The sequence below is a fragment of the Typha latifolia genome, chromosome 1, assembly GCF_019914945.1.
Source record: "Typha latifolia isolate L0001 chromosome 1, TyphaL0001v2, whole genome shotgun sequence".
Taxonomy (NCBI): Eukaryota; Viridiplantae; Streptophyta; class Magnoliopsida; order Poales; family Typhaceae; genus Typha; species Typha latifolia.
The window spans coordinates 15,189,258-15,261,346 of NC_133086.1; the positions used below are offsets into that span (position 1 = coordinate 15,189,258).

Sequence of the window (72,089 nt, forward strand, 5' to 3'; positions counted from 1 at the left end):
AAGAAATATAGTTATATAATTTCTAAATAATGACATAAGTTTGAGAAATAAAATCTGAGAATTAAAACTTATATATTATAATAAAGAGAATTTTATTTTGCCCCTTCTTTTTTTGCCTTATTTTAGTTTTGACCCTTGCTTTTTATTATAAATCTTTGAAAATACCCTCGAATTAGCTTTAATCGGACGAAACATGACCGAAAGCTATTTTTTAATGTATTCTTTTCTATTTTTAAAATATAATTTCTAAAATACTAAAAATCCCCGTCATACTTTACTAGTTTGGTGGTCTCCCCAATATTTTACACGTACCAAGGAAGAAAAGATCATTTCAACACTTTGTAAGAATGAAATTTCACTTTTGAATGTTCGTAAGATTATTGCCACTCAGTTTCGTGGGTTTCTTTGGGGATGCCTTTTGGAAAAGCAGGGCGAGAAGGAGAGATTGAACTAGTGTTCCAACTGAAACCAAGTTTCTTGCTTCACCAGGTCAACCAAGCTATCCTACTCCTCGCGGTCAGCCAGGTTTTACTACTCCCCAAACTAGAGCAGGGTTTTCTGCTCCTCAAGTCAACTAGGGTTTGGAGCTCCTCAAGGCCAACCAGGGTACGGTGCTCCTCAAGGTCAACAAAGGGTTTGGTGCTCATCAAGGCCAACAAAGGAGAACAACTAGATTGAGAAGAAGGATATGAGAGTTTTTCATTCTTTTTTATTTTAGTAAATGAGTCGGGTTTACTATTAGGTATAAATATGAATAATAAAGGGTATACTAATAGTTTGAGCATCGTAAGATTAGTTTAACTTGAAGCCTAGTTAGTCTTCGTGACGAAAATTAACGGCAAAGAGTTTAGTAAATATCAAACGTAAAATATAGGGGTCAATTTAGATAGGTGAAAGAAGAAAAGGTCAATATAACACAAAAACGAGGGGGCAAAATAAAATTTTCTCTAAATAAAAATATAGATAAATTAGACTTCTTTTCAGATAAAAAATTCACATTTATATTATATACCAATTAAAAATTATGTCTGAAATACTAATACATGATTAGAATTAATTTAATATTTCTATTTAAAAAGAAAATATTTGTTAATTGATGATAACTATTATAATTTGTTTGATATTATTAAAATAATATAGTCAACTAATTTGTTCATTATTATCAAAATTAAATAGTAAATTGTCGAAATCACATGGCTATTAATAATTTTGTTTATAAATGTCTTATCTGAATTATTGTTTTCTTTTCGGATCTGACTAAATATCTTTTACTCTATCTCACATTATCTCTCCTCATCCTATTTTTCTTGTAATGCAAACCCTTTCTCCAACTTGTAATTGACTAATTAGCACTTTAATCTCTTGTTTAACTATGTTGTAACTTGTACCGAGAAACCCATACTGGATATAAGGAGGGAAAGGATTCGGCTAAACTTGTCACTACAACCATTGGATTAAGATAACAACTTAAGAGGGGTACGTACTTATTTGCCAAGATGTAGAAAATATGACCTGAAAAGAAAAAAGTCACCTATTGGCACACCCTAGCTAATTAAACAGAAGTCACCGATCGGTATGATAGTATGATCTAGCGTACAAACAGGCCTGATTCAGAAAAACCTGGCCTAGTTTAATTCATGTCCATATTTCTTTAAAATTTTATTAGGGCCCTATTACTAAATTCTCAGAGTAATTTTTGATGATCTAATTTATGAGTGCTTTGCCTAAATAGTATATATTGACAGGCCAATTTATCTAATAAAGATTAGAATTTTCTATCATAGAAAATCCTAATACTTGCTTTTTTAACGTGTTGAAATCTTCCGTCTACATAAATCTATAGAATTTTAAAATAGGTTCGGGCAAAGTTGACTTGATTTTTTTCGGGTTCGACTTCGAGCGCGGGCTTGTAGAAGGGTTAGACGAAAAAGGCAAATAATCAATTACGAAGCATCATATCTGAGAATGTTCTTGAATTTCTTCATATGTTTTCTCGCTGTATTGTTTAAAGGCATAGGATTTTATGGACTTGTAAAGACTGACTAATGAAACGAATAATAGCCCCATGAGAAGCACCGGTTCTATATATATCATATCTAGTCATCGGAACTTTGTAAAGCTGATCTTATTATTGAGTCTCAAAAAATCCTTGCAAGGAATGAACTTTCTCTACTCTCCCAGAAGCAGAGGAAGTCGGACAGAAAATTATATCAAGGCTTTTCTCTTGTTCTACTCTATCAAGCCGCAATTGGTTATGATAATCTTTGAATACGGGCGATTGAATCCTCTCTCCGCAACGACCGCTCTTTTGTCACCAATCAATTTGGCCACCCTGCGATAAAAAAAATTAACTAGGAAAGCATCAGCATTGGATTACACCGTAGGTACCAACTTAGGACAAGCTTGATTTCTAGTTTGATTTATATTTCCCATAATTATTGTTCTCTAGCCTCTAAGCAAGTCAAGCTTGACTAGTTTGATCAGAGCTAGGCTTGATCAAGGTAGACTCATTTACTCTTATATAACTAATACTATAATATTAATTAATATATGTGGATGTAGATTAGCATAAAATTTCTCGATCACCTGAAATAAGGGGACCCTGTGTTTTCTTGGACAGTCTTCACCTTAGAGATCCTCTCCACCACATCCATCCCTTCCAGCACTCTGCCCACCACCAACGTCGAGGCATCGAGCTCCGGAGAATCGTTCGTCGCTATCACAAACTCCGTCCCGTTCGGATCCTTCCCGACCTCCTCCTCGTCCACCTCTAGCTTCCCTTTCCTTGCCACCAGCTTCAGCTTCGGCGGCGGCTTCGTCGGGTCCCTGATCACGATCCCTACCGATCCCGCCACGTTCTTCGTGGCCGACGGGCACTTATCCCTCGTCGCCTCCCACTCCGCCACCAAGCTGTCCGCAATCAGATCACTCCCGGTTCTATTCGCGAGCTCGACGTCGACACCGTAGGATCTCACTCCTATGTGTTGGATGTAATTCGGCATGATCTTGACGAACTCTTTCCTTCGGTAGCTGATTCCCGCTCGGCCGGTGGCTAATGAGATGAATCTTGAGGAGCCAAAGGGCGCGTCGTCGCCAAAGAGGCCGACGACGACGCGGCCTGCGGGTTCGCCATCGATGGAGATGTCCATGAAGGCTTTCTTGGTGGTTGGAGAGTTGGTGTATATGGTGCAGTCGACATTGGTGTTGGGTTGAGCAAAACAAGGGGAGCAGAAGTAGGGGGAGAGGAGGAGAGGGAGGGAGGAGCCGACGGTGGCAGCCGCGAGGGCTCGGCGCGAGAGTTTCAGGATTGGTGTAGATACTGGAGGTGTGGTTTGGAGCTGAGGAAGAGATGGAGGTGGAGAAGGGGTGGGGAGTTGGCAGGGGGGATTGAGGGAAGGTAGTAGTTGCCTCATTCCTTTAGATGGGATTTGATCTCTTTGTACGTTGAGGACATGTACGTTTGGAGTGTTGAGATTTGATATCATGGAAGTGTTTTGTTTGGGTTAGTGTTTGTGGCACTTGGTTGTGGAAGGTGTGGATAAGGAGAGCAAAGCAGGCCAATCACTCTCATGGTCTCATGACAATGAGTTTGTGGCTATGGGTGGGGAATCTTGATTTTTATGCCAATTGCCAAGAGCCAAGAGGAGACCATTGGCCTATACATATAAAGGTAGTGCTGACTATTAAGAGGGCAGGATGTTGGTGCTAGGGCAGGTAAATCTGTTGCCATGTGTTTATAGCGGTGAAAATGGATTGGATAGTATTTAATTCATATCTGAATTTTGGCGATCAAGAAGGTGACTTGGGTTCCGGTGATCAAGAAAAGGGTTTGGGCTTGGGCAATCAAGATTCTGATGTGGGCTATGATTCAGGGGAGAGTTCCGGTGATCCAGCCTAGAGATCGGCCCATTCTCTCATGGGTTCGACTTCATCCGAGCGAATCCGAAGACAACTCAAAAGCGATGTGAGTGGGATTTTCTCGAAAGGGAGACTATTAATCTCACACTGAAAATAGGAGGGTTATCTCAGGAGAAATCACAACACTGTTCTTCAAATTCTAATTGGGAGAAGGGGGAGAGTAGCAAATTTCTATACAAGGACGTACTTTTAGGGTTTGACAAGAATTTGGAGAAAGAGAGATCGGCTAGGGTTGCGATGTCTCCAACTGTTGCTCAGCGAAATCTAGGGTGCTTCCGGAGAGGAGAGAAGGGCAGTGAGTTACTAAAACAGTATCCTTTGCTTTAAGTGTGGTAAATTTGGGCATCGACCGAAGTTTATTAGGGATGGTCAGATGGAGACAAAGAATCTAAAAGGCGATAGATCACTAATGGTGATGCTGACAGCATCAAAGAGATGAGGCAAATGAATTCAAGTTAAAACTGAGCATGATAGTGACTATCAAGAATGGGTGGATTTTGGCAAATAACTTGGAGTTAGCAATGGATTCCATGTGGTCATGGGGTCATGTATGGCATGCCAAGGCGATCTCAGGCGAAGAATATCTTGTAGATTTTCCATCAACTCAGTGAATGGAGGAAGTGATCAAACTTGGAGATATCGATCTAGGGGTGGTGACAATCAAATGTATTCCTTGGAGAAAGGACAAAAAGATGATAGATTGAAGAGATCCCATATGGATTTGTGTATTAGGTATACCTCTTCAATGCTAGAATTATATTCACTTTTTAAAAATAGTAGAGGCCTTTGGATTCCTTACTGTAGTTGATGAACAAGCTACTAAGAAAATCCATCTTAAGTATGCTAGGCTGAGGGTTATGGTGAAAGATGTTAGTGAGATACCAGTAAGGGTAAAAATTCTGATAGAAGGAATGATGTTTGAATTATTGATTGAATTGGAAGAAAATGTGAAAAAAGGGGATCTGGACAAAGTCTTTCAATGGGTCAAATGAAGTCCTGTATTGAACTGATATATGAGTAGTAACAAAAACTAGAGTAACTAAGAAAGGAGCCTAATTCCTAGAAGGTGTTTTACCAGTAAAGAGGGAAAAAAAAAGGAAAGAGCACCAAATGTTTGTCAAAATGTTTCAGAGAAAGAGTTCCCAAGATGTAAACAATAGGAATTTGTGGATATTATGGGAAAAAAAGGGGAAGAAAGTCTAATGAATAAAGGAAAACATATTATTGATGATAGTGGAAAAGAAACATAAATTATTTTAGTGAATTCTCTTGAAATAGTGGACAATGAAGAGGGTCCTAGAGACTAGGGTAGATAAAGAGCAGGAAGTAGTGATTTTGGAAAAATATAGAAAGGAAAGAAAATTTTGATAGAAAAAAAACCTAGAGAAAAATGGAAGAAGGAAGTAATGTGAAATAGGAGGAAAAGAGGACATTTAAGATAGAATCTGATGAAGAAGACAAGGATTGAAAAATGACAGTTTATTTGGAAGAAGATATATTGGACCAAGAAATATAAAAGGAAGAAGCAAAGCAATTCTCCACAGGAACCTACCAGAAGGAGCATTCGTAATATGTTAAAGCAAAAGGACAAGATAGGACAATTCAAGAACGCATTGAAGAGGTCGGCAAGGAGAAGGCTTTAGAGCAACGAAGGAAGAGGGCAAATGCAGATAATGAACATTTTATGCAATGTCTTGCATTCTCAAAATTTTCTTCAAGTGAATTAATATCTATAGCCCAAACATGTGATATTCATTTGGGAAATTCTCCAGAAGAAAAAGAAGAGAACTTGAGGATATTAAAAGCCCTTGAAAGAGAAAGAGCAGAAAGATTCATGCAAATATGAAAGAGAAGCATGAGGATAGCATGAGTTCTAAATGAAAGGTCTCTATTGGAATATTAGAGACATGAGTGGTGGTGAAAAGAAAATGAGACTTCAAGAGATGATTACTCAGGAAATGTTAGATTTTTTATGTCTTCAATAAACAAAAAAAATTAGGAGTTTAATGATCGTGTGCTTATGTCTCTTAATTGTGGGAGAATAAACAGATGGTCTTATGTTCCATCTAAAGGTAGCTCTAGTGGTATGCTGGTTGGGGTGAATGATGATAGTTGGAGGTGCTGGAGTAGATGATAAACCAACATTATGTGGTTGTTCATCTCAAATGGAAAGAGGACAATTATAATTGGGTTTTATCCAATATTTATGGTCCTCAAGAGGAGGAGCATAAAAATGTTTTATGGGTGGAGATTGAAAACATAAAAAAATTAAAAGAGTAATAACTGGTTGATTGATGGTGATTTTAATGCCACTAGATATGTGAATGATCAAAGAGGTAGAATGGGCGAGATAGAATAAGGAATTCTTTTAATAGAGTTTTGCATGAGTTGGAGTTAATGGAAGTAAAGATGATTGTGAGGAAGTTCACGTGGTCAAATATGTGAGAGCAGGTGGTAATGGCGCTTTTGGATAGAATTTTTGCTACCACTGAATGGGAAATTCATTTCCCATTGACCAAAGTGATGGCTTTGAAAAGGATTTACTCATGTCATGTCCTATTATTGTTGGACACTTGTGAGAAGGTGACACAAAATAATGTTTTTAGAATGAAAAATTACTGGTTCAATGAGGACGATGTGGAAAGCTAAAATCACAAGATTGAGAAAAGAGTTAAGAGGATGGAGTGAGAATAACAGGAAGATGGATCAATCTCAAAAAAGTAATTGGCTTACAAGAATTAATGAACTTGATCTAGAGGGGGAGAAAAGAGACTTAACTAAAGAATAAATAGACAAAAGGAGAGAGATCACTTTAAAGGTGACTCAATTGTATAGAGAGGAAGAGTTGTGGCAACAAAGATCGAGACAATATTGGTTACTGCATGGTGATTTGTTAAATACAGCTTACTTCCATGCCATTGCTAATGGTAGAAGGAGAAATAGTATAAGTTTTTTTGATGATTGACGGGGTTCAAGAAAGAAATTTCTTGAACATCAGAGATCATATTATGAAGTATTACCAAAATTTATTTGGGATAGTCTCAGAATAGAGATTAACAATGCCTGAGGACAACTGATATAATGAAAAAATTGAGGAGGGTGAGGCAATTGAGCTAAGTAAGCCTTTCACAGAAGAGGAAGTGCAGTCTACTTTTTTTGAAATGGCTAAAAATAAAGCGCTACGTGGGAATAGAATCTTACATAGACTAAATTATGTGATGATAGTGTTGATACAAAGAAGTAGAGGGCAGAGAAGGTGGAAGAATTCAGATCTATTAGCCTGTTAAACTGCAGCTATAAGATAGTAACCAAGGTCCTAACGAAAAGGCTGTGTACAGTTATAGACAACCTTATTGGTGATTATCAAAGTGCCTTTATAAAGAAAAGGTAAACTTTGGATAGTATGGTATGCGCACACGAGATAACTTTTTTGATTAAAAATAACAAAGCGGAAGGAATTCTTCTAATACTTGATTTTGAGAAAGCCTACAATAAGGTGAGAGGGAATTTTCTGGAAGATGTTTTAAAATGGAGAGGTTTCCAAGATAACTGGATCAACTGGGTTATGCAGTTGGTATTAACTAGTCATTCTATTGTTTAGTTAAATAGAAATACAAGGAAGTATTTCAGATGTCGTAAAGGTTTGAGACAAGGGGATCCATTGTCACCTTACCTGATTGATAAAGCAAAAGCTTTTGCGAGGGCTCAATACTAATACAAGAGAGAAGGGTATGAGTATAAATTTGCAATATGCTAATGATACTCTAATTTTTCTAAGGGTTGATGAGGAGGATGTAAGTGTGCTCAAGTTTATTCTTTATTGTTTTGAAGCTATTTCTGATTTGAAAATCAATTTTGATAAAAGTTCTCTTATTTATTTGGGGTTTGATATGGAGAAAAGTAAGAAGTTGGTGGCATTAATGAATTGTCAAGTGGAGAAGTTGCCTATCAAGTACTTAGGGCTACTCTTCATGATAGCAAACTAAGAAAAAGTGACAAGCTAGTGGTGATAGATAAAATAGAGAAAAGATTAGTTAGCTGGAAAGGAAAGCTCCTTTCTTTGGGGGACAGAATTACTTTGATAAATTCTATTTTGAGCTCAATTCCTCTAACTATCTCTCCTTTTTTAATTTGCCGGGTTGGGTTAAAAAAAAGATAGTATGAGAAGGAAGTTTATGTGGAGTGGCACGGCTGAGAGAAACAAAAAGTTATTCTTTAGTGAGGTGGAGAAAGGTTTTCATGAGAAAAGAGTATGGTGGTATGGAAATCGCTAATTTAACTGACATGAACATAGCTTTATTAGCTAAATGGTGGTGGAGACTCTTAAATTCGGATAATCAACTCTAGGTTGAGGAAATTAAGTAGAGATATTATAAGAGGGCTAAATCTAAAAACTTCAATATGGGAAATCTAGCTAAAGTGTCTCCCTTTTGGAAGGGGTGTTGAATACCAGTAATATGTTCAAGATTGGACTAAGATGGAAGATCCAAAATGGAAACAATGTGAAATTCTAGAAAGACATGTGGTTAGGGAAAAGCAGTTTAGCTATCCAGTTTCATAACATGTTTGAGATAGCTTGAGACACTAATATTACAATGAATGAGATTTGAGAAGGTAAGAAGTGGAATTTGCAATATCGCAGAAAATTGTCTGAATAGTTGAGAATTAACGAGCAGGAGAAGAGAACACTGGTTGAGACCAGTGGCAATGAAATATATAATGAGAAAGATAAGCCTCAATGAAGGTTTAATAGTAATGGTATCTATACTGTTCGTTCCTTGTATAGATTTCTTAACAATGGGGGTGTTATGCCTAGACAACTTTCTAGGATATGAAATATGAAAATTCCATTGAAGGTGAGGACCTTTTTGTGGCTGATGTATCGGAATAAAATTTTGACTAGGGATAATCTTTTGAAGAGAGGTTGGACTAGTAGCAGCAAGTGTCTTTTTTGTCCAAAGTAAGAATCTATAAATTATTTATTTCTGAGATGTTGGTATGTTAAAAAAATTGTTGAAAGAGAATCAATGGGTAGCTAATTCTCTCGTGTAGCCAAAATATGTGAAAGAATAGTTCGTGGAGAAGGCTAACTCCAAAAAGAGTGGATAACCAAAGGTTTTTTATTTGGCTTGCGGTAGTGATTTGGAGCGTATGGCTCGAAAGAAATAACAGAATTTTTAATGATTTTGCTAAGGATTAGGATCTCTTCAGTATAAAACAACATAGTTGTTCTTATACTGGACAAGTAATCAGGAGGACGAGCTACCAAAAAGGTTAAGAATTCTGCACCGAGCTTGATTGTCAAACTGGACGAGGAAACCTAAGTAGAAGATTTAAAGTTAGGATTGAAGAAGAATCTTTTGTTTTGCTTTATTGTTAAAGCAAGGACATTTTGCTATTTGTAATATTTTATTTGTTGGTTATACAAATGTTGTAATAGCTTGATTCTAGTTGTTGGATGGTCACTATGGCTATTTCCCTCAGATGGAGTTGATTTATGTGGTTTGTAATACTTTCTTTGGTAGGGGGAACATTGTGTATAAGAAACTGATGGTTATGTTCCATCGAACATCGTAATGTTGTTATTAGGGTATTTATAGTTTCAATGAAATTAAGCTTTGGCTTTTTGTCAAAAAAAAAGTTCATATCCAGATTTATATTTTTGTTCCAAATATAAATTTAAATACATATATTGGAAAGATAACAAAATTTAAAACCATATCCTTACTAAACAGATACGAATAATTTTTAAATACGGATCGAATAATTTTTAAATAAACATTAGATAATTTTTGGATAGAGGATTGGATCTTAATCCTCTACAAATCCAATTTTAAATAAATTATGATCTCTCTTTTGGACACAATTAGGACAAAATACTAAGAGTTTCAAAAAAGAATAGGAAATTCTATAAATTACACCCTACATTTTACATATTTTGTGATTCACACTCCCTGTTTGAGAATTTTGTAACTCGACCCCTCCTTTTCCCCTATAATTTTTATTTAACACTCTGATGTCATTTTAACTAACTGATATTAATTAAATTACTAAAATACTTTCACCTCTCTACCCCTCAATCTTTGTGCATCTTTCTCTCTCCCTTCCTTCTCCACCTCCTCTTCCTCTTCTTCCTCCTCCTTTCTTCTTCTTCTTCTTCTTCTTCTTCTTCTTCTTCTTCTTCTTCTTCTTCTTCTTCTTCTTCTTCTTTCCCTTTATCCTCTCCTACCAATTCCATTGGGAATATGAGTGAGAACGAGAGGACAAATGAGATATAGATAATTTAGATATTTTATAAAATATTTAGTATATTATAATAAAATATTCCTTTATTAGTACTATTCACGTAACCCAATGTGTTAAATAAAAGTATTGGAAAAAAGAAGAGTCGAGTTACAAAACCCTCAAAAATAGAAAGTTAGCAAAATCAATCACTACAAACAACATAGAACACATCATTATTACCAATACAAGTATTCATCATCTAAATAAGCAAATTCAAAATTGTAAATCATTTAAAAATTATGTGGGTAAATGGATATCTAATATCCGTACCTAAAACATTATACCCAACATGTATCTTTGGGTAAAAATATTTTTAGATTAGTAGATGAGCCAAAGTTTGTGAAGGAGCTGGCAAAGTTTTGTTTTATAATTCTTTTATTTATTTATTCTTGTGTTCGAACTAGCTAGCTTATAATCCCTGTGTTGGCATTTGTATCGACCAATGGATATATATTTGGGGTTTGTTGTGGCTTATGGTATTATGAGCTTCTTTTTGTTTGTATTATTTATGAGAATGTTGGGTTTTATCGTATATATTGTGTTGAAATATTGACTAACAGATCACGTAAAAACCACGTGGATTTTAGTCACGTGAGGAGCACGTGTATTAGGTGGGTTTTACACATGGTGGAGGGGAGGAGCTCTTACCCTCTTATTAGTATCTAATCTTCTATCTTCTTCTCCCCCATCACTGATACACCTAGTTAGAGTTTTTTTTATTGCATTAGTTATTTATCTTTATGAAAATAAATTTTCTGTAGGTCGCATTCAAACGCGGAAGGGGTCACGTTTGAACGCCTTTGCGAACGCATGCATCAGGTTTTCAAAAATAGAGAATGCAAAATGAGCATTCGAACGCGGTCGGGCGCGTTCGAATGCCGCGTTCGAACGCCTGCATCAGGTTCACATCAACAGAGAATGTCTTTTGTGTGTTCAAACGCGATCGGCGGGAGTCCACTAGAATTAGGGTTAATAATTATTATTTTGGTTTGTTGGCTAGCCTTTATAAAGGTGTGGATGGCAACCAAAATCATTATTTCTATTGAATATTGGTTTCCTGCCTCTCTATCTTCTCTCTAGTCTTTCTACCCTAATCTCCCTCCTCCCTCTTCACCAACCTACCATCTTTACCGTTGTCAAGGTCTCTCCTAACTTCTAATCTTCCTCATTTGTCGAGTCCTCCCTCTTCCTTAGGATCTCGACCACTTTTTCCCCTTCGTCTTTATCCCTTAAACTACAACAACCATTCACCCTCATCTCAATTATCATCCATAACCCTAACATCCACTCCACTCGTTACCACCACCTTCATCCCTACTATATTATGTTTTCTTCCTAGTTTTCAGTCCAAATCTACTAATGGCGTAAATACTAAAAGTGTAGATCAAGAAGTTACGGATCGACTAAACTTAGTTTAGTAATTTTCTGACTACGGAAGAATATTTGGTGAATATTTTTCTTCGGTTGTATGGATTGTTTCCTACAATAAATTCATATCTTAAAGGGATCGTTTCGTAACCTATCATTAGTATCAGAGCCAAGCAAACCTCGGAGCTCCATTAATGGTTGAAACAAGGAAGATGGCATTTATAAGGAGATCAATAGAGAGCACACCGATAAGGGAAGACTCAATCTACGATAACCCTAACCGAGAGGCCGATTCCCTTGGGGCGGCCATGGTAGGACCGAGTCAACCAACGTCCATGGGTGTGAACATGGGCTTCGCGGATGAACTTAGGGACATGTTTCAAATATTTTTACATAGGGTTAACGCATTGCTGAATGATCATAATGCTTTAAAGGAATGTGTTATGAATCGATCGGCTTCGTCATCTTGTCGTCGAAGATCGGTGCCTCAAGAAGGACCAGCGGTGGGACCTCACCTAACTAATACCCCACAGGTCTAGGTACGACATGCTAATGTCAATGATCCTCTTTTACCTATTCCTATGCATCATCCCCCACCTCCGATACAAACCCAAGACCGACGGTGGTGAAACCCGAGAGGCGTGCGGCACCGTACGCTTCGTTGATGAAGAGGATTGGCACTTAGATGATGAAGTTGATCCCTTTGAAGATAGTGATGGGCGTGCTCGAGGATTTAGAGAAGGATATCAACAAGCACAAAGGTTCAGACCAGAACCATGGATCTTTCGTGATCCCGACAATGCTATTCGAGAAAGAATCGAACGCTTGGACTTCCCAAAATTCCAAGGCGGTGATCCGATAGATTGGATATTTTAAGTGGAACAATACTTTGATTGTCAAGGGACAGCGGAGGACGCAAATGTTCAGATGGCAAGATTTCATCTCCAAGGAACGGTATTGTATTGGTATCGATCGACTATTCGTAGTGGAGAATTTACTAGTTGGGCAGACTTTTGTAGGAGGATTACACGTAGATTTGGGACAGCGGCAAATAAAAATTTTGCTGTCACATTAAGCAAGAAGTCTATTCACTAAGCCTTTTGCTCATAACTCTCTTTATTTCTTTTCTAACCATCTCAGATATGTGGTACGTGATAGCAACTTGAGATATCTTGAGAAGATATTTTAGAACGATGATGAGGTGAGCTATAGATGCAAGACGGTATAGATGATAATTTAACCAGATATTGAGTTGTACTAGTATTTGATATTTATATTCTTTTGTATTAGATGATGATTTGAATATTATAGGTCGAATCATAGTGTACTCTTGTATTAGCTATTTTAGTTGTATCTTGATGGTTTGTTGTGGCCTGTGTGGGTCCTACCAGATTATATAGTGGTCTAATGTATATTATTATGGACTGAGATATTCATATGTTAACAGGTTTATTTGGTTAATAGTATGTTTTATTTGGTGATGGATTATGTGATCATGGATAGGTTAGTAGGTTCCATTTGATGATGTCATGATTATATGTATATAGGAGAGTATCTGCGTGTGACGGACCCCACCCGACCTGTCGCGTGCACCGTGCGTGCCGTGTGGGCGCGTGGGCGTGCACGTGCCTGTGCCGGGCGGGGGGCGTTACAGATGCCTCATGCCAAACTGATATAAGTTGCTCGCATGTTACACCTTATTTGTCTCTACAATGTCACTCCAAAGACTCGGCATTCTAGCATCAGTCAAGATCGAGCGTTTCTCTTTCACGTAATGTTTACAAGCATGTCCATTGACATCGCCACTGTTATATATGATAGCATTATGTTAGCTGCACAAAAAGAGGCCCCTTGTGAAGGTTTGTCGTTTGGAATCTTCATCACCAAACTGTCCATGCAGAGTGGTGTGAGAGTTGATTCATTGGAAGCTTCGGTTCAAGCTCAAAAACCATTGGATTGGATCACCATAAAAAGGAGTCAATCTCATGATCCTCCATCTCCTTATAAACCAACCTCCTCTTCTGCCGCTGAACGACGATCACACTAAGATATCTCTTCTGAGGACAGCTCTGATGATGTGTCATATCAGCCTGAGAGAGCATTTTTTTTATTTGAGTTATTCTGTATAATGTGCTGAATGCTTAGTTTAATTGAAACTGTGTTGCTTTGCATTTATGATAATTGAAGTTTAGATCTTATGTGTTTATTGTTTTTAATTTTGTATGATCTTACTTCAAGTTATTTTTACTTGATCTTAGATTGATATGTTTTTAGTTGCAGGGATTAAAGTGTTATATCTTTTAGACTTGTTGAATGTTCATTTAGGACTCTTTATAATTTTTGTAAACTAGATATTTTGTCACAAATTACTAAAAGGGGAGATTGTTAGATTTTTAGTATTAGCAATTATGTACAAAATATTCTAAGTATTTTTATACATGTACATGATCATTTATACAAGTTTCGAAAGTATTTGGATTGAATAATTTCAAGATCGAAGGAGATAGGTTTCAGCGTTCGCACTACATTCGCACCGCGTTCGAACGCGCTCTCAGGAGTTCACACATATAGAGAACACATTCAGGCCATTCGAATGCAAGCACAGGCGTTAGCACATACAAAGAACGCGTTCTAGCCATTCGAAAGCGAGCACATGTGTTCGCACATACAGAGAACGCGTTTGGGTCGTTTGAATGCGAGCACAAGCATTCACACATATAGAGAATGCATTCGGGCCATTCAAATGCGTGTATAAGAGTTCACAAATACAGAGAACATTTTTTCGTCATTCAAACACAGTCAAGGGCCGTTCAAATGCACCCTACATCCGTTCACAGCGCGTTCACACATAGAGAGGAGTGTATTTGCGCATTCGAACTTAACTAGTGAAAATCAAGTCACTGCATTCAAACGCACTTGGGCCCGTTTGAACGCACCTAAGAGCAAGTCAACCTGTTTAAACGCACTCGGGCCGCGTTCGAACGTACCTACGTAACATACAAATTTTGGACTTATGTGAGTTCTGATATGACTTGGATTTGGCTCTATCTTGGTTACATATATAAGCATTATGATGCCCTAACTCTAGTATGGTTGGTGAATGCAATTGAAAGAGAGTTCTTGATGCTATATCATTTCTTCTACTAACAAGGTTCATATCTTCTACATCGCATCAAGCTTTCATCTTAAGGGTTATCTAGACGAAGGATCAATCTCGAGGGCTACTGAGGTTGGAGATCAATCACGGAAAGTAGCGAATCATGAGTTCTAGCGAGCAAGACTGAGAGAAATAAAGTCGTGGGGATTAACGGGTTGTTTTGTGAGTCAGTCTTCTAACTGCTACAATTTTAGTGATTAGTTTTAATCCGAGTTTGGATCTGCGATTTTTTTTCGTTTGGATTTTTCCACATAAAAATCTTGGTGTTCATCTTTACTTTTATTTTTTTAATATTTATTCTGCTTTTACTTAAGCAAATGGGTGATACCATTGCATAGGGTTTATACGTGTGTCTAGGTGTTTTCAGATTTAGTTATAGGCACGTGTCCAAGGAGTGATGACTCTTATACCAAATGATATGGTCCGATCCTCAGGGTATATTTGTGATGGTGGTGATGGGTAGTGTAGTGATGGTAGTGGTGGAGATAATGGGATTTAGAAGGAGTAGATGGAAGGGATAACAGTGATGAGATGGTAAATAAGGGTATCTCGACAAAGAGAAGGGTGGATGAGGGAGAATTAGTTGGTCTTATGGGAATAGGAGAATCAGTAGTTAAAGAGGGAGGAGGAGGCGTCGGCTTGGTGGGCATTGGCTAGGGGTGAAAATGGGTCGGATTAAGTTCAACCCAACCCGCTACCTAATCAGATCGGATTGGATACCAGATAATAAAATCCTATCTTATTCGGATATAGATACATATATTTTTTTAGAAAAATATTCGAATCCGGATCCGGATAGTCTTTAGAAAAAATTTAGATCCAGATACAGATACGGGTATAGGTAATTCTATCGGATCCGAATAACGAATATTCGTTTAGTCGCATATAAATATATATACTAAAGATCCACCAACACCAACCTAACCCTACCCCTATCTCCATCTCTTTCCCAATCAACGATCACTCTTAATCTGCCGCCTCCACCAAAAGTGAGAAATCTTTGTCGCCATCATAATCTTCAACTCCAAACCTCCGTCACCATCACCTCTCAGGCCCTCTGCTGCCATTGCCTCTTCACCATCACCAAGCTCTGCCACCGTCACCACTTCGTCACGGCGTGGCCAAGCTTTGCCTCCTCCCTCTCAAGCTCCACTGCCATCACTACTTTGTCGCTGTGTGGCCAAGCTTCGCCTCCTCCCTCTTCAAGCTCCACCACCATCACCACTCTATCAAAATGTCACCAAGCTCTGCCGGCATTGCCATATTCACAGTTGATAGGGTTGGCCGCTGCCCCCTCCTACTCAAAGTACAGACTTGTTTGTTCATTCGTTCTTAATTAATTATTAATAAAAAATTAAAATAATTTAACCTTTACTCCTCTGGCTATGTCATTGTTAGTTCATTCTTGGAGCATTAATCACCATTAAGTTCGGTTTCAATGGTATTGCTGCCATATCGAGTGGGTACACGATCTTGGTGGTGGTGTATGCCTCACGACCTTCGCATGGTCGTGGGGACGACTGGGATGGCTCGTCCTCGGGAGATCCGGTCAGCAGCGTAGAGTATAACATTGTCCTTCAACATGCTCTTCAACTTCATAGTTGCAGAGGTGTTCCTGCTGATGCTTTGCCACATTAAGTTCTTCATCTTCTACTACTTTTTGGGGTGTGCGAGATCATAATGACCATCTTCATCTATTTCTTCCTCCCTGAGACGAAGAACATCCTCATCGAGGGGATGGACCGAATATGGAAGAAGCATTGGTTCTGGTCCACATACGTCACTGCCGATGGAGATGATCTAGAGATAAGGAACACCACCACCACAGCTGCTACCTCCTCCCACAATGTCATTTGAATTACAAAGCAGTTGGGGTGGATGCAAAATTCAATGCATATATATATAGTTGAAACGTTCTCTGTATTAGTATGGAATGACGCTTGTTAAGCTTGTATTCAATTACAACTTATTGTTTTTGCTTAGATTTTAGTGGTAATGATTTCATTTAATTTGTTGGAAGAATTACTTGTAAATGGATGGGAGTTGGGAGATTGGAACACATTCATAGTGCTCAATTTATTTTAAAATCTTAGCTTGTTAGAAGTAGAATATGATTTATTACTAATGATGTGTTCTATCGTATTGTTTGTAGAGATTAATTTTACTAACTTTATATGTATTTTGTGTTAATTATGTCTAAAAATGAAAGTTATAATTTAATTTGTATTCGTTTAAGATCTGATATGTATCCGTTTAAGATTTGATTTGTATTTGAAAATTATCCGATTTGTATCTAAACATTATCTGTATCTGTTTAGTTATGATATAATTTTAAATTTTGCTATTAGTCTAATATCTATATTCGAATTCGTATTCAGACTAAAAATATGGATCCCAATTGAGCACTATTTGATCTGTTTTCACCCGTAACTCATGAGAGAGGAGATGCGAGATAGAGGGAAGGGAGTTAGATAAGTGATGTGCAAAATATTTTTTGATGTGATATAAAATAAAAATAAAATAAAAAATATATATATATATTTTTTTATAAAATTATGATAAATATTCTTTGATTTAATATAAAGTGGATATATTGGAAGCATATTGAGAGTAAATTATTAATTGAGTTAGTGTACGATATAAGATATAATTTTAATAAATTATAGAATAATACTATTATGATATTTAGCAGTTACTTTATAATAATTGTTACAAAAAAAGTTATCTTTGAAGAAAATTAAGAAAGAAAAACATTTAATAAAGGAAGGGAAGCATCAAAGGGTAGAGTAACCACACAGGCAGTAGATTAGAAAAGAAGGGAGAAGAAAAGCCAGAAGGTGTACTCTCTCTGCTCCCTCTCTACTCTCCCTCCCTGCTCTCTCTCGAAAGATATTGGAAGAATAGTTCTTGGTGGCGGCGACTAGACGACGCGGCGGTCATGGCGGCGGAGGCGTCAAGGTCCGGTGCATCGGCCGATTCCTACATCGGGAGTCTGATTAGCTTGACTTCGAAGAGTGAGATCAGATACGAGGGGATCCTCTACAACATCAATACCGAAGAATCCAGCATCGGGTTGCGCAACGGTAATTCGAGCCACTTGGTTATGTTCTTTTTTCTGTTCTATTCCATGGTTCTGATGCTTGCAAAGTTCAGTCTTTGGAGGTTCTCTGGATGATTTGGTTGTTGGGTATTCTGCTTTCAGGGGATTGGAGATGTGCCTTATGCTAGTTCGTACTTCCCTTGGTTTTGATTAGGCTAGAGGAAATTTTTTAGGATAGAAGTTCGTGTACGTTGTTATGCAAGTGGAGTTCACTTACATATTTTGTTCTAGAAGTCGTCTCTCAAATGATGCTTTTGTTTGATAGTTTTCTTGCTGATGTGGTGCATTTGGTTGCTGATTTATATTATGGTCCCATTTTTCGTTAGAAGAAGTCTTATGAGAAGTAGTAGCAAGGTTTATTTGCATTTTTTAACTTCTTGAGATTGTTCTAGGTGTTGGAGTAATTGCATCTAGTGTATTTGTTGCAATGGAGAAATAGGTATGAAGGCCTACTTATTTTTGGATTTGATTATTTGTAGGGTTAGACTTAATATTGAAGTTAGACTGTATGTGTAGGTTGTCCAGGTATAGTATTAATGTTGGATCAGGCACTAATCTCAGGAATTGTCTAGAAGTTGATCAGGGACGATTCTTAGTTTTCCTTTTTTTCCAATTTGGACTGTAGTTGGTTTCTTAAGTGAGCTTTTGTTCACTTCCTTTATCCTTATTTCCTAATTGGGACAATCTCCTTTTCATTTTGGACTACAAGTTGTTTCATACTTTCATAGAAGGACAACTTAAACAACTTCCTTGTGAGCATTGAGTATCTATATGGAAGCGTTAGCTATAGGACTCTTAATGTTTGACTTCTAATATCTATCTCTTCATGTACCAGAAAGAAGTCAAGAACCATCTGCCAAAATTATAGCAGTTGAATATAGGCTAAAAGAAGTTATGGTAAAGCCATTCATGTGATGGAAGTATTTACGAAGGAAGAACTCATAATGATCCTGTGCCACCAAAAAATACTTCGGCACTAGTTTTAGGGTTGAAGATCTTCTAGTACAAGAGGCCAAAGATGGTAATCTATTATCAATTTGTGTACACAGTTAGAGCTCAACTAAACATCAGAACATCGATAACCAGGGTTGATCTGTTTGCCGCCTTCAAAATTTTTTTTTGTCAAAAATAAGATGCACCAAGTTTGCTATTTGCATTCAAAGCTGAGTTTTGTGTAGAACTTTTCCTATATGCTTTGTAGTATCCTAAATATCTAATGTTGTCAATTGTTTCATTTAGTTCATGTTAGCGCTGATCATGGGATTGTAAAACCACCAGTCAAGGACTTGATTGCAAGAACAAATCATGTGAAACTACATCTTTAAATTTTGAGGAGTACATGATCGATTCAAGATCTGTTAAAAGATTGTGATGGTACCTGAATCAGCATGTACCACATTATGATGACCTTGAATGGATTCAAGATTTTTCTTACTCCGATGGAATTGATATAGGCATGACCAGTTATATTGGTGGGAAAAGAGATACTAGGATGTTTCATGATCCTTTATTATCTCCCCCATGACATGGATCGATGTATCTTATTACCGATATCCTCCACGAATATAATGTTGTTGCTGAAATCTAGCATTTGATGGTCAAAAGTGCCACCTTTTGGTGTAATAAACTAATGTATCTTTGTTACTTCATATGTCTATTTGTTTTTTGCTTTGTGAATAAGTGGTGCACACTTTTGATTTGTCTTTAAATATATTGAAGATATTTTTTGACAGTAATTGAAACTAAGCTTTGTTTTAGGCTTTTAGCAACTTAATTGCGTTAAGTAGTTTCTGATAAATAACTCAAATATATCCATCCTTCTTTTTATTGCTTTGATAGAAAAGTTGCTTATGAATCGGGTCTGTGAAAACTTGGATGGGTAATATAGACATATGGAGAGGATCGGAATTATTTTTTGCATATGCTACAAAAATATAAGGCAAAAATCACAAATTACTGGCTTAGTGTATCAGCGAAAAATTAATGTTAGTGCAGATTAGTGCAAAAATCACTGATTTGCCTATTCCAATGACTAGTTATTTGCAATCTTACTACCTGTAATTGTAATATGCGACATGTAAATGAAATATGTAAAGAGAAAATAATATTACTTATATATTCTCATAATATGAATTGTATTGTCATGTATTAACATTATCACTTGTGATTTGCTATGACTTTTTTGTGAATTGTCATGCAGTAGCATAATATGAATTATATTCATGCACACTTTGATCTTTTCACATGAATAGATTATGCATGCTCATATATTTACATTATAAGTTATATATATATATATATATATATATATTGATATTCTAATTGTGTCATGTCCTATCTTTTCAATATTTGCCACCGTGTCTGTATTGTGTTATATCTATGTCCCATATCTATGCCCATGTTTCTTAGTGTGATTCATAATTGACACTTTACCTATTTGTGTTCATCCAGTAATTTTGTCACTAATTTTAGGGAATATCTTGAAATCTGTGCAGAACTTGATTTCCATTGAGTCTTTGATGTTACTTTGAACAGAAAGCTGTTGCACTTTACTTATATTGTTTCTTGTTATAGCTATACAATGTCAGATCCTATGTAGTATGTGCTCTTGTCTTTTTTATGAAGCTGCAATAGGTTTTGGAAATTCTGTCTAGTATCAATCATTTGATAAATTTTGCGGAGAACATGTGCAGTGCTAGGTTAAACCCATCATTGCAGAGAACATGTGAAGTCCAGTATATAATTTTTCAAGATTCTTATGCATCATTTTAGGTTACATAATAGGATTGAGCTAGCTAATTTAAGTATCAAGGATCAGGAGTGGCATGCAAGACTGCTTTCTTATCAGATATATAGTGGCATGCGAGACTTGCTTTCTTATCAGATAAATTATTTATGTTGTTCTTTTTTCTGAGAATGCAACTTTCTCATGGCGAAGAAGTTCCAAACGTGCAATGAATTATGCCTTGTCTTGTTGATCATAATTCCTGAAATAAAATCTTGTTTCTCTGTGTCACATAAAATTTTAAACTCTTTCCAAAAGCAGAATTACTTGTTCCATGATTGCATGAGCTTAAGGCCTTGAGCTAGTAAAACTTTTTATTTGACAAGTCTGCTCTGTTGATTGCATAATTTCCATAAATTTCTTGTCTTTTGTTAGTCCTCTTGTAATTATATCCAGTTAGCTATTTTTCTTGCCACCTTACTTTATGGCCTTGTACTAAAATGAATCTTCATCTTACTTAAGAAAATGTTTGCTCTTGTTAGCTTTCACTAATATATTTTCTTTATTGTAGTCCGATCATTTGGAACTGAAGGACGAAAGAAAGATGGCCCACAAATTCCTCCCAGTGACAAAATTTATGAGTACATACTCTTCCGAGGAAGTGATATTAAGGTATTGAGAAAAGAAAGACATTTATAAATACTTGAAATGCTTAATTTAGTCGATGTAATATGCTGCTTTTGCATGAAATTCACTCATATCCATGCCAAATGTTATCTGTTTTTGCCCATATTGCACCTTCCTGGACATGAAGTACATTAACCTCTACGTAGTACAGATAGACTTCATTAGATACCTTGGTCTTCATTTAATAGCTTGTGTTGCCATATTGCATCTTACAGCTGTGGTTAACTGGTTACAGACTGATTAGCTATTTAGCTATTTATGTACATTGTTCACTTCTAGCATCTTGATTTTTTTTATAGGTTTGCAATATTGACGTGGGGTTAATTTTCCTAGTTTTTTGTTTTGCTGCATATTTTAATCAGAATTTCTACTTGCATTTCTGCAGGACTTGCAAGTTAAGTCCTCACCACCAGTTCAGGCTACTTCCATACACAATGATCCTGCTATCATTCAGGCAAGGTCATTTGACGTTAAAGGATATTTATGGCAGCCTTATCCCTTGCTTATTATTTTTATAATCTTTCTTGCAGTCACATTATTCTCGTCCTGCATCTACATCTTCAAGTTTACCTTCAGCTGGAAGTGGGGCTATACAAGATCTTAATTCTCACACAGCTCAGCTGGGATTTGAGAGGTCAACATTTCAAAGTAATTTGCCTCTATATCAGCCAGGTGGAGGCTTAGGATCATGGGGCACCTCACATCCACCTCCGTCTGCAAATGGCTCTGGACTTGCAATGCCACCTATGTACTGGCAAGGATATTATGCACCACCTAGTGGGCTACCTCATTTGCAGCAACCACCTTTGCTTCGACCACCACCTGGTCTGCCAATTCCACAATCCATGCAGCAACCTCTGCAATATCCTGGAATGGATGCATCTTTACTATCTGGATCTCAAAATAGACCCGAGTTTCCTTCTCCATTAGGGCAACCTGCTAGTACCACTCAAGGTCTAAATTCTACTACATTGCCCTCGACATCAGCCCCTACTTCAGCTAGTATATTAGCTCCGGAAACAACTGTAAATCTGTTGCCAAACAAATTATCTTTAACTTCTGCTCCAACTCCATCTCTTGGTGTCAGTCTTCCCTTTGTGACTCCATTGCCATCTAATGCTGAACCTGGCATAGCAATGTCCGAAAACATGCCTTCTCTTGTTAGCAACAAACCTGTAGCTGTTTCTGGCCCATCAATGGCTTATCAAACTATGTCTCACGGACTGCCCTCAATTGTTGCTTTATCTGGTTCAAAGCGACTTGAAGCGTCGGTACCGTTGGTCACTCCAGGTCAACTTCTGCACACTGCTCCCTCAACACTTCCTTCATCTCAGTCCTCGCAAAAACCTTTGGAAGCAAGCCATAAAGACACAGAAGCCAAAACATTAGAAACTAAAACTAGACCACTATTACCTGAACCATCAGTGAGTGTTGCTGCTGAAATTAAGGAGCCGATATTACCATTACCTAAGTCGACTGGTCAGAAGGTATAATTTTACATTGCCTCATTTATGATTGTGAAGCAGGGAAATTGCATTTACTCAATTCTTCTTGTTTTACTGTTTTACTTATATGATTATGTACGCACATATATATTTGTTCTCTTTAATTGCTGAATCTTGGTTATGGTATTATCAAACAAATGTTTGCAATGTTAGTGGGACTTGTAAGTAGGGGTTATTGTTGAATCTTAAAATCAAATTATTTGGACAGAATTTTGTGCTTCCAGTCACTGCTGCTGATTTGCCATGTGCATATAATTGACATAGCCTCTTTTCTCCAGACACTTTCTTTTGCCAAAATTATGTCCTAAAATTGAATGAACTTTTCCTAGTTCACTGATATAAAGGTAGATAATGTTTTGATATTCCTCTTTGTCAACTGTTATTTTCATTTTTGAATAAGAAAATATTGAAGTTCATGATGCTATTTAAAGATTAATATGCAATTGGAGTTTGTAGAATCATGCATATTAAGTGAACTTGGCTCATTTTGTAGGTTATTTTGATGTTGCCTTAAAATACTCGTTCATTTTTCTATCCGGCACTTTCTATGTTTGCTTTAAAAGTGTTTAGCTTTTCTTTTTATATCATTAGTGTTTTTTTAATAAATGTCCACTTGGTTTCCAGGCTAATGAATCTGCTTCAAGCATCCAACACAACAATCGGGGACGCGTAAGAGGAAGAGGGAACATGGTCTGTCACTCTTCCTGTCCTCCTCACTTGAATGATTGAGGTGTTATCCTTCTTGTTATTGCATGATCTATGAAGCATGGATAGAGATATGTGACATGAATCTGACACCATTAGAATATAGTGATATGGAAAATTTAGAAAACAATGATACAAAAAAAAAAAAAAAAAAAAAAAAATATATATATATATATATATATATATATATATATATGTATGTATGTATGTATATTGAAAGTATATATATATTGAAAGTATATATATATTGAAAGTATATTTGTGTATGCTCGTATTATATTTAGCTACAATGTTATTGTTATAGCTTGTGATATTATATACGTAAGCTGTTAAGCACATCTTTGACTTATTCATCAACAAAGTTAATTATCTATGACAAATTGTAAGACACATATTAAGAGAAAATTACATTGATCTATAAATTACGAGTTGATTATACATTTGTGGCATGAATTTCTAATACTGATTCCCGTCAACTCATAGATCATGCACAATACAAATAACATTTAAGGTTAATGTTCTGATTTAATTGAAAACCTCTAATTTGACTTGTCTTTGAATTTTAAAAGTATATAAGAGGTATCTTGAAAGTATCAGATAGTATCTTTTTTATATTTTTTTGTTTAAAAAAATTTGGATATGTCAAGGAAGTATCGGGCTCGTATTTTTAAATTATCAAATGAGTATCATATCTGATAGAGTATTTGATATGCTGTGGCTAGAGTTTTGAGGTATCCATGTTTCCTACTTCCTAGTATGGTATATCGAATTGGAAATACTTTTGTTTCTTTGTTGATGGTTTGTTGATCTTAACATTTATGCTCAAGAGGGCGGTAGGACTTCCTTTCTAGAGTACCTACCTATTTTGAATATAGAAGCTAAATTATGAAAGTGCAATGGCAAGAAATTTGAATTATTCCATTTTCTACTAAAGATGGTCCTCTTTTACTTATTATACCTATTATACTAGTAAGTAACATAAGATTGCCTATGCTTCTCTAATATTAATCACGATCATGTTGTTCTCATACTTTTCGTTATAAGTTGCCAAACAAGTATTAATTAAATTATTTTTCTCTTCACCCTAATCTTACATTTCTCCATATTGATTAACCTAGCAAATAGTGATGGAAGTATTTTCTGCTCTTCATTCTATTGCATGTCTTGATTACTTCCAAAAATTTCCATAGAAGTTTGTTAAATGGTAAAGCATTATTGTGCTAAATTATGTTGACATAATTAATCATCATCAAAATCTAGTTTGTAATGTCCAAATAATGTTTTGTTTTATTTTGTTTGCATAACTTTTGTTAGGATTAGATTGATCCTAGGATTTTCTCCGCATCATTGAAAATTGGTTAGGCCCTCCTAGTCTGTCTCTTGCCGAACTGGTTTGGAAGGATAGTACAGAGGTGTTCGCTTGAGCTATGCAACTAATAAGATTTTATGTGATGATTGAGTTGATTTTATCCTTGAACACTAGCTTGAGCTTGGCAATTTTTTTCTGTGTAACTAGCCAAGCAAAGACATTTACAAGCAAAAGTAAATGAATCATATTTGAAATGTAAGACAAAACTGTTAAGAGATTTGTACACTTGTGATCTTTGGCCATCACCATTGTGTTACTCATTCTCTCTAGTATTTGCTATTTGTTTGTTCTCTATGAATCTCATGTCTTCATTAGTTATCTATGAAGCACAGATACTTCAAATAACATGCCGTGTCCATATCCGACATTTGTTGGACATCGATACTCGTCGGACACTTGTTGTAACACTTTTAAAATGTATCCAATATTTAAGAAATTATAGAGAAAAATTTGACACTCCTTGGACATTTTTGGACACTCTTGAGACACTTTTTGAACATAAGATTTTTTATATGCTATGAAAGTTTATAATCAATGTATATAAGATTATGCATCAATTCTTCACGAATCATTGACTCTCTATGATGTGTAGATTGTTTATCTTTCTTTTTGCTAATTGGATGAGTTAACATCTGTTTTCTAATTTCCAAGAATATCTGAGTGCAAGCTGCTATATTTCCTTGCCTTCCAGCTAATTTTCTTTTTTAAATGGCTGACACCATCACTTATTTTCTTTTCACACCGGTTGCTATATTTTCTTGCCTTCCAGCTAATTTTTTTTTTCAAACGGTTGACACCATCATTTATTTCCTTTTCATACCAGTTGCATCTAATACGTTTTTTATCTTGCCCAATAGTACTTCAATGCTGCCAGCCGATGTCGCTAATCGCTATCATATGACTTTTCTTTTTGAGCTATTGATATTTTATATTTTTCACTGTAACTCTATAACTAAAAAATATAAACAAAAATTAAAATAAAATATAAAATAATTTAAAATTTAAGAAAATAAAATCCTCTCAATTTTTTTTCTAATCTTTTTTCTTTACTTCTTTCCACTCATTCTCTCTCTCTTTCCTCCCACTTTCCCTCTTAGGTTCTCAGTAGGTGATGCTGTTGCTTCAACGCAGGAAGAGAAAGAGAGAAGGAATGAGAGGAATTAGAAACTGAAAAAAAACTCACTCCTTCATCGTATTTTTTTCTTCTCTCCTTCACTGCAGTAGAATTTTTTCTTTTTATTTATTCCACTCTCTCTCTCCTACATTTGCAACAATTTTGACTTTTGAGAAAATTAGTACTTTTTTTAATTTTTAGGCTTCATATATAAGTAATTTTTATTTTCTTAATTTTGTCATTCTTTAAAAAAATTTAGAAATTTTCTTGCATCTTTAAATAATTTTTAGAATTTTATGTAATAAAAAATAGTCTGATATGATCCGAGCGACCGATATGACCGATATATATCATTTTTTCGAGAGGCTGATTTTGATTTTTTGAATCTTGGAATTAATAACAAGAACAACTAGTAAACAAAATCTTACCTGCAACTATTGTTTTGAAAAGTAACAACGTAGGCAGTAGCAGGGTTAAATGCCCCGCACATGCAATATACGATCCTTTATGTGACGGCCCCACCATATATAGGCTGCATATGAAAACTATGTACACATATGCGTTTGCATATTGACCGCCAACAACTATATATGCGTCGAACATGCATGTGATCTCATATGCATATGAAAGCGATATGTTGTAATAATGTAATATTTAGCATATCATAATAATATTTTAACGTTCACTCGTGGAATAAGAAAAATCTTATCCTAGTATAAGTCTTCTTACATTAGTATAGCAAGTAAACAATCACTATAGTAATACCTACTACTCTCTTATCTCATCTTCCACCTAATATTTTTATATTTATCAATTGCTATTTTACCTTTGAAAAGACAACTATAATTAAGTATTATTTCAATCGTTCACTATTTCTCTCTTTCCTATTTCTCGTCTCCTTCTATCTCCTTATCCATCTATTTCGAAAGGGTTTTTTAGTCATTTGCCAAGCTATTATTTTAGCTTTATGTCACATCAAATATAATTATTATACATTATACTAGTTTATAAAGAATAACTTGTACTAGAATAAGGTCTCTTATATTAGTATTAAAATTTAGCATAGCTATACTAGTATCAAACTTATTCTACAAGTGAATGGGGCCTAAGGGTTAAGGAGAAGTCTAAAGGGTTTTTGGGGAGTGCAAAGGGCTTTAGTAGTCCACTAATAGCTTTAGACAGCCCACTAACCTAAGACTGATTTGACTATCTACCTAATAATCGATTCAGTGGCCTAGCAAAAATGGTGCAAAATGAAATTGTGTGGACATCCCCCACACATTAAGCTAACATAATAACTGTCTCAGTACAAACAAATATAAGAAAATAAGTAGATCAACGCATAATTGATATTAATGCTTACATCAACTCCCTCAGATGGAAACTCTGTTGAGATATGTTCCATGCTTGACATTATTGGCATGTTTATTTGGCAATTGACTCAGACATTGATGGTGATGTCCCATAAAAAATTTTCTTTCAATCTAATGGTAGCTCGCAATCCTGGACCAATTGTCATAAAAGTCTGGATGACTACTCTAATATTATTTGATAAGGCTGGTGTCGTGAAGAAAAGAACTGCATATGTTTCATCCTTGATGATCATTGAACTCGGCAACAACTTTTATTTTACAAACAGCTCTTCTTCAAGGCCCTTCGAGTTGTCTGATTTGACATACATGCCTTATATCTTTTAAGTTAGAAGAGATGCATGAAGTCATGATGAAAATGTTGGAAAGATGAAGCTGGTAAAAACAAGTGTCAAAGGCTCAAAGTCAAACTTGCTTTTTTACTAATGTGGTGCAAAAAGAATTTTACTGTAAGGTGAAGAAGAATTAGATGTAATAAAATGTTCAATTGCACCTCTTTATTGAACACTGATAAATAATTTTATTGTAATTATTTATAGTTGGCAATTTGTGAAGAAAGCACATGCTTTTTTTACAGTATCAACTCATAAAAAAGTGTTAAGAGACAAAGCACAACTTATAATAATAGTAGGTGAAAGAAGGAAGTCAAAAGAAAGTTCTTAGATATTTTTGTTGGAGGTGTTCAAAGGGTTTTCAAATGGATCTTTGTGAACACCGTCAAATCTGTTCGAACAGATATACATAAAAAGATGTTGTTTGAATGTTTGTAAAATAGATTTTCTAGAGAGCAACCATTCTAAAAGCATTTGAAGACCGTTTGAACCCTAAAGGTTTCAAGAGCTGTTTGAACGCCCAATAAAGCCATTCAACGTACACAGATTTTCTGGAAAGTTTAGAGCCGATTTTGTAAAAATTTGAAACCGATTTTGTGGTTTTCTATACCTATTGAAAGAGGGTTTCGTCACCTATATAAGAAGGACAAAGGCTATTTCATTAGAAAGCTCTTTTGGAGAACTCTTCCATATTAAAATCCTAGGAACTTGAGAGAGAAGAGAAGAGATCATGATTGTCTAAGATCAATTTCATCACTGGAGCTACAATGTGAATATCTTGGAGGTTCTACGATTGTTACATCAGCATCTCGAGGGAGTACTGATGTGTTTGCTTTTTGACTCGGTGGTCCTAGTAGAGTTGATGATCTAGTGCAAGATGAGTAGTTCATCAAGGTTTAATGAGCAAGAAAAGCATTAACTAGTGACCCTGAGTGTTGGGCATGAGGATCCATTGTTTTTTATGCTTGGTTGTTAGGGAGTTTTTCCTCAAAAAAAATTATGTGTTTGATTTGGTTTATTATTGTCTTCGGTTGAACATTGCTTGATTGACTTAGGCTAACGATATCCTAGACTGTTCATAACTTTTTTTTTTCCCAAAGATGGAACACTTCTGAATCAGAAAATAAAGCCAAACAAGTTTACTTCACAGAACCTCTAATTGGACCTTTCTATTTTGATCGGAGTGTCTACTTGCTTGAATTCTACAGCCATTTGTCCTGTAATCAGCAGCAATAATCATTGGAAAACAGGGCAGCTGGTATTAAAATTTGTAGCTTCCTCTTTCCAGCAGAAGGATTGTATAAGCAGCAGGAACAATGAGTAAACAAAACCTATTTGCAGCAGATCTGGAGAGATTAGAATCTGACAAGAATCATGGGAGGTTTTACTAGATTCCTAGGAAAATAGTAGTTTAGAAAGGAGGGAGTAGTTTAGAAAGGAGGGAGTAAAAGGAGATTTGTGTAATGAGAGGAGAGATTTCTTTAAATATGAAATAGTACTTGGCAGTCTCTAAAACTGCTTCTCCAGGCAACAACTTATAAAGAGGAGGTGAAGACCAAGTGTTCAAAGGAGTCTAAGCGTTTATAATTTTGGGAAGTCCAAAGGTTTTCCTAAGAAGTCTAGATGGCTTTTAGTATTGCACTAAACTCACCTAGGCAGAAAATGTGTACCTAACCTCACAATCGATCAAATGGCCTACAAAATGGTGTGAAACATTGTTAGCATTATTAGGCTAACATAATATGTCTTAGAACAAACAAATCTCTGATAGAGTAAATTATTATAAGATAGACCATTTATGCCCAACAATGAGATCTGTGAGCTAGCCATGATAGATTTAGGGTTTGCGATTAGTCATCTGAGCTACAATGGATTTTGTACTTAAGCTCTAGGGTTTTTTCATCTCATTTTCAGACTAAGCAGCCATTCTTGTGAGTACATAGCAGTCCTGGAGCTTCTTATAGTTTTGGATCCAATACTGTCTTCCTGTAATTCTTGCCATATGTGATCATGAGTATGGTTGAAAGGACAAAGGCTGATCTCATGGCAATGCAGATTGTCAAAGTAAAATAACATTTAGTGCAAGACTGCAAGTTGATTAACAAAGTTCACCTTTCTCTCATGGGAATATGAATTGTGAATTGAGATCATCGAGCAGGAAGCAAAGTGAAAATCTAATCGTCCCTGAAGTACTTATATAAGAGATAACTATGTGAGACTGACTTTTCTTCAGGCTCTTCTTTGTGTGCATTGTTGCGAAATACTATCCACCATGCATTCCTTATACTTGTTCACATATAACACACAATTGACTTATTCTAGGTTTGGCTTCAAGGTATATCTCATTTCCTATTTGCATTTTGCGGGCTTGCATCACTCATTGCCAAGATGGTATTGAAAACTTATTCAGAAATAAATACTACTGGTCAGAATTCATAAATCATAATTGAATTTGAAAGTGAAACTCAATGAGAACCAGACTTCCAATTAGTGGATGTGTTTGGTACGATGAATTCTTGACCTTTATTTCAAGCAAATAATAAAACAATTACGACTTTAAATAGCCGAGCTATTTGTTTTAATGATGTGCAGTTGTTTCTTGTATGCACAAACTGGATGCCTCTTGCTTATTAACTATGTTGGTTCACCAATGCTCCTCAATTGTATCTTGCTGCTACAAATTTGCCATTATCAGTTGTAGTACATTATCCACAAAGTACCCCATTTCTTAACATATTCTAATGTGCTGGATTATTGTTCACCCAACATATGTATGCTTTCTGTCATCTCCACAGACAGAAAAATGACATATCATATAAGGCATGCTAGCCTGTCATTTGTAACAAAGAAATGTGTACTCATCTTTAGCATCATCAATATTGGTAATCCTCTCGATGTTGAATGGAGCTGCCTTGATGACAAGGGCATTTTTCTCTTTGGTTTGCAGCACCCACACACTGTCACCAAATTTACTGAGGAGTTCGATTTTATGGCAATGAACGAGAAGTTCAAAAAAGATGAAGTCTGGGGCCATCTTGGTAAAAGTAAAGCACAGTTAAGTGACAAGGATCAAGAATTAGAAGATGATGAAGCTGATTATTCTTTACAGGACAATGAATCAGAAGGTGTAAAGCTGGACACTAAGGTAAAAAGTCTTGTTAGATTTGTCACATTGATGACATGTTTGATTATCTTTACTGCTAAATTTGTTTTTGTTTCCCTTGTTGTCCTTAGTAATGCTGCTTTGTTGTTTTTCTCTTCTTTTTGTAGCCTGTTTATGTTAAGGATGACTTCTTTGATACACTCTCATGCACCACACTTGATCGGGGGACAAGACATGGAAGAGCTAGATTCTCAGAGCAGTTGAAACTAGACACAGAGGTATGGAGGAGGCCATCTTGATGAATTTTTCTTTTCTTGCCCGATAGATGTCCATATCTAGCAGTTTGCTTTCCTTCTTGCAGACTTTCGGTGATTTTCCGAGGCATCGACAGATCTGGAGTGGGGGACGGGGTTTTCGAGGTGGCGGTCGTGGTCGAGGCTCTTACAATGGTAGAGGGTATAACTACACAGGCAGGGGCCGTGGCTATTCTTTCCCATCCCGTACTTCCTAGGAAAGGATTGCTTGCACAGATCGGAATAGAGTCCTGATTGATACAGGCTATGCTTTTCCTGCATGGGGTATGAGGTGTTTCTGGTTCGTGCATGCCTATAAATCGGGACTGCTAAATAGACTCATTAGGGGCAAAGCACGGTGAGTCCCTTTACAGTTGATGGATATCATCTTTCTTTCACCTGCTATTCGGATAGAGCTAACTTAGTTGGGAAATATTTTTTCTTGTCCTGGATTTACCACTTTTTCTTTCTGTCAAGGTTGTCTTTGTTGACACATCAATTACCAGTTTGGTATAAGCATGGTTGGTTTGATCTGCGTAGTATATATATTGCAGGATTTGGCTGTATCATCTAGTATTTATTTGGAGCATAATATTCTGCTTTGCACTAAATGTCAAAAACTCTAAATGTGAGTTTTTGTCTTTTTTATGTTGGCCTTAATTTGGTAAAAATTTATTGACATCGATTATGTAATATGCTGCAATTTTAAACAAGATGCGGATCAAAATCTCAAAAAAATATTACCCATTGCTTATGTAATTTTTGACAATAAATGCTGCAATTTTTAACACGTGGCGCATTGAGATTTCATAAAAAAGCGTAACACATTGCTTTTAATTTATACGCAATGATTATACAAAATGTATGATACAATTTTTAATAAAGTACGTATCAAAATTTTATAAAAAAATGTTATGTATTGTTTATATAATTTATATGCATTGACTATATAAAATGTACACTGCAATTTTTAACAAAGTACACATTAATATTTTATAAAAAATGTCACATATTGTCTGTGTAATTTATATGTATTGATTATGCAAAATGTACGTTGTAATTTTTTATAAGTTACGCATCGAAATTTTATAAAACACGCCATGCATCGCCTATATAATTTATATGGATCGATTATGGAAAATATTAATTGCAATTTTTAATAAGGAACGCATCGAGATTTAATAAAAGATGCTATGTATCGTTTATGTAATTTATATGTGTCGACTATATAAAATATACGATGTAATTTTTAATAAGGTATGCATCAAAATTTTATAAAAAAATGCCACCTATGTAATATACGATATAATTCTTAATAAGGTATGTATCGAGATTTTATAAAATAATGTCATATATCCACATATGTAATTATATGTATCGACTATGCGAAATGTACACTATACTTTTTAACTTGGTATGTATCAAAATTTGATAAAAAACGTCACGCACCACTTATGTAATTTATACGTATTGATTATGCAAAATGTACGTTTTAATATTTAACAAGGTATGAATCGAATTTTTTTAAAAAAATTTCATAAATCACCTACGTAATTTATACGCATCGGCTATGCAAAATTTACACTGCAATTTTAAAAAAAAAATATACATTGAGATCTCATAAAAATTGTCACGTATCGCCTATGTAATTTATACTCACTGATATATGTATGCTGTAATTTTTAACGATCAAGATATATATCGAGATTTTATAAAAAAAATATTACACATTACCTATGTAATTTATATGCATTAATTATACAAAATATATGCCGCAATTTTTAATAAGATACGCATCAAAATTTTACAAAAATAATATCATGCATTGCTTATGTAATTTATATACATTGACTATAGAAAATATACGCAACAATTTTAATAAGATACGCATAAGATTTTATAAAAGATATCACATATCGTCTATGTAATTTATACGTATCGACTATGCAAAATGTACGTTGTAATTTTTCACAAGGTATATATCGAGATTTCATGAAACACGCCACGCATTGCCTATATAATTTATACGCATCGGCTATAAAAAATATTCGTTGTAATTTTTAATAAGGTATGCATCGAGATTTAATAAAAGATGATACATATTGTCTATGTAATTTATACGCATCGACTATGCAAAATGTACACCGTAATTTTTAACAAGGTATGCATCGAAATTTCATAAAAAAAATACTACACATCGCATATATAATTTATACGTATCAATTATGCAAAATATACACTACAAATTTTAATAAGATATGTATTAAAATTTCATAAAAAATATCAGACATCACTTATGTAATTTATACGTATCGATTATGCTAAATGTATGCTATAATTTTTTTACTATGGTATTGAGATTTATAAAAAATGTTACACAGCTCTTATATAATTTATACGCATCGACTATGTGCAATGTACGCTATAGTTTTTAATTAAGTACGAGTCAAAATTTTATAAAAAAACGTCAGGCATCGCATATTTAATTTATACGTATTAACTATGCAAAATGAAAGTTGTAATTTTTAATAAGATACACATTGAGATTTCATAAAAAACATCACACATCGTGTAACAACCCAACCTTAAAAAAAATTATTATAGGTGTGGTTGGCCTCGTGCCCATGCAACGACGTGCGGCATGGGGGTGCCACGCATCCCCTAGTGCCGCAGCCGTCGCCAACAACCACCCCACCACCGTCTCTCTCTTTCTAAATCCCTCTCTCGGTCTCTCACTCTCCTCTCTCTCAATCTCATTTTCTCTCTCTCTTGCTCTCTCTCTCTCTCTTACTGACGTCGGCCTGCAGCTATCGCCGCCGCCGCCTCCACTAACGCCGGTGAGCCTCCTCCATCCTCTCTCTCTCTCCGCCTCTCTCCCCTCTCTCTCTCTCTCTCTCTCTCTCTCTCTCTCTCTCTCTCTCTCTCTCGCACTCTTGGGCTTGGGCTCGCTAGAGCTGAGCCACCGGCGAGAGGCCAGCCGCTGGTTGGCCACCAGCGGTCGGTGCCCTCCCTGCCGGTCCAGGTCCGCACCCTTCTCTTCCCTTCTTCTTTCTTCTTCTTCTTCTTTCTTCTTCTTCTTCCTTTCTTATTCTTCTTCCTTCTCAGCTTCTTCTTCTTTCTCAGCTTCTTCTCCTCCTATTTCTGCAATAGTGTTGGGCTCGGCCTAGCATTGTAGCAAGTAGTGCTGGGCCAAGCCTAGCACTAGTGCCGATGCTATTTTTATTTATCTATTTAGGTTTTTTTTCATAATTAATGCAAATAGATTATTTAGATATTAATTATTTTAATAGTAATATATATTCTTCAAGATGATTATTATTAATTATAATTAGTATTATTAATGATTAATTATGTTATAAACTATTACACATAAATATAGGTAATACTTATATTTATTTATATTTCTATTAGATTAATAAATAGATTTGTAAATTATAATTATTAGATTATATACTAATATTCTTATGATATGCATTTTAAGTAATTCTAATAATTTATTATATATTATTATTTTATAACAAATAAAATACTAGGCTTATTTATTTATTTATTATTTTATAAAGTAAAGACTTACGTAGTAGTTCCAAATGAATTAAGATAGAGTGAGAACCACAACTTAATTATAATTAGGTTTTTATCTATATTTATATTTTTATTTATAATTATAAATCTAACTAGTTATAAAGATAAGTAGAAATTCTAAAACCTAATAAATCATCATATTTTACATGAACGAATTTTAATTAGATAAATGGCTAATTTCATGTTACCTAAACATTTTTAGATTCCGAATCTCTTATGTGAGACCTTGTGGATCCGGTTAGCGATGAGTTGACCCTCGGTTGGCGGACATGAGAGATATGTGTTTGTATCTTCTAATCAAACGGTGAGTAGTCTTATCCTGTAGACGTCTTTCTTATATTATGATATATTTATATAATTATGTATATGCATGTTTTGACCTCTAGCATGATTATATATATAACTTTATCTAGAGATAATTTCAGTTGAGCATATTTTATCATGCATTTAATTAGGCTAATCTAGGATATGAGTATGCTGGTGATATGTAGAGGTGATTAGAGATGACTATATTATTATGATTGTATGTCGAGATGATCTCTAGCATGAGTATGCATGTGATACATGTACTATTGGAGTTTTCATTACATCATAATTCTTTTGACTTCCCTACCACCTAAATTCCTAATATGCATGACTTGTTATAGTAGTAGATAGAATGCATATGATTTATCATTTAGAAGGAAAATATGAAATCTGAGTGATAGGATAGTTAGTAGAAAGCACGAGGATACTCGAGTGGGCGCAAAGGTTAGGGCATGCCTGAAGATAATTGATTGCTCGACATAGTCACGATCCTGTGGCCTTACGCTCGAGGTTAGTAGTTTGTGTGCGCAGTAGATATTCAGACACATGCCGTTCGCTAAGGCATATGTGACGAGTTATCCTCATGTAGTTTCCATCAACTAGTTGGGTACTTGGGTCTGGATGATGATGATATCCTTAATGGTTGGCAGGATATTCTCTGAGCCTTTGGGCTAAATTTTGAAACCGGGTACCGGATGTTGACTGTGCACAATGGTCTGGTATGATGATAAAATTTAGAGATAACATTGATGATTAAGATGTTGAGAAATATATATGATTCATTATCATCTAATATACCTAATTATCGAGTGGTCAATATGCATCATATGTGGTTTCATTTGATATCATAGCATGGTCATGGTCGGCATGCATCATATGTATCATATTTGAGAGAGTTATGATGATGGTATGACATTGAGATTATTTATATATTGTCGAGAATTATATACTTTGATCAATTATGACATGATATCTACCATACATTTATATATTATTAAAAGATATACTCATTCATGACATAATGCTCATATGTGATTCATATTATCCAGTGCATGATTTACTCTTTGTTTGGCATCACTGATTCGGGGCAAAGCTTATTTACTGAGCCTTTAGCTTATGACTCTTTATTTATTTTCTAACTCTCTTATATATGTGGTACGTGATAGTGACTTGAGATATTTTGAAAAAATATTTTAGAATGATAAGGTGAGCTATAGGTGCGAGACGGTATAGATGATAATTTATATAATTGAGTTGTATAACTGTTTGTTATATTTGTACTTTATTATATCAGACGATGATTTGTATAATATATGTCAAATTATTGTGTATTTATGTATTAGTGATTTTAGTTATATCTTGATAGTTTATCATGACATTTGTGTGTTCTATCGATTATGTAGGCTGTCTAGTATGATTATTATGGATTTAGATATGGATATATTACATATTTATCTTGATGATGTCATGATTTATTTTTGTAATTATGTGAGCACAGGGCTATATTTGTGCATGATGGGCTCTGCCTATCCTATTGCATGCGTTGCGAGTGTCGTGTGGGTGCGTGGTCGTGCACGTGCCCGTGCTGGGCGAGGGTGTTACACATCGCCTATGTAATTTATATGCATCGACTGTATAAAATGTATGTTATAATTTTTAACAATGTACGTATCAAGATTTCATAAACGTCACACATCACCTATATAATTTATATGCGTTGATTATACAAAATATATGTTGTAATTTTTTAACAAGGTGCACATCAAAATTTCATAAAAAAATATTATGCATTGCCTATGTAATTTATACGTATTGACTATACAAAATATACGTTGTAATTTTTAACAAGCACACATCAAGATTTTATAAAAATGTCACATATCGTTTATTTAATTTATACGTATTGACTATGGAAAATGTATGTTGTAATTTTTTTATAATGTACACATTGAAATTCAAAAAACACACCATGCATCGCCTATATAATTTACATACATTGACTATGAAAAATATTCACTGCAATTTTTAATAAAGTATGCATCGAAATTTAATAAAAGATGCGACATATCGCTTAAGTAATTTATACGCATCAACTATGTAAAATATATGCTTTAATTTTTAATAATGTACGCATCTAAATTTTATAAAAAATCGGCACGCATTTAATAGAATTTATATGTATTAATTATGCAAGATGTATGCTACAATCTTTAATAAGGTATTCATCGAAATTTTATAAAAATGTCACGCATCACCTATATTATTTATATATATCGATTATGCAAAATGTACGCTACAACTTTTAACATGGTATGCATCGAGATTTTATAAAAAAAACATGACGTATTACCTATGTAATTTATACGAATCGACTTTGCGAAATATAAGCTATAATTTTTAATTAGGTACGCATCAAAATTTTGTAAAAAACGTGAGGCATCATATATGTAACTTATGCGCATTGTTTATGAGAAATGTATGCTGCAAAAATAAAAAAACAGATAGGTATATGTTTAACAAACTAAATACACTCATCTTTGAAAAATTAAATGCACTAAGATTGTATAAAATAGATTGCAGAAATTTATATCCATTTCCTTAGCAACAAAAAATTAAAAAGTAACACAATATGTTACACCATAAATAAATGCACTCATCTATCATGAATTTGGATCATTTTTTAGAACAAAATAGGAAAATCATCGCTTAGTATGTTACACTATAAATTGTCATTAAAATTATTATACTAACATAAAATAATAAAATAGATTTTTACAAATCATACCCTACATGTTATATATTTTGTGATTTGCATCCCGACTTTAAAGATTTTGTAACCCGACCCCTCATTTTCCCTTACAATTCTCATTTAACATTCTAACGTTAATTTGACTAACTAATATCTACCAGATTACTAAAATATCTCCATTACTTCCTCTCATTTTCTATATTCATCTTCCCCACCTACCTTTTCTATTGTTGCCATCGCTGTCGTCATTGTCACCAGCTTTCCTCATCTTCCCCCTTCCCTTCCTCTTCCTTCTTTTCCTCTTCTTCTTTTTCCTTTTGTTTTTTGGAAGAGAAAAATCAAATGAAGAAGACGGGTAATTTAGTTATTTATAAATTATTTTATAATTATAATAAAATATTTCTTTTTTAATACTGTCTAAGTTAACTCACGGTGTTAAATGAGAATTATAGAAAAAAAATAGGAGGGTCTAGATTATAAAATCCTCAAAGACGGGGGTGTAAATAAAAAAATAGGTAAAATATAAAATGTGATTGGTAAAAATCCCAATAATAAATTTTAATAACACAACTATACAATAATACAACATAATTATAATAACAATAAATCATCACTAAGTATGTTACATCACATATATTACAATTATAGCTGAATAACACGATATAGTTTTATAATTTCTCACTGCTGTCTCCTTAACGCACCAACTCATCATAGGCAATCTTAGCAACTATTTTTGTCCTGATTTTTATAATATTTCGTTAGCAGAGGTCACACTACAAAAGTTGCTATAAATAATCTTCATATTGTAAGAATAAATACGTTACAACCTTGTTTGTCTATCTAAGGTGATATAACTAATGAGTTTATAATAAATAATAATAAGAACTTAAATGTAATAAGATGGGAACAAATAAAATAAATACACTCCTCTCCTCGTTGTTGTGAGATATTTTCAACAGAAATTATTTTCTAGTTCCCTTTTCTATCAGCTTTGACACATACCACACTAGATCTCATCAATCAATCCTCTAATGGCGACATTGAGTTATTTAATATAATGTGCCTTTAAAATAACTTATTTTAGAAAATATATGTAACCATAAATATTTAGAAGTATTATGCTAAATTTTTTTTGACGATAAATAAAATTGTATTACATCTATCTAGTACATTTAAAGAAATTAGTTATATATTGGGTTTCTAAATTGGCAAACTCCAATTAGACAAAAATATATATTTTTATGAAAACCAATTACACTAAAAATGTATTTTTTACCCTCAATTGCAAAAACAATGTGATTCCTAGCCATATTTTTACTCATATTATTTTAAATTAGTGTAAGTGTATGATGATAATGCAATGACTAAAGTTGTAGAGAAAAATAAATAGTTTATACTAATCATAATACTAATTACCTGAAATAATTAAAGGATTTATCTTGTGCTATTATCAAGGAGCCATATCAAACAAAAATAGTGAAAAATGGTGAAGAAGAGGAGAAGGGAAGAAAATAAAAAGGTTTGAACAAGAAAGTTGAATGTATATATTATGGTTTGATGTGTGAGAATGGAATGACAATATTAAGGAAGAAGAGAAAGAGAGGAAAAAGAGGAAGAAGGGCTTAACGCTTGAAAATAAAAGTTAGGGTTGATGGTGATGAGAGAAAAACCAAAAGAAGAAAAAAAAAATGTGGTTTTGAGCAAGTAGATATTTAATTAAATGGCTGGGTTGAGTTAGAAAAATGATAAATTAGGTGCTATGAGTAAAAGAGACTCAAAAATGTAATTCGAAAATAGAGGAGCTCATATTTGCAATATAAAAACTAATGGGGCATTTTGGTGCAAATTGCGTTTCTAAACTATCATTGTTTTTCTGAATAATTTTATGTCTACATAGAATATCTGAACTAAGAAAAATACTTGTATAGACCCCTCAATTAAGAGAAAAAAAATATTTCAATTCTCTGAACTAAGAATTTTTTGGTCAGGAAGTCTATGTAGTAAAAAAAAATTATTAGGAGGTGTATACTAAAAATGGTGATAGTTATATAATTAAACCTACTTTTAGATTTGAATCTCAATAAAATCGTTTAACTAGGACATTATTAAGTCACGTAAGAAAATATCGGCAAGGGTAAAAAATATCATAATTGAGCTCTTGGGGAAGAAAAGTTTACATCTCTTGGGCAGCGTTGCATGCAACACAGAGAGAACTGAGGGTGTTCTTTTAAACAAATTAAGATAAAACTGGAACCTTTATTAGTGCAGCCCATTCAAAAAATTTTATGGCTAGGGCTATGAATTTTAGCTATGTACAAATGAGTCACACATTTTATCTATCAAGATGCACTCTATACTGTTGGATTTCCTTGAAACATTGATCTTATATGTTTTATAACCCCACATTTTAGGGTTTTCATGCATACAGCTACGTACTTCGGTTCACTACTCTAGTATTCGGTAGATCTGCGTTAGTTGAATATTTCTTTTGATTGTATATATTAGATTATAATGCGAACCATGTTAGATCGGATCACATCAAAGGGAGATTGGGCTCAATGGATTGAATCTAATTATCTTATTTAGTTATTTGGTTTAGTTAGAGTCTTAGCAGATTAGGATTTTATTTAATTAGCTAAATTCAGCTCTACGCAGTTTCAAAAAAATATTCGTAGAATATTCTATAAATATACAAATAATATCAAACTACCAACTTCCAGATCTACAACTTTGATATTCACGACTTCTCCAGATTTGGAATATATATGTGGCAAATTGAAGGGTTAATCTGAGAAGATAAAGAAGACTGGTTTAGTTAAATTTGTTTTAGACTTTTTGATTTAGTCTCTATAAATAGGGCCTTTTGGCTTGTATCTTAGGCATGCTTGGAATGAAAGATTAATTAGCTTTTGCCCTAGCATCTCTCTCAACTAGGCCATAGCTACATCATCCTTTACCAACCAACGCTATCTCTTCCGTTGGCACGGTCACGTCTAGCTTCTAATTTCCCTCTACCGTCGATCCCCCTAGTCCCATACTTCTCCTCCTTCATCTCTTTATCTTAAACCGTCTCTACCTCCCGTACGGTTTTTACCACAGTTGTAGGCCAATCATAGCCTTCAACCATCTATCGCATCCGCAACCGCAAACGATTCTAGACTCGATGAAGCTCGTAACTTTCAAATGATGGTGGTTTGCGTCTGATGTGAACATATGCAAGCATATGCAAGTATTCTAGACTCGATGAAGCTCGTAACTTTCAAAGAGATCTATGAACAATCTAACCAACGGATCCTCCTAAATTTTGGATATGTTGTCGCTCTTGGAGAGAGCTTTCTAACGAATCCTAGCTTGATATCGACCAAACTGTGGCCGAAGGTTAATTAGGTCCTAGCTTGATAGCCTTTCAATGGCTAGATAGATGCTAGGTTTACTCCTTGGTGTGAAGGGGGAGAAGTTGTTATAGAAGAGGGTGGTTAGAAGCTGGAAGAGGCTTACAAAAGACCTGGGCGGTGGAAGAAGGGAGGAGGGAGAGGGCGTTAATGGCTAGAGACAAGTTGAGAGAGAGATAAAAGCCAAATCCAATTCAACTATCTAAGATAAAGTCAAATTAGGATTTCCTCCACATATTCATAGAGGCTCATCCTAGGGACTCATCAACTAAGTTAAACAACTCTAATAAATCATAACAAACCCACAACTTTCGTTGTGGTGCGTTCGAACACGCTCGATCGTGTTCGAACGCGGAATTTTCGTTCTCTATTGATGTGAACATATGCAAGCATTCGAAAGACCGCATTCGAACGACTCAATTCCATTCGAAAGCACAATTTGCATTCTCAATTTTTGCGAATGTATGCAGGCGTTCGCATCCCCGTTCGAACGCGCCCCGGCAAAAATGCTTTTATTGCTTCTAACAAAACTCAACTAGATAAATAGGCTCATCCCAATGAACCCAATGTCGCGAGTAGAGCCAATATGGGTCAAATCGTATCACTCCACCACGCTTCCGTTTACCTTGCCCTTAAGGTGTCGACTCGAGATATTAGTCCATGAAGTCGGATTCGGGCATCTAAGTCGCCTCGTCTACTGTGCATCCTTGCCGCTCCACCAAAATCTCAGTCACCAACTCGCCCTAGACTCAATTGTATCGTCGGGCTAGGTTCTGAACTAGGATAGGAGTACTTGGCTCGGGTGGAACAGCTCTAATGGGCTTAGTAGGGGGAACTCAAGCCTTGAGGCTTAAGACATGAAAAACTAGGTGTATCTGTGCCTCCACACGTAAGCCTAGGCAGTATGCCACAGGCCTAATCCTCTCGGTCACCTGGAATGATCCATAAAACTTTGGAGCCAACTTTTGATTGGGAATGAGTCTAATCGAGCTTTGCCGATATGGTTGGAGCTTGATGTAGATCCAGTCCCCAATCGAGAAAGACCTCTCTTGGTGTCACTGGTCATAGACTTGCTTCATCCTAGTTTGGGCAGTCGCTAAGTGCATCTCGAGTCTCCTCAACATCTTATCACGATCTCGCAAAACTACATCTAGCTCAATTTGGTCGACTCGTGTCGATAGCAAGTACATATGCAAGATCGGAGGTGGCTATCCATAGACGGCCTCGAATGAGGTCATGCCAATGGCAAATGTTGTATGACTCAGCCCATGGCAAATAAGATAACCACTGTCGCGGTCGCTCGCCAACAAAGCACTGCAAGTATTGCTCTAAGCAACGGTTCAGCACCTCGGATTGGCCATCCATTTGAGAATGATAGGTTGAACTCATACGGAAGGTATTCCCTTGGAGCGCAAAGAATTCTTGCCAAAATTGACTCACAAATATAAGATCACGATCTGAAATAATCGATTTTAGCATACCATGCATTTTGGCCACGTCGCGACATAAACCTCCGCGACTTTATTTGCCATGTAAGGATGCACCAAAGCTAAAAAATATGCATACTTGCTAAGGTGATCTACCACCACCAATATCACAGAATGTCCTTTGGCTTTGGGTAGACCGTTAATGAAATCTATGGTGACATCCTCTCAAATCTTTCATTGGAATCGAAAGCAATTGTAGCAATCCAGTAGGTTTTACTGACTCCGTCTTTCCTCTTTGACACACTTCACAAGCCTTGACATAGGCTTGTACATCTTTCTTCATTCCAGCCTATGTGCAACTCTAACTCAGCCATTTGTAAGTGCATAACACCCCTTCATGTCCAACCATGGGGGAGTCATAGAAGTGGCGTATCAACTCCAAGCGCAAGTGATGGTCAGCTGGAACAATGATCTTGCCCTTGTCCATCAAGAGTCCGTCCTTCACCACCACTCCTTGCATACAGCTGAGATTTACAATAAGGTCGTCCATCATCTTCATGTTATTCAGATCATTCTTATAGGCCTCTCACAGCTATTGGAGAAAAAGGAAAAGCTGGCACTGAAATTGCTGCCAACTCGGCTAGACTTAGGCACCTAGATAAGGCATCGGCAGTGCTATTTTCGGTCCTCTTTTTATACACCAACTTCTAGTCGTATTTAAGTATCTTAGATACCCACCTTTCTGGGCTAGTGTGTGTATGCGCTGCCCAATGAAGTATGACAAACTTCTTTGATCGGTGCAGATCGTGAAGCATCGCCCGATGAGATAAGGCCTCCACTTAGTGATAGCATGGATGATGGCAAGTATCTCTCTTTCATAGGTGGATATCAGCTGTGATTGCTCGGAAAGAGCCTTGCTCATGTAGGTCACGGGTCTTCCTTCTTGCATTAAAATAGCCCCCACGCCGACTCCGGACGCGTCGCACTTAATGGTGGACGGTTTGGTAAAATCTGCTCAAGCAAGGACTGGGGCTGAAATCATCCCCTTTTTCAAGGCTTCAAATGCTTCTCTTGCTTTGTCTGTCCATGTGAATGCACCCTTTCGCAGCAAGGCTGTGAGGGGAGCTGCAACCTTGCCATAGTTCGTCACAAACTGGCAATAGTGGCCGGTTAAACTGAGGAAGCCACGTAGCTCCTTGGTAGTCTTGGGCAGCGGCCAATCCACCATGCTTTGGATCTTCTTAGGGTTAGCTTCCACGCTATCTTTAGATATGATGTGGCCTAGATAGTCGACCCTTTGTTGCCCCCATGTATATTTGGAGTCGTTTTCTTTTAACTCATGTTGCCACAATAGGCCAAGTACCAGCCGAAGATGTCACAAATGCTCCTCCCATGTACGGCTGTATACCAATATATCATCAAAGAATATCAGCACATATTGCTTCAAATGAGGCCTAAAGATATCATTCATTAAGATTTGAAAGGTGGCAGGAGCATTGGTAAGACTAAAAGGCATAACGGGGAACTCATAGTGATCGTCATGAGTTCTAAATGCCATCTTGTGCACATCGGATGGTTCGACTCTAATTTGATGGTATCCCGCCCTTAAATTTATCTTTGAGAAGTATCATGCACTCGCTATTTCATCCAGCAACTCTTCAATCACTGGTATAGGATACCGGTCTTTGACGGTGATAGAATTAAGAGCTCGATAGTCCACACAAAACTGACGATCCATTCTTCTTCCACACGAGCAAGACCGATAAAGAATAGGAGCTTCGACTTTGTCTTATCACCCCGCTGGACAACATCTCTTAGACCATCTTTGTTATAGCCTCCTTTTGGATGAAGGGATAACGGTATGGCCTCACATTTGCTGGACCAGCCTCGAGCATGATCTCGATGCGATGGTCTTGCGCCCTAAGTGGTGGCAATCTATGTGGCTGCTAGAACACATCTTCAAATTCTTACAAAACAGCGTTTAAATCAGCATGTAAGTGTGTTGGATCGTCCACGTCCTTGGCCCCTTCGATGAGTTGCATGAGGAACCCGTGGCACCCGAGTTTCGACAACCCCTCTAAGGACTACAGTGCCCCTTTTGTTTCCATGCTTGATGCGGCTAATAACTAAATCGGTTGGCCTTCATGACTGAACTCTATCACCATGGTGGCAAAGTTGAAGGTGACTGGTCCAAGACTCAAAGGCATTGAACCCCAAGCACCAAGTCGGCTTCTCGTAGAGCCAAGGGATAAAGATCAATTCGGAAGACATGACCCTAAATTTGTAGCTAGACCTTGTGTCATATGCCCTCCGTTCTCAACATGGTGCCATCACCGATGATCACATCAAAGCCATTAGAAGGCTCCAACTCCAATCCCAAATGCCTCACCATCCATGAATCCATAAAATTGTGGGTACTTTTTGAATCAATAAGAATTAGGACTTTTTTCTTCTTGATCATACCTTCGACCCAAAGAGTTTTTAGAATTGACTCGTCGGCAAGAGAATGAAAGGAGAGTTCGGCTTGAACTTCAAGCAATTTATCCTCTTTGGTGTGGCCCACTTCTTTCTCTTGCTGCTCCTCAAGATCTGGGATCATCCTAATATCATCTCTTTCATGAGCATGATGGCCGTGGGCTATTTGGCACATTTGTGGCCCGGTGTGAAGCGCTCGTCACATTAGAAGCATAAGCCCTTCGAGCATCGATCTTCGACCTCCTCTGGTGTGAGGCATCATCCCATCATTCGTGGCTGTCCCCTAGGGGCAGGGCCTGTCCATGCTGGGGGTGGCCGATTGAGGTTTGATCGAACCCACCCTGAATGTGCCACACCCAAGACCGATGGTCTAGGGTTAACGTGCGGGTCGCTAGTGCTCCATGTTGGACAGTGAGTAGCCTTCAACTCCTTTATCTTTTCTTCCATCATTTGAGCCACTGAGAAGGCTTCCAACAAGGTAGTAGGACAAGATGCTTTGACTTCCGCTTGAATATCTCGACGAAGCCCAGAGATGAAAGTGCTTTTAAGGGCTGAGTTTGACCATCAGTGGACTCGATTGCTAATTCCTTTGAACTCCTCTTGATAGGCTTTTACAGAGGTCTTTTGGGTTAGCTTCGTCAAGGTGGCTTAGAAGTCCTCATAGTCGGAAGGTCCGAAACGCACACAAAGCTTGTTGGCAAACTCCTCCCAAGTGGCGAAAGCGTGCATGCGATGCGCTGCTTGATACTATCTCACCGCTACGTCTTCAAGGTGGAATGAGACTAGAAGCACCTTTTGGTGATTAAGTGTCCCTTAGTAAGTGAAGAATTGCTCCACCCTATAAATCAAATCCAACGGGTCACCACCGCTGAATTTAGGAAAATTGACTCGAACAGTGCGGGGTTGTAACATTTGGTCGTGTCCATTCTCACGTCCTTGGTGAAGCGGCTCTTGTTGTTGGACCCTTAGTTGATGTGAGGGTCCTCCCACTCATCCCAAGGCTCCTACTCTGAATGTGGGGCCATAGGTTTCCTCGGGTGCAAGGGAGGTAAGTCGTTGTGACGCCCGTGTGATTCATCACGCTGTTGCCATGGTGCCTCTAGGATTGGTCCTCGTTGGTTCCCCTCTCTAGGTAAGGGGCGTTCTTCTTGTCTGCGATGACGCTTAGGGGTACGCCTCGGAGGAAAATGGTTTCTGTCAGCAAGGGTGGCCTTAATCTCCAATAATGTCTATGCCATGAGCGCCAGAGTTTGCACAAGATCAAGAGGGCCCTCTGTTCGTCCTCGTGAACTCTAAGGGGATAGAGATCTTGACGTAGCCATGTGGTCCATCTCCAAGCTTTGATCGCTTAATTGCTTAGCCGCCTTTGATCTTGTGGTAGCCATGATGGTCCGAGGAACGTTGGCTCTAATACCAATTGTTACGAACTAGCCTAATCTGATCCGCAACGATTCTGGACTCGATAAAGCTTGTAACTTCCAAAGGGATCTTCAAACAATCTAGCAGACGAATCCTCCTAAATTTTAGATATGTTGTCGCTCTTGGAGAGAGCTTTCCAATAAATCCAAGATCATAGGATTTAGATGGTTAGATCTCAAGATATCGATCAAATAGTGCCCGAAGGTTAATTAGATTCTAGCTTGATAGTCCTTTAATGGCTTGATAGATGCTAGGTTTACTCCCTTGGTGTGAAGGGGGAGAAGTTGTTGTAGAAGAGAGTGGTTAGAAGCTAGAAGAGGCCGACCAAAGACTTGGGCGGTGGAAGAAGGGAGGAAGGAGAGGACGCTAATGGCTAGAGACAAGTTGAGAGAGAGATAAAGGCCAAAGTCAATTCAATTATCCAAAATAAAGTCAAATTAGGGTTTCCTCCACATATTTATAGAGGCTCATCTTAGGGACTTATCAACTAAGTTAAACAACTCTAACAAACCCATAACTTTCGCCTCAGTGCATTCGAACGCGCCCAATCGCGTTCGAAAATGGAATTTCCATTCTCTGTTGATGTGAACGTATGCAGATGTTCGAACGACCACGTTTGAACGACCCAATTTTGTTCGAACACACAATTTGCGTTTTCTATTTTTGCGAACATGTGTAGTCGTTCGCATCCCCGTTCGAACGTGCATCGGCAAAAATAATTTTATTGCTTCTAACAAAACTCAACTAGATAAATAGACTCATTCCAATTAATCCAATGTCGCGATTGGAGCCAGTATGGATGGAATCGTATTAGAAACACTCCCACCTACTGCAAATAGATTTCTAGGATTTGTCTTTCATTTATTTGGCTTCCTATCTAATGGTCTATTATTCTTTTCTCACTATATTAATCACCAAATAATTGAAAAGGGGTGTGTTTATTGTCCAGTAACAAAGAAGGTAAAACAATCTTGGAAAATGAAAGATTTTATGGATTTTACTTCCTACCAAAAAAGTTATAACTTTCTATCAAACATAAGAATGCTGCTACCACTGCTTGAGTTTTAGTTCGTATATAAATTTGATGGGACCCACAAAAACTAAAAGTCAAGAAGGTAAACTATATACTTTTTAATGGTTGATGATTACTTTAGATTTTCTTAAGTTGCATTTTTATGTGAAAAATTGAAACCTTTGAAAATTTTAAATCCCTATGCTTGAGATTGCAATACGAAAAATCTACTACACTTGTTGCTAGAATTCGGTCTAATCACAATAGAGAATTTGAAAAGAAAATTATTCTATGTTTTGTGATTCTCTTGGTATCAATTATAAAATTTTAGCACTAATAACTCAACAACAGAACGACATTATGGAGAGAGAATAGATTGTGTAGGAAATGACAAGGGTGATGTTGTATGCTAAAAATGTTTCTCAAAGTTTTGGGCCAGAGCAGTAAATACAATGGTACATATGATCAATCATGTCTATTTTAGACTAGGTATAAAAATGACTGAACTATGAAAAGGTAAGAAAGATGATGTTAAATATTTTCATGTGTTTGGTAGTAAATGTTATATTTTGCACGATTGAGAACACTTAACAAAATTTGATTCCAAGAGGAGTGAGAGTATATTCCTAGGGTATTCAGATAATAGTAGAGCATATTATGTATTCAATCTTGATACTTTCTACTATTATGGAATCTGTAAATATTATTGTAGATGATAATTTTGTTGAAAAATCTAAAGGTTTTCTTATTGATGATCTTATAAGTACATTCGACGACAACAAAGAAAAAGAGATTACTTTAACAACTTTGAACGTGAATGAAGATAAAGTGGAAGAGGAGAAAGGTGATGACGACGGGTTGAAACTATCGTCTGTAGTTAAATTAAATCATCTGTTATCTCAAGTGATTAGAAATGTGACTGAATCAATGAAGACAAGAAGACAAATTGATACACCTAGTTAGAGTATTTTCTTATTCTATTAGTTATATATTTTTAATAAAATAAATTTTTTGTAAGTCGTGTTCGAACGCGGAAGAGGTTGCATTCGAACGCCTTTGCGGATGCCTGCCATTAGGTTCGCAAAATAGAAAATACGAAATATGCATTCGAATGCAGTCAGGCGTGTTCGAATGACTGCATCAGGTTCACATCGACAGAGAATGTACTTTGTGCGCTCAAACGCAATCAGGCGCGTTCAAACGCGATTGGCGAGAGTCAACTAGAATTAGGATTAATAATTATTATTTTGACTTGTTAGCTAGTCTCTATAAAACTATGGATTAAAACCAAAATCATATTGCTACTGAATATTGGTTTCTTGCCTCTCTATCTTCTCTCTAGTCTCTCTATCCTAATCTAATTCCTCCCTCTTCACCAACCTATCACCTTTACCGTTGGCAAGATCGCTCCTAACTTCTAATCTCCCTTGTCTGTCGAGTCCTCTCTCTTTCTTTGGATCTCGACCACTTCTTCCCCTTCGTCGTTATCCCTTAAACTACAATAACCATCCATCCTCATCTCCCTTATCATCCATAACCCTAACATCCACTCCACTTGTCATCACCACCTTCAACCCCACTATATCTTGTTTTTATCCCAGTTGCAGTTTGAATCTATGAAGGGCGTAAATACAAAAAAATTATAGATCCGGATGTTACGGATCGATTAAACTTAGATTCATAATTTTATGACTACATGAGAATATTTGGTGAATATTTTTCCTTGGTTGCGTGGACTGCTTTCTACAGCAAATCTAGATCTTAAAGGGATCGTTCCGTAACCTATCAATTTGGTATTAGAACCAGGCGAACCTCGGACCTCCATTAATGGTTGAAACAAGGAATATGTCATCTACAAGAAGATCAATGGAGAGCACACCGACAAGGGAAGACTCAATCCACAGTAACCCTAACAGAGAGACTGATTTCCTTGGGGTGGCCACGGTAGGACCGAGTCAACCAACATTCATAGGTGTGAACATGGGCTTTGCGGATGAATTTAGTGGCATGTTTCAAACATTGCTGCATAGGGTTGACACATTGTAGAATAATCATAATGCTTTAAAGGAATATGTCATGAATTGATCGGCTTCGTCATCTCCTCGACGAAGATAGGTGCCTTAAGAAGGACCAGCGGTGGGACCTCACCGAACCGATACCCCATAGGTCTAGGTATGACATGCTAATGTCAATAATCCTCTTTTACCTATTCCTACACATTATCCCCGACCTTTGATACAAAATCCAAGACTGACTGTGGTGGAACCCGAGAGGCATATGGCATCGGTGCGCTTCGCTGATGAAGAGGATTGACACTTAGATGATGAAGCTAATCCCTTCGAAGATGGTGATGGGGGTGCTCAAGGATTCAGAGAAGGAGATCAACAAGCACAAAGGTTTAGACCAGAATCAAGGATCTTTCACGATCCCAACAATACTATCCGAGGAAGAACCGCACGCTTGGACTTCTTAAAATTTTAGGGCGGTGATACAACGGATTGAGTGTTTCAAGTGGAATAATACTTTGATTGTCAATGGATAGCGGATGACGCAAAGGTTCAGATGGCAAGCTTTCACCTCCAAGTAATGGCATTGCATTGGTATCGATCGCCTATTCATGGTGGAGGATTTACCAGTTGGGTTGACTTTTGATATAGGATTACACGATTGGGACAGCGATATATGTAGATTTTGTTGCCACATTAAACAAGATGGTCTTGAGGACAACCATATTAGAGTACCAAGCAGAATTTGAAAGAGTTAATAGTCATTGCGAATCACCTTGGTTCGAATCGACATTGATGAGCACATTCATTTCAGGGTTGCAGGAGGAGATCTAGGCAGATGTTTGTGCTCTCTGTCCTACCACACTTAAGGTGGCCTTTGAGAAGGCCGTGAAGATGGAGCAAAAGCACGAGGCTCTTAAGATAGTAATGAATGCAAGTTGGGGCAACCGAGATTGGCGGTTTGCGCCTAGAACGACGACTGAAAGTTCTGCGAGTTCAAAGGCAACGGCTAATAGTACTAGAGCATGACCACTTTTAAGACCCTCTTTCGATGTTAGAGGAGGCATAAAACCTCCCCCCCATTCGAACTCTCACACCTGCCCAGGTGGAGGAGCGAAGAGCGAAGGGCCTTTACTTTCGATGCGATGAACGTTTCACTCTCGGTCATCAGTGTTCCAAATTGATCGGAGTGTGATGCTCATCGACGGTCTTGAGGGGGACGATGAGGTTGTTGATAATGGAGAGTGTTCAGAGGAGGTTCATGGAGAGATCGTGGAGGAGAGCGTAGAGAAAGATATCCTAGTTGAAATATCGATGCATACATATTTGGGTACTTTCGCGCCGAGGACATTGAGAGTGGACAGACTCGTTAGAAAACATTATGTGCACATCCTTATCGACTTCGGGAGTACACACAACTTTCTAGACGAGATGTTAGTGAGGAAGTTGGGCTTGGATGCTGAATTAACCGTGGGGATTGACGTTGCTATTGGAGACGACACAAAGCTTAAGACGGAGAGCTTGTGTCGCCGGGTCGGTATACGGGTGGAAGGACACGACATTATTGTGGACTTGTATCTATTAGCGCTGTGAGGAGCGAACATTGTGCTAAGCACTCAGTGATTACAGAGCTTGGGACCCGTCACTTTTGATTTCTAAAATATGTGGATAAAATTTAAGCAAGGAAACAAAGATGTGCGGCTTAATGGCGTTCGGTCTCTGCCGATTCCAGCGATGCAGTTGATAGTGGGGCTTCCTTGTGCATATGATTTGGCCTATCTTCTTCAGTTAAGACTAGTAGGAGATGAGCCTCAAATGAGTTCAGGTACCATAATTGAATTGTCTAATTTATTAGATAAATTTTTTGGACTATTTGAGAGCCATAGGAGTTGCCATTGAGGCGAACGGCGGACCATTGCATAGAGATTGTGTCCGGGGCTGCACCGGCGAACATGAGGCCATATCGGTATCCACATGTACAAAAGAAAGTTATCTCCAAGATGGTAGCTGAGATGTTGGAGCAAGGCCTCATACAACTAAGTCATAGCTCTTATTCTTCACCCGTGCTATTGGTGCGGAAAAAGGACGGGACATGGCATTTTTGTGTCGACTATCGAGCACTAAATGTTATCATCATCAAGGATAGGTATTCCATTTCGATCATAGAAGAGCTGTTCGACGAGCTTGTAGGGGCGACCATATTTATAGGATAGCATATTCACACTCCGGCACAGTAAAGATGGGTCACAATTGTTGGGGTATGATTATGAAATTCAATACAAGAAGGGAACGAAGAATAGAGCGGCGGATGCACTATTGCGCCAACCCAATATCGCTGAGCTCGCAGCCTTTTCTTTTCCTACTTTTCCTTTTCTTGACGAGCTGAGGTATGCATGTACATTTGACCTAGATGTTTTGAGATTGTTACAGGAGGTATTGGATGATTCGGAGCGCCATCTAGAGTTAGAGAATCGAGGCGGTTTGCTGCTGGATTGCTGGTGCATTCGGGTGACCACAAATGATGGGTTGCGACAGAAATTGTTGAAGCACTTTCACCAAACTCTAGAGGCTGGTCACGAGAGTGTCTTGAGGACTTATAGGAGGATATCATAGAGTTGCACGTGGCTAAGATTGAGGTGAGATATGAGGAGTTTTGTCCGTGTTTGCGAAGTCTATCAAAGGGCTAAGGCAACCACATTGAAATCGACCGGATTACTACAGCCTCTACCGATACCGGGCTGTGTTTGGGAAGATATTTCTATAGATTTCATAGAAAGTCTTCTGTTGGTACGTGGTTATTCAATTATTTTTGTGGTGGTTGATAGATTGAGCAAGTATACGCACTTTTCTGCATTGTCACATCCATTTTCAGCCAAGTCAATGGCTAAAATTTTTGTTAGAGATATTGCTCGGTTGCATGACATGCCACATACGATTGTCTCCGATCGTAATCATGTATTTGTGAGCAACTTTTGGATGGAGTTTTTTAAATTATATGGGACTCGATTGAACTTCAGTTAGGCCTATCTTCCACAAACGGACGGCCAAATCGAGGTGGTCAATCGAGGCATTAAGCAATACTTGTGGTGCTTTGTTGGAGAGATGCTGAGACGATGGTTGGAGTTCTTACCATGGGCGAAGAGGTCTTACAACACCGCCCACCACAGTAGCAATGGCACGACTCTATTCGAGGTAGTGTATGGGCGCACGATTGGCATCTGCAGATCGGACGGAGGTGAACTTAGCTTTGATGGATAGAGACGCTACATTGAGGAGGTTACGTGTCCGTCTTAAACTTGCTCAAAATCGCATGAAGTAAGTTTATGATCACAGCCATCGGGAGCAGGAGTTCAACATCGACAGTTGGGTATTTATGAGGGTGCGGTGCAACCGTATCGACAGGTGACCTTGAGTCCAATGCGAAACCAGAAGTTAGCACATCGCTATTTTAGTCTGTTTGGGTGTTAGAGCCTATCGGTCTAGTTGCATATCGTTTAGAGCTGTCTAAGGGGTCGAGAGTACATCTTATCTTCTATGTTTTATTGCTGAGGAAGCGGATTGGAGATCATGAGGTCATTGGATCAGTTCTAACGGAGCCATTGAAGGAGATAGAGATTATGGAGCTAGTTCGAGTACTTGCTAGGCGCCGTCGACGTCATGGTACCAGATTAGAGATGGAGGTTCTAGTCGAGTGGCTTGGCAAGCCATTCAATGAGGCGACATGGGAGTTGGAGACGGACATGTTGGAGCGTTTCCCCGACTTTTCACCTTGAGGGCAAGGTAGGGGAAGCGTGGTAGGCTGATACACCTAGTTAGAATCTTTTCTTATTACATTAGTTATATATTTTTATTAAAATAAATTTCTTATAGGTCGCGCTCTAACACGGAAGGGGTTGTGTTTGAACGCCTTTGCGAACATCTGTATTAGGTTCGCAAAAACAGAGAACTGAAAATGTGCCTTCGAACGTTTGCATTAGGTTCACATCGATAGAGAATGCCTTTTGTGGGAGTCGACTAGAATTAGGGTTAATAATTATTATTTTGGCTTGTTGGCTAGCTTCTATAAAGATGTGGATGGCCGCTAAAATTTTATTGCTATTGAATATTGGTTTCTTATCTCTCAATCTTCTCTCTAGTCTCTCTATCCTAATCTTCCTCCTCTCTCTTCACCAATCTACCATCTCTACCGTTGGCAAGGTCTCTCTTAACTTCTAATCCCCTCGTCTGTCGGAGTTCTCCCCTTCCTTGGGATCTCGACTATTTCTTCCCCTTCATCTTTATTCCTTAAACTACAACAACCATCCATCCTCATCTCTCTTATCATCCATAACCCTAACATCCACTCCACCTGTCACCACCACCTTCATTCCCACTATATCGTGTTTTTGTCCCAGTTGTAGTTCGAATATGCAAAGGATATAAATACAAAAACATAGATTAGGAAGTTATAGATCGATCAAACTTGATTTCGTAATTTTCTAACTACATGAGAATATTTGGTGAATATTTTTTCTCGGTTGTACAAACTGCTTCCTATAATAAATTCAGATCTTAAAGGGATCATTCCGTAACCTATAACAAATCCAAAGTGAGGTATCCTTTGTGTGTTACACTTCTACATTTGGACCAAAAAATATAAAGGAAAATCTTGTGGATGATTTTTGGGTTTATGCTATGCATGAGGAACTACAACAATTTATTAGAAATGATGTTCGGTACTTAGTTTTTCTAGATCTAAGAATGTGAATATTATTAGAACAAAATAAATTTACACGAACAAGAGTGATGAACATGACAACATAGTTAGAAATAAAGTTGGGCTAGTAGTATAGTAATACACTCAAGTTGAGGGTATAGATTTTGATGAAATATTTGCACCCGTTGCTAAACTAGAGTCTAATATTCGTACACTTCTTGACATTTGAAATTTAAATTATTTAAAATTGATATTAGAAGTACTTTCTTGAATAGTATGTTAAATGATGACATGTATGTCAACAAATTGAATAGTTCCTTACGGCTCCCATGTCCAAGTCCTTGGTGCAAAAAATTTGCAATTTTCAAAGTAACATTGTTATATTTCAAATTATTTGAAGTTTTCAATCACATAGAAATTATAAGATGATCTAGACCTACAATATCTAACATTGCCTTCATTATCTAGAATAGTACAATCATTTTTGGAGAATTTTATCTCATAATTTTTATCATAAAGTTGACTGATACTTCAGAGATTCGCTTTTATACAAAACATTTTCAAGACTAGGCACACTTAGAGTACTTACCTTTCCTTTACTTACCTTAATTGAATTTTGGTCTCCAAAGGTCATAACTCCTATTCATAGTCTTCAAGTTTAAAAAATATGGATTTATCACCGGACATATCTTGAATAACCACTATCTAAATACTACATATTTAATTTTAGAGCTTTCAAGGCACTATGTATAACATAACATTTCAAATCACTTTTATTAACTCAAATATAATTTATTTTCACACCATAAATGAAAGCACTCCTAGGTTTTTGCAAGAGTTTACGATTATATTTAATATGCTTTAGAATGCCACAATGATAACACGTGGGTATGAAAAATTTTCTTTTTACCTTTTCTCTAGGAGTGTTATTCATGTTTACCTTTTCACCTTTGAAGTTTTATCGTGATATTGATTCAGTTTTGACTTATAGACATTCGTCCAAGTTTATTTTGGAGGTTCAACTGATACGATTCGGACTTCACTGACGTCGTCTCGAGCATGGATTCACTTTAGGAGTGTTTTTATTTCATGTTTTAGTGTTTAATTTCCATTAAAATAAGTTTTCTGTAAGTCGCGTTCGAACGCGGGTGGAGTGAGTTCGAACGCGGTTTGTGAACGGGGTTGTGAACGTGGTGAAGAGAATGTACTGTGCGTTCGAACGCACTGTGAACGCCTGCATCGCGTTCGCAAATACCGACAGGCGCGTTCGAACGTCTGCATCGCGTTCGCATGTCCAGAAGAGCTAATTCGGTGCGTTCGAACGCGGTCGGGCGAGTTCGAATGCGGTCGGCGAAAATTGTGTTTTAGGGTTAATGTGAGTTGTTGGTTAGCCTATAAAAGGATGTGTAGGGCAACCAAAATTATCATTGATTATTGAGATTGAGTTTTGCCTTGCCTCCTTCGTCTTCTTCGCTCCCGTTCTCTCAATCCCCGGCGACGCCGCTTCTAACCTCCCTCGTCCGGCTAATCACCCTAGTCCCTTAAGGGTGGCCCTCTTCTCCCCCTTCGTCCAATCTATCCAACACTTGCCCTAATCCTCCCATCAACCACAACCGTTCCACCATCAATTTTCACCGGTGCCACCACATTAACGCTGGTCCACCACCATCCACCATTACCCAGGATCTCGTGCCTACATGCACGAATCCAAAACAGAGCATCCTGACGTTTGTCCACTAAACAAACGATATCTCGAGATCCCCAACTCCGATTCGCCTGTAACTAGATTTTTTGGAAAGCTCTTTTACGAGGCTAGAACATATCAAAATCTCACGTCGATCCGACGACAGAATATTTTGGGATCTAATTTCAAAGTTCCGTGCCAGATCGTATCAAGCTGGTATCAGAGCCACCTTTCCTCGGACAAGCGCTTCCAATGACGACAACCAGATCCATGGTTGCACGGCGAGATGATGAAGAAGAGATTCTCCCAATAGAGGAGGGAGAAACGATTGCAAGGACTTCCACCCGTGGAACCGCCCGATGATGATGGAGATGATGCGGGAACTACGGGCGAACGGGAAAGCACCATCGACCCCACGACGCAAGTCCACCCCCTTGAACCCACCGCCACCAGTTCAGCCTTTGCAACCACAAGAGCCGCTGCTACCACCACCCTATTGGCAGAGGCAAGCAAGGATGATTACACCAGGTCCAGTTGCAGGTGAACCTATCCGACGGGTGAACCACTATGGAGACCGCCTTGGAGATCAAGATCCATGGGCGGGTCAATACGATCCGGAACCACAACAAGTTAATCAAAACCGAAGTAGGGATCATCAACCCTTCATAGTGCATCCTCCCCCGGTTAGACAAGGACATGATCCGGAACGAGACAATGGCATCCGTGGACAAGTCGTGCGTCTCGAATTCCCCAAGTTCAAAGGTGGCGACCCGATCAATTGGTTGTATAGGGCGGAGCAAGCTGTATGCTTTGGAAGAAGCTTGTACAGTTTGGGAAGGGGTTTTTATTGATAAAAAAGAAGAATCTACTTCAACCGGGCCATGAAGATACACTTGAAACAGAGTTGGATGAGCCAAGGAAGCCGCAATCAAGCTCAACCAAACATAGCGGCGGGAAATACTATCGAAGTACCAAGGGTTGCTGCTACAGTGGTACCTCCTCGAGCACCCTTGAAGCCATCCCAAGATGTGAAGTATGCACCTAGAGGTCCGGGACGAGCACTCACACCAGCCCAAGTAGAAGAAAGAAGAGCCAAGGGCCTATGCTTCCGTTGTGATGAGAAGTTTGTACCCGGGCATCGCTGCGCTAAACCGATGGGATCGGTGATGCTAATCGATGGATTGGAGGAAGCGGAGGATGAGTTTGCAGCTAAAGGTACAGATGTGGCTGGACATCAAGGAGAAGAAACTGAGGAGCAACCCGTGGAGGACATGATAGCCGAAATCTCCCTCCACGCCTATTCGGGGACAGCTGCGCCAAAAACCTTGCGGGTAAACGGGGTAGTTAAGAAAACCACAGTGAGAATCTTGATTGACACCGGGTCCACCCACAACTTCATTGACAAGAGGCTCCTTAGGAAGATTGGGCTCGAGTCGGAACCCATGGAAGGGTTCGATGTGACAATCGGAGATGGCACCACATTGCGAGCATATTTTATTTGTGGAGGTGTGAAATTGAAGGTGCAAGGCCAAACTTTCACATTGGACCTTTATCCGTTGGCCTTGCAAGGTGCCGATATTGTTTTGGGGACTCAATGGCTTCAAAGCTTGGGGCCCGTAACATTTGATTTCTCAAACCTCACACTGACATTTCGGAGGAATGGAAGAAGGGTGCTGCTGGATGGAAATCAATCGCGGCAAGGGCCGACATTGCAACCACTTATGGGTTTTCCTTGTGCAGGGGACTGAGCTCTACTATTGCAAATGGCTGTTGTTGAACCAGAACATCCACCACCAAAGGAAGTAGCCTCGACATGGAAGAGCTGCTGCTGCAGGAGTTTCAGGATCTCTTCAAGGAACCCCGAGGACTACCGCCGAACCGTCGTCATGACCATCGCATCCAAATCATTCCGGGGGCTGAACTCCGCGAATGTCCGACCCTATCGGTACCCGCATGTCCAGAAGGAAGAGATCAGTAAATTGGTGGAGGAAATGCTCGAGCAAGGGATTATTCAACCGAGTAGAAGTGCCTACTCATCGCCGGTCTTTGCTGGTTCGGAAGAAAGACCGGAGTTGGCAGTTTTGCATCGACTACCGAGCCTTGAATGCAATTACTGTCAAGGACCGGTATCTAATACCAGTGATCGAGGAGTTGCTGGATGAGCTCACAGGGTCGGCCTACTTCAGCAAACTTGACTTAAGAGCGGGATACCATCAAATCCGAGTCGACCCTGAAGATGTACACAAAACGGCGTTCCGAACTCACGATGGCAACTATGAGTTCCGAGTCATGCCGTTTGGGCTCACCAATGCACCGGCCACCTTCCAAGGGCTGATGAATGACCTCTTCCGTCCACTCTTGCGTCGGTACGTGCTCGTCTTCTTTGATGATATTCTAGTATACAGCAGGAATTGGAGTGAGCACTTGTGGCACGTGCGGGAGGTATTAAATATCTTGCGACAAAACCAGCTAAAAGTTAAGATGAGCAAGTGTCTTTGGGGAGAGTCAAGAGTGGAGTACTTGGGGCATATAATCTCTGTAAAAGGAGTGGAAGCCGACCCAAGCAAGATCAAGAATATGGTGGATTGGCCGATTCCTACTAATCGAGGGAATTGAGGGGATTCCTTGGATTGACAGGGTACTACCGGCGATTTGTTGCCAACTATGGCAAAATTGCTGCCCCGCTGACCTCCTTACTCGAAAAGGTGGGTTTCAATGGACGGGCAAAGCAACGGAGGCCTTCGAAGCCTTGAAGACAGCTATGTCTACAGCTCTGGTTCTAGCACTACCGTTTCGGCAAGCCCTTTGTGGTGGAGTGCGACGCTTCGGGTGAGGGCATTGGAGCAGTTTTGATGCAAGAGGGCAGACCCGTGGCATATATGAGCAAAGCATTGTCAAGTCGATCGCGACGACGCCTATCTACCTACGAGCGCGAAATGCTAGCGATTCTACACGCCGTCACCAAATGGCGACCCTACTTGATTGGCCAACGATTTACTATCCGCACGGACCAGCATAGCTTACCCTACTTCATGGAGCAACGTGTGCACACCCCAGCCCAACAACGGTGGGTCACGGAACTCCTTGGGTATGACTACAAATTAGTCTACAAAAAGGGGATTGAAAATCGAGCCGCCGATGCTCTTTCGCGCCAACTGGACACAAGTGAGCTTGCCGCTCTTTCAGCACCAGCATTTCCTATATCTTCGAGATATGTGGGGAACCAATGCGAAAGATCATACCATGGAGGAACTTAAGCCGAGTTCAAAGATCGCTTCACAAACTTCAAACCTTGAGGACAAGGTTGCGGAAGCGTGGTGGATTGATACGATTCGGACTTCACCGACGTCGTCTCGAGCATGGATTCACTTTAGGAGTATTTTTATTTCATGTTTTAGTGTTTAATTTCCATTAAAATAAGTTTTCTGTAAGTCGCGTTCGAACGCGGGTGGAGTGAGTTCGAACGCGGTTTGTGAACGGGGTTGTGAACGTGGTGAAGAGAATGTACTGTGCGTTCGAACGCACTGTGAACGCCTGCATCGCGTTCGCAAATACCGACAGGCGCGTTCGATCACGCGTTCGAACGCCTGCATCGCGTTTGCAAGTCCAGAAGAGCTAATTCGGTGCGTTCGAACGCGGTCGGCGAAAATTATGTTTTAGGGTTAATGTGAGTTGTTGGTTAGCCTATAAAAGGATGTGTAGGGCAACCAAAATTATCATTGATTATTGAGATTGAGTTTTGCCTTGCCTCCTTCGTCTTCTTCGCTCCCGTTCTCTCAATCCCCGGCGACGCCGCTTCTAACCTCCCTCGTCCTAGGCTAATCACCCTAGTCCCTTAGGGTGGCCCTCTTCTCCCCTTCGTCCAATCTATCCAACACTTGCCCTAATCCTTCCATCAACCACAACCGTTCCACCATCACTTTTCACCGGTGCCACCACATTAACGCCGGTCCACCACCATCCACCATTACCCAGGATCTCGTGCTTACATCCACGAATCCAAAACAGAGCATCCTGACGTTTGTCCACTAAACGAACGATATCTCGAGATCCCCAACTCCGATTCGCCTGTAACTAGATTTGTTGGAAAGCTCTTTTACGAGGCTACAACATATCAAAATCTCACGTCGATCCGACGACAGCATATTTTGGGATCTAATTTCAAAGTTCCGTGCCAGATCGTATCATCAACTAATGATTCACGTTATCTTCATTTCGAATGCTTGCATAAACAAAGATAATATTTTTATTACTTGAATTACTAGTGTATCTAAGTTCATATCTATCTTTTCGAGAAATTTGATCTTTTAATATGTCATCCGGTTTATTCTTCCCTTTCAACAATTGTTCTTGTTTAGGCTCTTCGATCCTTGCTATTTCTTTTGCTTTGTTTAGTTATTTTGTGAGATTTTTGATAAGTTCAAGTTCTACATTGTATTTATAAGGAATAACGAACTTTCTTTATGTGATTGCTTGGTATGGATTATACTTTTGTGATACGACTGGGATTTGACCTAGTTGCCTTAAGCAAAATCACTTTTGTTTTTCAAGAATAAAGGTTTTAGCTGTTGCGTTCGAATGTCTGTATACGTTTGCAAAGATAGAGAACGTGATTTGCTTGTTCGAACATGGGAAAGTTGCATTTGAACGCCTGCTTGCATTCACAAATACGAAGAATGTGTTTAGCCCATTTGAACGGCGTATTTGAACGTACTCGGCAAAAATGCATTATTTCTAGGGTTATTTCTGGTTTGTTTTGCTTGTTAAGTTAGTCTCTAAATATGTGGAAAACAACCTTATTGTTATTATCGAATAAAATAGAGTTTTATCCACCATTATTCTCCTCTCTTTCTCCTTGTTCCTTCCTTCCTCGACTATGCCGCCTCTAACCTCGTCAACCGGCCTACCACCCTAGACTCTTAGGGGATGCCCTCTTCTCCCTTTTCTTCCACTCTCCTTATCATCACATTTACTGCGAGTTTACTACCATTATATTTCACCTAGGAGTCCATGCTTCTACCCACGGATCTCAATTTCTCATATCTTTCGACCTTCATACACTATAGCAGTGATATTTCTAGATCTTACTATCCGATTCAAGTGAAATTAGATTTATTAAAAAGATTTTTCACATGCTACAACATATCAAAATTTCACATCAAATCCATCAGAAAATATTTTAAAAACTCTATGCAAATTTTATCGAGAACTAGTTGCAAGTCGGATAAACTCTTTTTTAAGGGGAGACCGTATCATTTTGAGATTTAATGAAATACTTTGTCGGATGCTTTTAAAAAAAAAAAATTGAGGAAGAAGGAATGAGTACTAAAGTCCAAAATATTTCTATCCCTCTGAAACAACAAGTACATCATTATAACTAGACACGTAACACGCAATACAAAAAAAAAATCTAGACACGTAACATGCCTGCCAGCTTTTCTATGGAATCCTAATAGAAGACCGACCATTTTAACTATTTTCAATAGTTATTTTCTGAGAGAAAAAAAAGGAAAAATGAAAGTGAAAAGAAGCTATTAATTCACGAGTACAAAATGTAAATATCTCTTAATTTTATAATAGAACTAAAAAATGTTCGTAGGTTCAAATAGCTAAAATACTGAAGAAACATAATATTTGGTTTTCTACATGCTATCCACTCAAACAGTGATAATTAATTAATTATCCCTCGTGCAGATCCGGCTCAAATCAGCTTCTTGCTTGGTTTAATTAATTAATTCTCAAAGTTTGATCCGGTTCCTGTTGGATAGGATAGGGCAAGATTCAAGTCTGCAATTACCCAACCCAATCTCGGAAACATCGGGCTAATAATTGAACTCAGATCCGAATCTGGCTGGCTCAGCGCCGAGCCAGGGGTCGACCCTACGCACTCACTCACACTCCTTCTTAAGCCGAGCCGTCCGATGGAGCACAGGAACCAAAAAGAAGCTAGGGCTCCTCTCCCGTCTCCCGGCGTCGTCCGCCACTCGCTCGGCTCCGATCCGGCTCGCATCGGCTTGACCGATCCGGCTCACATCGTTTTCCTCGCCGATTCGTCCTCTCCTCCATCCGCACCGCGCCGGTGCCGTTCTCCTAAGCTCGCGCCGGAGATCGGCTCACTCGGGCCGGGAGGCGAGTTCGAAGCCGTACGCTTATGGCTGCCACTTGAGGTAAAAATAGATAAAAAGGAGAAAAAAAGTCTTTTTATATTTCCTATTTTTCGATTCCATTTGTTTAACTGAGAATTCGATCTGTGGTTTCTTTATCTGAGGATTTAATCTGTGGATTTATTGAACTGCGATGGAAAAATTGTTTCTTTCTATTGGTTTTGGCGTTTAGTTATTGCAGTTTGTATGGGCTGAACAGTAATTTTGCAAATTATTAAATTGTTTGAAGAAGAATTCTCTTCGTTTGAGATAGAAAATCTGTTCATTAGTCTGAATTGGGAACTGAGTGGAAGTTCAAAGTTGGTTTAGAATGGTTGTATAATGTATTCTTTCTGATTGCATGGGACCTATCTCTTTCTGATAGTAGAGAAGCTAGATAAGGATGCATATATGGGACTAGTAGGTACTTTGTGGGTCATTTGTGACAATGATGTTTTGCTTGTATCGAAATACTATTGCTAATTGAAATGTCTTGAAGACAGCCCTATAATTTGAAAAAAAATAATGGTCTAACATCTGAGTATGTACAATTAGCTAGCATAAATCAATATATCACATCAAGAGTAGAAATTGTAGCATGTTGTGCTAATAGTCCTACCATTGACAGTTATCTGTAATTTTGGTTGTGAGCAATTAACTAATATGGTTGATAATTAACATCTACTTCACAAATTGTTGCAAGAAACTATGTGATTGACAGTAAAATAGAACATATAGGAACAAAATCATGGGCATTGAACTTCCCTTAAGATGGCAAATGTCGTCTCATGGTGAGAAGGTCATAGTGTTGGCTCCAAGGTATTATTTGGTCCATGCCTCATGATTCACCGCTAAAACTCCACTATTGCATCTCTGAATAATTAAATTCAAAAATCAAGATGAACCTTTTAAATAGTGTTTTCACTACTTGAGTCTATCTCAATCTCTTATTTTGATTGTGCCTTGCAAGAAAAACTAGGCTAAACACTTATCTCCAGCTCAGCTTCATTTACCTACAAATGACCTTGGAATTTTTCTTTTTGGTAGTTTCCAAACACACTCTCATGGAATATTGATAACCGAAAAGCAGTACTGAACCTTTATATGTTCATCTTGCATACTTCAGAATTTGTTTTGTTTCCATCTACCAGTTCACAGCACAGCTTTTCTAATATAAGCAATGCATTTAATTTTATCGACTAATGCGAACCTTGAGCATGAGTAACTTGAAGAACTCTCACTGTTGGTGTGTATGAGATGAGCAATCCAAATAAGAAAGAATTCTTCTAATTTTATGGTGCCTATGATAGTGGAAAGGTGATAAGGTATGATATACCCGAGTTCATTGAAACTTTGATAATGCTGCCCAGACACTAAACAGGTGTCAGAACTGAAAAGAAGTTCCCTTTTATTAGATCAATTGGACTCTGTAGTTTTTGCCACCTTTTCAGAAGAAATTTTGTTAAACATTGCCATCTTTAAGGTCACCTTTAAGCCACATAAGTATGGAGATTCTTTTTCTCAGTTGGACTTGTATGGTTGCTAAAAGAGATCTTTTTATGGGCATTGGATGTTAATGGAATATGTGATGTGGGTTGAAATAGATAGACATTTAGATTATCTAGGACAGTCAGTTCCTCATACATGTCACTGCACCTTCAGGTTTCCTCCTGTTTCCTGGGTACACTTGTGAGATTTTGATGCAGAATCATGATAGATTTTTCCTTTTTCTTCAGTTTATTTTGAAAAGAAGGGTAGATACTACACTGTTTCATTAGAAACATAGCAAACACAAGAGAAACAAACAAACTAAAATTTTCAAACAGGATACATCCAAATCCATCAAAACTGAAAAGAAAATACTCCAATTTTGAGTTCTTTTTCTTCCTCCAAAAACTGATGAAGACTAATACAGTTCTTTCCATTAAAATTGCAAAAAATACACCTATTCTCATTCCAGACTACATAAAGATTAACGGTTAAGCTTGAACACCTGTTCTGTGAGAGAATTCATAATGCCTTTCTCATCACATGCTTCGCTCAGGATAGCCACCACATTCCTAAAACTCCTCTATTTGTATAAGCAACTTAGATTCCCACTCTTCATTTCATGTTACATTTGGATTCATAACACCCACAAGTCTACCTTTATGCAAGTAAGATGCAGTAAGGTAAGAGTATAATTTCACATGCATCTTATGTGCAGGTTCTTCCTAATACATGTAGACATAGACATGTGGCTGATGGATTCTTTTAGGGAAACTTGTTCTATGATGACAAACTTCTTGTTGCAAGTTTGTTCTCACAGTTTATTGATAAATACCTATAATGCTATGATAGTTATAATGGTTAATTATATCTACACCCCCTAAACTATACTTGGTTTTCACGAGAACCCTCTAAACTTTTTAAGTTATAATGTTCTCTCTTAAATTTTAAGGAAATTTCAATATCACCCTTCCGTTAGTGTACTGTGAGAAAAAATTGGGCAAGTCAGCTTACGTGATAGTCATATCAGACATAATTAACCCTGAAATGACTTGGATGCCCTCGTGCATTTCAATCAAATTAATGGAGATTTAAATACAACTTAATTTTGACCATTTAATTAAATTACGAAAAAAGAGATAATTTAAAATTTTCTTATCTATCACCTTTGTTCCAACCTCTCCTTCACCATCACCGACTTCTCCCCCGAAAGCCGAGATCGCCGAGATTGTTGCCGTCAACATTGCCTCCCTGCCGCTGGCTTGCGACAGCCTGGCACTAGTCGGCTAGGACCCTAAGCTGATCCCCACCTTCCCTTTCTTCCCTTTCCCCCGTCTTACCGTTGGCAACATCGACGACTACGTGTAGTGAGGGTGTGGGTGTTCATCTTCTACACATGGTGAGGGCAAAGGCGGAGTCGTCCACCTCGTCGCTCTACTGGGGCGAGGGTGGAGTCGACCGCCACCTTGAAGGCAGATTTATTAATTTTATTTTATTTTTCTGGCTAAATTAATGAGCTCGTTTACATATTAGGGGTATAATTGTCATTAGATGTTTTCCGTCACCCGTTTCATTTTGTCTTAAAATTTAGAAGAGAGATTGTAACCTAAAAAAATTTATGAGGTCCTCGTGAAAATCGGGTATAGTTTAAGGAGTGTAAACGTAATTAACCAAAATTACAATGGATAGAGGTTTATGGAAAAATATGAAAATGCAATATTCTTGATTCCAGTGATCAATAGGAAATGCCGCTGGCTAAAGATTAAATGCTGGAATTTGGTCTATCTTAATGAATACTGTTACTATTATTTATTGTATTTGTAGAGTTTGATGCTATACGGACTCATGTTATCTTGATTTTTTTGCATCAGTTGTCACTAGTAATTATTAAAATGTTCTCCAAGATTGCAAGTGATGAGGGTACATTACATGGGAATTTCAGGAAGTTCCTACTTATTATTTGTTCTGTCTGTTTGTTGGTAATTGTCTTTTTCCAAGTTTGCAATAACTTTTAATTGTAAATAATTTAAATTGGATTACTATGCCATTCTGATTTCAATTACTTTTCTTTAAAATAGTTTAAGTGGTGTAAGGAGTTTGTTATATCTGGTATAGCTAAAACTAGTCCACTGAATTTTTGCATTTGGATTTTTTGAGTCTGTTTTCTAAAGTGAGAGTTTCTGTAGATTCCTGCAGGGCATTGGTAGAAACACAATTCCTATTGAAGGGTTATTCTGCTAGGGCAATAGGCAAAAATAAAAGCTGCTGAGCCATATCTGACTTCTTTGCAGCTGACATAGCCATCAGCATTACTATGATCTGAACGAGTACTGCATTTGAATTCTTAACAGAAGATTATTTCTCAACATCTGGAAAGTTTTCTGCTCTCAGATGACTTGTGTTGCTAATATCTTAACATATGTATCGGTAATGTTAAATTTCGTTCATTTCTTCAAACAGCTGTCTGTACAGGTATATTGCTTATAACAGATGGAAAAGAGAACCTTAATGGATATGACCTTTGTACCCAGCATAGAACCTATATCATCTGCAGGTCCTTCTGAGAAAGCAAATGCTGGCATGCCATTGAAGCAGAGGAAAAAGTCGATGACCTCGCTCTATCTCAAATTTTTCGAAACAGCTCCAGATGGAAAGAGTCGCAGATGCAAATTTTGCAAGCAAAGTTACTCTATAGCTACTGCAACTGGTATTGATGTTTTTTTTGTAATTCTTCTCTATTAAAAAAATACCCATATCTTGCTGTGCATGCTTAAGCTTTCTTGACATGAACAATTTTTAGTCAAGTTCGGATGAGCTCTGTAGTATCTCTCAAAAAATGGATTTTCTGAAGTCACTTAAAATTTTGAAGTAATTATACTTCTGTAGACCATTGACAGTATAAAACCTGAAATACTCGTCTAGTTGTATGCCCACTTTTGTTTGCAGAAGTGACCCAAAGCTGCTAAGCATAAGGCTCACCATTTGCTTCTATTTGAGGTATTAGTATCATTAGCCAATACACAAGAGACTTTGCATGCACTCATATCATATTTGAAGGGAGTCTATTATCATTTTCAGAATATTTTCTCATGGGTGTCATAATTTGGCTATGTGAAGGGAATCTCGGGAGACATCTTAGCCACCGTCATCCAGGTTATGATCGCCTTAGTGATACTGGAGAACAGATGCAACAGGCTATTGTGACGAGCAAGAAATCTCAAGTTCAATCTAAACCTGCAATTGATCATGATCATCTGAATTGGTTGTTGCTTAAGTGGCTGATCGGTGCCTCCATTCCTCCTGCTGCTCTTGAAGATGAGATGCTCTCCTATTCATTTAAATTTCTCAATTCATCAGTCATGGTCTGGTCAAAGGAGAAGGTTCAAGCAGTCACCCTTGAAGTTTTCAGAAGTATGCGGGAGGATGTAAGAGCATCACTTGAACATGTGAATTCCAAGGTTTCCATCACTTTAGATTTTTGGACTTCCTATGAGCAAGTATTTTATATGTCTGTTAAATGCCACTGGATAGATGAGAGCTGGTCCTTGCACAGAATTCTTCTTGATGTTTGCCATATTCCTTATCCATGCACCAGTTCAGAGATTTTCCATGCCCTTATGAAGGTTCTGTTGACATACAATATTGACTCTAAGGTCCTCTCTTGCACAAATAATAACAGTCAACAGGCAATTCATGCCTGCCATGCACTGAAAGAGGAGCTGGATGCTCGTAAAATTCCTTTCTGCTATATTCCTTGTGCTGGCCGCACACTAAAATTAATCATTGAAGATGGCCTTCTAACTGTAAAACCAATATTGTCGAAGATTCGAGAATTTGTGCTCGAGCTGAATTCATGTCCAGAGATTGTTGATGATTTTAAGCAAATGGCTGCACTTTATCAAGAAGGTCAGTGGAAATTTCCCATTGATGCTTCAGCAAGCTGGAATGGTGATTATTCCATGCTTGACCTTGTTCGGAAGGTACTATTTATCATTATTATAAATTGATTGCATGCCTTCATTTATCCTTCATCTCATCATAGATTACTCAGTTTAAGTTTCATCCGGCAGGCCCCCAATGCAATGGATAGCACTATTAAGAAACAAGAAGAAACTTTTGGTAGTCGAAACTTGACACTGAGTGCCACAGAGAAATCTGGGGTCAACATTCTGCATTCATACTTGGAGCCATTCTATAAGACGACAACAAACTTATGCACTTGTAAAGTACCTACAGTCGGTCTGGTACTCTTCTTCATGGACCATGTCTTTGAATTGATCAGTGGTTGCAGGGAGAGCTGTCGCCAAGAATGGCTCAAGAATGTAGCTGAGGAGATGGCCAAGAGGGCTAGGAGCTTTAGCACTCAAGTTAGCAACCTTTTTACATTTATGGCTGCAGTTCTTGATCCAAGGATTAAGAAGGAGCTTATCCCTGAAAATCTTAACTCTGAGAAGAACTTAGAGGAAGCAAGGAGCCATTTTCTGAGGGACTACTCTAGTGGCCAATTCTCATCAGTGACTAATGGTTTTAGTATTCAGGATACCGCTGAAGATACAGATGTTTCTTTTGCTGAAGAGATTGCACGTAAAAGGCGTCGCATGAGCATGAACACCACTACTGATGAGCTATCGCAATATCTATCAGAACCTCCTGCACCGATTGCTACAGATGTTTTAGAGTGGTGGAAAGTGAATGCCACACGGTATCCACGGCTTTCTCTTATGGCTCGTGATTATTTGGCTGTTCAGGGGACTTCAATTGAGCCTGATGAGTTATTTACGAGCAAAGGTGACAAAATGCATAAACAGCAGTACTGTTTGCCTTTCAGCAGCATGCAAGCTATAATGTGCATAAATTCGTGGATCCCAAGTGGGTATCCTTTCAAATTTCGATCAACAGAAATTGACTTCGAGAAATTGATACAATCTGCTGCTGCTTCAGTTGACATTGTCAAGTCTTGAGAAGATACAAGTTATTGAGGAAGTAGATTAGTATAACCTGTTGTCAAATTCCATTATAAGTTATTACATCATGTTGTAATTTCTAGTCTCCTCTGTACAGGTTGTTTTCTAATCCTTAGAATTGCAGTGGTTAATGAATTATACAGATGCCACAAATCCCTATTTCTGAATGCTCCAACTGCATGTATTCTTTGAAATCATGCTTGATATCTTTACGATATATTTTTATTATGTTATCAAATTCTGTTTATCTCCTTGAACTGAATTTGGACAGGAAGATGCTTAGTTTAGGCTGGGGACGTGGATGGACCTAGGGTTCTAATTCTGGCATATATCTTCAACTAGTAGAGTGGCTAGCGAATAGGTGCTCTCTATTATTGAAACCTTACGTCTTGATATATATATATATATATATATATATATATTTTGGTCCGTTGTAAGTTAAACTTCAGTATATAGGGATTTTTCATGATCTAATTTGTGAGTAACTAAACTCACCGTTACATTTGTGAGTAACAACTGCAATAAATATAAAAAGAGGCCGTTAATATCAGCGACAACAAAACATATATGTAGGTCAAAAAAAGGCCCTTCTCAAGTATACCCATAACTCATATTACAGCCCATATTTGCAAGACAATTGATAGGACTATTGGCTATGTAGTAGGAGATAGACACAAAAGACAAAAAAGAAATAAAAAATAAAAAAATATAATTATAAAATATGGAAGTTTCTGTGCATGGTGCAAACCTTTTACTATGTTGATGATTTGTATAGCATCAATCTTGATGGCTAAGATTGTGATATGTCGATTTCGAATGTAGAAGAGTGTTTCACAAAGGATAAAAGTTTTACAACAAACGTAAAAGGGAAGAGGCCAAAGTGACTATTGGCTACAAATGGGGAATGCAAGATGAAGTCCATCCCATCTTGCTCACTGGTATCCGAAAATGAATTATTAGTATTGAGCTTCAAGAACCCTAGTGAAGAGGATTCCTAGTGGATGAGCGGATCAAGATTTGGAAGAGGGGCTCGCTTTGAGTAGAGATGTTCATAATATTCATGTGAGTGTAACGATGCATTCACAAGTATAGGAGACAGTTTAAAGAGAGTTGTTGAAGGCCATATTTTTATAATATAGCCATATGCCATAAAGAAACCACAACTAGAGAATAGAAAATAACTATTTTGGGAGGAAATTTTTTTCCTCCCACGAGGAGCCAATTACCATTCTGGCCAACTTAGCCCCAAATTCTAGTAAGCTGAGAAGCAAGCCCAATTTATACTTATTTTATCGTGGAGTCCATAGTCTAGGACAACACTAGCACCTCCGTTTGCTGGATCAGATAGACACTCTATAGTGTTTCCACGAGCAACATATTCACTTTACATGACCTATCATAATAATATTTTTTAATTAGGATGATAACCCTAAAAAGATACATTTCCTATCTTTTCTTTCAACTTAGGAGAAATACGATCAGGGGGGCCTAATTTGAATCCCTCGGGTAAAATAAGAACAACACCCACATTTAAACCCCCATTTTTTTTCTAGTTTAGTTTCAGGAGGAAGATTTTTATCTTAATAAAGACATCGATGTCCCAAATAATCTTCTATCCTTTCCAACTCACCTTGAGCACGAGACCTACAAAGCCAAGAGTCATAGCCACCCCTCAGGGGGAGAATAATTTCGTAGACCTTTTCGGTAAGACAAAGGCCAAAGAGAATATAGAGAATGTCCTCCCTCTAAGTGTGGTGTAAAATAAGATTAGAAGCATTATAGACCCTGTCAACTAGGTTCATGTTCAAATAAGTGAGCTACACCGAGAGGGGCACAAGGAGGAGATCCATAGATCAACAAGAAACAAAATGGAGTTCCTATTTGGATGATTTTTACAAACCCTCATGAGCGTGCTCAAGAACTACAGCGGCAACTGTAGGCCACATTGTAAGTGCAGTTGGGCTACCGGGGGCTTGTACTTGGTTTGGACCAGTTGAGTCCAAGCCCCATCCTCCTGGTTGAGCACCGTAAGCACATTCTTAGCCACAAGGGTTAGCCTACAAGCCTGTAAATCCCTAATTGTCATGCCAACCCACCTACCACTTTGGACCAAGTTTTTTTGTCACAGACAAGGAGGTGTAGGCCACAGTGGCTTTGACTAGGGCCTAAAAAACATGTATGCTAATTTAGAAATTTTGTCCACTACAGCTAAAGGTGGACAACAACAGGTGCACAAGAATAGCATTAAGGACAGAATTTATAAATATTAGATGACTCTCTTGGGTGAGAGATGTATGCTTCTAACTTGCAAGATGTTAGTCAATGCGAGCAAGAAGGTCCTCATGATCACAAATGAGGAGGCATCTAGGAGAGATTTTGGCTGTCAGATACTTGAAGGAAAAACTACCCTCATTTAGTTTTAAAACAAATTTAAGCTCTCTAACAAGTCTACTACTAGGCAAATTAGAAGGGAGAAACATCTCAGACTTAGAATTGATGCGCAAGTTAGTAATTTTCTCATAAGTGTTGAAAATATCTATAAGAGCTATACAAGAATCAATATAAGCTTTTAGAATAATAAGCAAGTCATCGGGAGAGATGATCTCATGTAAGTTGACTAATGTAAAAATTGCTTCATTTCATAAAAGATTTTATCCAATTAGCACAGATGATCTCATGCATGAGACTAAAGAAAATTTGAGAGATGATTATGAATAAGGGTTAATTGCACTTTAACTCCTTGTGGTTTGGCTCAATTTCACAAAGTCTCCATATTTTTTTAATTTAAGCATTTAATTCTCATATGGTTTTGACTAAAATATAATTATTATTTTTAATCATATTTAACCATACTAGAGGTCAAATTTGAAGATTCTCATTAGATATAAAGTTGTAGAGAATTGGATAGACTTTTCAAAAATACGATCCGACCACACAAGTCTCAATCAAGTTGAGTTGAGAATGGATTCTTTCCCTAAAGTTTGATTTTTATACGATTTTTCAGAAGGCTGTTTGTTTGAACGTGATACGCATGCTTGAAGAAACATATCGATAAAAAACAAGTAGCTATCCAATGTGGGAAAGATTATCTAACAAGTTTTTTTCCAAAAAGATCATTGTATGCAATGTGGAAAGACATTCAAACAGCAGTTTGAAAACTTCAAATATCGGGTACCAGTTCGAATGAGGTTTGAAATGTGATAAAGTCGAAACCTCCTCAACCCATTTGAATGATATTAAGTCTGCTCTTATTGGACCAAATTAAGTTTTTCTAGATGCTATCTTTCTGGGATATATAAGAGGGGCAACTTGAAAAGTGAGTAACACCTCTAGAGGTTACATTGAGTTACACTTGAGAGAGGATAGAGGTGCTCTTGGAGATGCTAGAAGCTTAAAGACATTGAATTCGTCTCATGCTTATTTAGTCCAAGATCGAATAAGATATTAGAGATTGCTTCAAGGGTCGAGGTTGAGGTACAACCTTAAGGGTCAACAAGATTGGGAAGCAAGCACAAAAGACGATGTATTGAGGAGGAGTCACGCAAAACACTATCGTGATGATCATAAGTAACAACAATTAATTTATAAGTGTTCTTATAATTGCCAAACCTATAGTTTTTGGTTTTACCTCGTAGAAGAGGTACGTGATTTTCCACGTATGTTAAATTTGCATAAATACTTGAGCTACAAATCAACTCTCAATTCTTATATTGTT

At 37.6% G+C, this 72,089-nt stretch overlaps 3 protein-coding genes and 1 long non-coding RNA gene across 4 annotated transcripts; 3 read left to right on the forward strand and 1 right to left on the reverse strand.

Moving 5' to 3' along the window:
- Positions 1 to 2,110: 2,110 nt before the first annotated feature.
- Positions 2,111 to 3,514, reverse strand: LOC140795800 (peptidyl-prolyl cis-trans isomerase CYP26-2, chloroplastic). Its single transcript, XM_073148588.1, has 2 exons — positions 2,587 to 3,514; positions 2,111 to 2,332 (listed from the first exon to the last, which is right to left on the reverse strand). The coding sequence occupies exons 1-2, from the start codon at positions 3,483 to 3,485 to the stop codon at positions 2,230 to 2,232; spliced, it is 1,002 nt and encodes a 333-aa protein (XP_073004689.1). The 5' UTR covers positions 3,486 to 3,514; the 3' UTR covers positions 2,111 to 2,229.
- Positions 3,515 to 17,494: 13,980 nt separating this feature from the next.
- On the forward strand, positions 17,495 to 31,597 carry LOC140792299 (protein decapping 5-like). Its single transcript, XM_073143203.1, has 8 exons — positions 17,495 to 17,811; positions 21,125 to 21,225; positions 21,626 to 21,694; positions 21,771 to 22,727; positions 23,370 to 23,435; positions 30,583 to 30,780; positions 30,906 to 31,016; positions 31,100 to 31,597. Exons 1-8 carry the CDS (start codon positions 17,667 to 17,669, stop codon positions 31,247 to 31,249), a joined length of 1,797 nt encoding a protein of 598 aa, XP_072999304.1. The 5' UTR covers positions 17,495 to 17,666; the 3' UTR covers positions 31,250 to 31,597.
- Positions 31,598 to 34,815: 3,218 nt separating this feature from the next.
- On the forward strand, positions 34,816 to 36,650 carry LOC140792305 (uncharacterized). The gene is made up of 2 exons (XR_012109739.1): positions 34,816 to 34,917; positions 36,418 to 36,650. It is a non-coding gene; the product is annotated as an uncharacterized lncRNA (long non-coding RNA).
- Positions 36,651 to 61,573: 24,923 nt separating this feature from the next.
- LOC140780619 (putative AC transposase) lies at positions 61,574 to 68,612 on the forward strand. Its single transcript, XM_073126283.1, has 5 exons — positions 61,574 to 61,946; positions 65,597 to 65,781; positions 65,870 to 66,117; positions 66,528 to 67,390; positions 67,481 to 68,612. The coding sequence occupies exons 3-5, from the start codon at positions 65,901 to 65,903 to the stop codon at positions 68,369 to 68,371; spliced, it is 1,971 nt and encodes a 656-aa protein (XP_072982384.1). The 5' UTR covers positions 61,574 to 61,946; positions 65,597 to 65,781; positions 65,870 to 65,900; the 3' UTR covers positions 68,372 to 68,612.
- Positions 68,613 to 72,089: the final 3,477 nt, after the last annotated feature.

Excerpts from the sequence above, each read along its gene's own strand:
- LOC140792299 (XM_073143203.1), top strand. The coding sequence starts at position 17,667 with ATGGCGGCGGAGGCGTCAAGGTCCGGTGCATCGGCCGATTCCTACATC. Across the intron at positions 30,781-30,905 it reads GTGTAAAGCTGGACACTAAG|CCTGTTTATGTTAAGGATGA; the intron begins GTAAAAAGTCTT and ends TTCTTTTTGTAG. Across the intron at positions 31,017-31,099 it reads AGTTGAAACTAGACACAGAG|ACTTTCGGTGATTTTCCGAG; the intron begins GTATGGAGGAGG and ends TCCTTCTTGCAG.
- LOC140780619 (XM_073126283.1), top strand. The coding sequence starts at position 65,901 with ATGGAAAAGAGAACCTTAATGGATATGACCTTTGTACCCAGCATAGAA. Across the intron at positions 66,118-66,527 it reads CTCTATAGCTACTGCAACTG|GGAATCTCGGGAGACATCTT; the intron begins GTATTGATGTTT and ends GGCTATGTGAAG. Across the intron at positions 67,391-67,480 it reads TGCTTGACCTTGTTCGGAAG|GCCCCCAATGCAATGGATAG; the intron begins GTACTATTTATC and ends TTCATCCGGCAG.
- LOC140795800 (XM_073148588.1), bottom strand. The coding sequence starts at position 3,485 with ATGATATCAAATCTCAACACTCCAAACGTACATGTCCTCAACGTACAA. Across the intron at positions 2,333-2,586 it reads ACAGGGTCCCCTTATTTCAG|GGTGGCCAAATTGATTGGTG; the intron begins GTGATCGAGAAA and ends TTTTTATCGCAG.